The 72,089-nt window shown below is 45.2% G+C and overlaps 1 protein-coding gene and 1 long non-coding RNA gene across 4 annotated transcripts in view; both read right to left on the bottom strand.

The window, feature by feature from the left end:
- Positions 1–6,950: 6,950 nt before the first annotated feature.
- On the bottom strand, positions 6,951–28,199 carry LOC310711703. The gene is made up of 3 exons (XR_014528604.1): positions 28,077–28,199; positions 24,248–24,412; positions 6,951–7,279 (listed from the first exon to the last, which is right to left on the bottom strand). It is a non-coding gene; the product is annotated as an uncharacterized lncRNA (long non-coding RNA).
- Positions 28,200–47,315: 19,116 nt separating this feature from the next.
- ZNF423 (zinc finger protein 423) overlaps positions 47,316–72,089 on the bottom strand; it is a 325,427-nt gene continuing 300,653 nt past the window's right edge. For all 3 annotated transcript variants that reach the window (XM_083513508.1, XM_083513507.1, XM_083513509.1), the window contains one exon: positions 47,316–48,023. In XM_083513508.1, the coding sequence (XP_083369634.1) occupies positions 47,994–48,023 (30 nt within the window). In that variant the 3' untranslated portion in view covers positions 47,316–47,993. The remainder of the gene's footprint in view (positions 48,024–72,089) is intronic.

Genomic DNA, 72,089 nt, shown 5'->3' on the forward strand with positions numbered 1-72,089 from the left:
GGAGTGGATCTCTGAGGGAATGCGAGCAGGAGGGAGGGCTCAGGGACGCTTCCAGCGAGAACAGTGGGGAGGTATCTGAGTCTCCCATAGGGAGACCCACACCTCGCCGGAAACTGTCACGCCGTGAGTCCAGGAGACGCGTTTCCGTTAAGGAGCTCCTTTGCTGGAAACGCTTCCGCAGACAGCCACTGTCGGACTCTACTAGTGACTAGAGCAGACATGTCTGAGGAGCTCCGTCACACACGGAGGTTTGTGGGGTCGCACAAACTCTGAGGGAGCACGTTTTACGCACAAGCAGCTAATCAATCCCTAACAGCAGTCCGACAGTCTCTGTACGCTGCCTGTGCAAGAGAAAGCATCATGAGCGAACCAACCGGAACCGGAGGAGCGGGGGCTGGAGCTGGTCCAAGCTTGGAAGATAGATACCGAGCGTTGGAGGTCCAACTGGCGCTGCAGACGGCGAGGCTGGAGGAGAGAAGGGCTCAGGATGCAGACAAGAAGGGGAGAGCCACTCAGTTCCCCAGAAAGGTACCAGGATTGGTGCAGAAATTTGGGGGGGACCCCAAGGATTACCATGCCTTTAGGACAGAGATGCAATATGCCATTAATGTGCAGTTCGATGAGTTCCCTGATGAGGAATCGCGAGTTGCTTTCGTAATTGGGCATCTTGAGAAAGGGGCGAGAGACTGGGTTCGACCCCTAATGGCAACGCACAATGACGTACTAAAGGACACGATGAAGTTCTTTCGTGCAATGGATATCATGTTTTCCAGCGATATTGAGGAAGGGGTGGTGCGCAGACAGCTAATGGCTTGCAAGCAGGGAAGTCGATCTGTCCGTGAGTACTGGACTGAGTTTACCATGCTGATTCACAGACTGGGTTGGGATTTATCGGCGCCACCCATTCAGATGCTATTTGAAGAAGGTCTTTCTTCGGCGGTGAAAGACGAGCTGTCACGGAGCCCCAGGGCGGGGTCTATGGATCAGCTGACCAAATCTGCGCTGACCATAGGAGCGCGGCAGGAGGCAAGAGCCTTGGAGAGGCGGGAAGGGAGAGGGGAACGTTGGAAGGAGTTCCGCATTCCAGACATTCCTGAGCCAGCTTTCCCGCCGGCAGAGCCGATGGAAATCGGAACAGCGCGCGCGCGCGCATTTTCAAAAACCAGCGAGGGGGCTAAGAAGGAGGGAAAGGGCGCCCGGAAATGCTATCTCTGCCAACAGCCAGGCCACTTTGCCAGAGTCTGCCCCCAGAGGAAGGAATGGCAAGGGATGGTGGGAGCTGTTGAGGGGGGAGAACAGGGGGGAACGGAGCAGGTAAAAGCCAACGCCTGGTTGCCACAATCGGGGCACTGCAGCCAGGCCAAAGAGCAGTGAAAGTGCCCGTGCCAGAAGCTCCTCGACCTGCTCTAGTGATTGAAGTGTTGCTAGAGCTGCAAAATGGGCACCCCCTAAAAATAAAGGCGCTATTGGACTCAGGCAGCTCCTGCAATTTTATGAGCAAGGAGTTTGCTGCTGAACACCAGATACAGACTATCCCTTTAAGCAACCCCCTGCAGGTGACCACGATTGATGGCAGGGAGTTGTTGGGAGGAGGAGTCAGCTTGCAGACTGTCCCAATGATAATGAGGGTGGCAAGGCACACAGAACTGATAGCGTTTAATGTGGCCACCCTGGGAGGCGCTCCCATTATTTTGGGAATGAGCTGGCTAGCTCTACATGATCCGCTGGTTGGCTGGCATCAAAGAGTGGTGTCCTTTGGTTCAGCACATTGCTTAGAACACTGCAAAGGGGAAAAGGGTTCAGCAGGGGCCCAAGCCACCCTAGCAGGGACTGAAGTAATGGAGAAGGTGAAGGTACCACCACAGTATGCAGATCTCAGCGACGTGTTCAGCGAGAAGGAAGCTGACCAACTACCACCTCATAGGCCCTTTGATTGCCAGATCAATTTACTCCCTGGAGCACAGCTTCCCGTGGGCAAGTTGTATGCCATGTCAGACAGAGAAATGCAGGAGTTGCGAGGGTTTATTGACAAGAACCTGAAGAGAGGCTTCATCAGAGAGTCCAAAGCAGCAGGGGGTAGCCCAGTGTTTTTTGTGGACAAAAAAAACGCGGACAAGCCGAGACTTGTATGTGATTTTAGGAGGTTAAATGCAGTGACTGAACCAGTGGCTTTCCCTATGCCCAGGATTGATGATATTTTGACCAGGGTGAGGAAGGGAAAGATTTTTACAAAGCTGGATCTAAGGGGGGCGTACAACCTGATACGCATAAGGAAAGGGGATGAATGGAAAACCACCATGTTTACCCCTTTGGGGGCATTTGAATACCTCGTTATGCCATTTGGATTACAAGCAGGCTCAGCGTGTTTTCAATCTTTTATGAACCACGTACTGGGCCCTTTGCTCTACAAGAATTGCGTTGCTTTCCTAGATGATGTGTTGGTGTATTCGGAGAATGAGGAGCAACATGTGAGAGACGTCAGAGAAGTGTTGAGCAGACTGCAAGCCAACAGGCTGTGGGTGAAACTGGAGAAGTGTCGGTTCCATACCAAGGAGGTGGAATTCCTGGGGTACCGCCTGTCAGACAAGGGATTGGCCATGGATCCCGGCAAGGTACAGGCAGTGCTGGAATGGAAAACACCCAAAACCAAGAAGGATGTGCAGAGGTTCCTAGGGTTTGGAAACTTTTATCGTAAGTTCATCCGCAACTTCGCCCATCTGACGGCGCCCATCACTGACTGTCTCAGCAGTAAAAAGAAGTTTGTATGGACGGCGGAGGCGGAGCGAGCGTTTGAGGAGCTGAAAAGGGCCTTCGCCTCTGAAGAACAACTTCTGCATGTGGATTTACGAAAGAAGCTAAGGGTTGAAACAGACGCATCTGACAGAGCCATAGGGGCGGTGCTTCTTCTGCAGCCGGGGAAGGAGGAGTCAGAGTGGCAACCGTGTGCCTTCTTTTCGCGAAAGCTGAACAAATCCGAGAGGAACTACACGGTGTACGACCGAGAACTTCTTGCTATTCATGAGGCGTTCCGGAGATGGAGGCATCTGCTAGTTGGGGCACAACATAAGGTGCAAGTGTGCACGGACCATAAAAATCTAGAGTACTGGAGAACTGCGCGAGTGCTCAACCAAAGGCAGTTGAGATGGGCCCAGGAGTTCTCCAAATTTAACTTTGAGATTTGTTACGTGCCAGGCCCAGAGAATGTTAGGGCGGACGCTCTCTCATGCAAACCTGAATATTTGGAGGGGGAGGGAGCACCCGAAGAAACCCATATCATTCCAGAGGACCGCTGGGTGTGTGGGGCGACTTTGGTGGGGCAAAGGGAATTGGTAGAGGGTACGGTGCATGATGCATACGCCCAGGACAAACTCAGGGGTCTCAGGAGGGAGGAAGACAAATCCGGTGGTTTTGAGGAGAGAAACGGGGCATTGTATTATAAGGGAGCGTTATATATACCTGAAGGGGAATTGAGGGAGAAGGTACTCAAGCAGCTGCACGATAGCCCCACAGCAGGGCATTTTGGGCAACACAAGACCATGTGGCTGGTTACCAGGGAATTTTGGTGGCCCAAGGTCAGGGAAGATGTGCGGGAGTATGTGAGAGGGTGTGAACAATGCCAAAGAGCCAAGGGGGAGAGGCGGGCGCCGGCTGGTTTATTAGAACCACTGCCCACACCTGAAAGACCGTGGGAAGCAGTGGCAATAGATTTCATGACTGATCTGCCAAGGTCTAGAGGGAAAACAGCCATCATGGTTGTAGTAGACCTGTTAACTAAAATGGCCCACTTTATAGCCTGCTCACATGCGGTCACAGCAGAAGAAACAGCCAAATTGTTTGTAGAGAATGTGTTTCGGTTGCATGGCGCCCCATTGAGGGTGGTTTCAGACCGAGGGAAACAATTTACTTCCAGGTTCTGGAGGAAGCTCATGAGCTTACTGCATGTAGAGGTCAATTTTTCAACGGCCCGTCATCCAGAAACCAACGGGCAGGCGGAAAGAGCAAATGGGGTTCTCCAACAATATTTGCGGTGTTATGTTAATGACAGAGAGAATGATTGGGTGGAGAAGCTGGCGTTGGCAGAATTTGCCTACAACAATGCAGAGAACGTGTCCACGGGGATGAGCCCCTTTTTGGCTAATCACGGGTGCCATCCCAGAGCCTTCCCAGGGGGGGAGGGGGAGAACTGGAGCGTTCCAGCTGCTGAACAGTTCGTTGAAGAAATGGAAGCGATCCATCGCCAGCTCCAACTCAACTTAAACAGGGCTAAGGAGGAATATAAGAGGCAGGCAGACAAAAACAGAAGGGAAGGTGAAAGCATCAGGGTGGGGGACCAGGTGTGGCTGTCAACCCAAGGGTTGCCGTTCAAAGGAGGTTGTAAGAAATTAAGACCCAAAAGGCTGGGTCCGTTTGAAGTCATGCAGCAGGTCAATCCAGTGGCTTTCAGGCTCCGGTTACCGAACCACATGAAGCTGCACCCAGTTTTTCACAGGTCGTTGCTGTCACCGTATAGAGGAGACAGTGAAGGGAGGGTCACTAGGGGACCAGCAATGGAGGAGAAGGAACACAGCTACCAGGTAGCGGAGATCCTCGATTCCAGGTGGAAGGGAGACCAAGTAGAGTATTTGGTAATGTGGGAAGGGGAACCGGAGTCGGAAAACACCTGGGTTAGGGCAGAGGATGTCAATGACGAAGTTTTAATAGAGACCTTTCATCAGAGGTTCCCACGTAAACCTCAGCCTGTAGCGAGGTTCCGAAGGGAATACTTTGCCACCACCGACGAGGAAGAGGAGTTGGAGGGGTTCCCAGATTCTGAAGAGGAAGAGGATTCAGCGAGCCAGGACGACGATCGATGGAGGGAATTGTTCGAGACGTCGGAAGATGAGGAAGATTCTTTTCGGGGTTTTAGCCCTTCACCTCCCAGGGGAGAAGAAATGGGAGGGGGTGAGGGGGGCCCTGGAGGGGAGGTGGATGTCAGGGAACTGCCATCGGAGCATCAGGTGGTGGAGGGGCTCAGGGAGGAAGAAAGAGACTCAACAGCTGAAGCAGGGACCAGCAGGGGGAGGAGTGGATCTCTGAGGGAATGCGAGCAGGAGGGAGGGCTCAGGGACGCTTCCAGCGAGAACAGTGGGGAGGTATCTGAGTCTCCCATAGGGAGACCCACACCTCGCCGGAAACTGTCACGCCGTGAGTCCAGGAGACGCGTTTCCGTTAAGGAGCTCCTTTGCTGGAAACGCTTCCGCAGACAGCCACTGTCGGACTCTACTAGTGACTAGAGCAGACATGTCTGAGGAGCTCCGTCACACACGGAGGTTTGTGGGGTCGCACAAACTCTGAGGGAGCACGTTTTACGCACAAGCAGCTAATCAATCCCTAACAGATACCAATGTATAAAATCTCATACTTTAAGACAATTGGGAGCAATGCATCACAAAATAACATTCATTGGGGTATTGGGACATATTTATCCAACATCTGATGAATAAAAATAAGCTAAATACTAAAGTTTGCCTATTTCTTTGACAATCGATCAAAATTTGTTTTTGTTTAAATTGGTGGTTCCCAGACGTCTTGGGGCCACCACTCCCTTGGTTCCATAAACACCCCCAGTGCCCCCTGCCCTATCCTATAAGTGTCATTTTTCAGCATAGCAGTTTGCACAATCCAATAAGGAAAACAATAGCACAATAAAATTCAAAACAGGAGCAATTAAGAGCACAGCATTGCACAATCCCACTAAAACCTTTTAGCTGAATTAATTCAACTAAATGAATTAACTTGATCTAGTGATACCAGATTTCCAAAGTCTGATAGTCATTTACGCCTCCTGCCACCCCTTTGCCTCTTAGTGCCTCCCTCGGTAATCCCACTGCTCACTTTGGGAACCACTGGTTTAAATGGTGGGGTCAAGAGGGATGGGTATGCTTTGAGGAAGAAAGGGGGGTGTTAAGGGGCCCACTGACAACCTGTGGCCAGAAACCTGAAGCCAGCCCTGGATAGGCAACTGGTCCATCAAGCTCATCGTCTATCCCAGACATTCCCAACTTGGTGGCCTCCACATGTTTTGGAATATGACTCTTGTCATCTCTGACCATTGGCCATTCTGGATGAGGCTGATGGGAATTGGAGTCTAAGAACATCTGGAAGGGAATCAAATTGGAGAAGGCTGGTCTGGGCGGACCAGCAGTGGTTCTACAGGGTGTCAAAGAGGGGTTTCTCTCAGCCCCACATAGAGGTGCCAGGGGTTGAGCCTGGGACCCGTTGCATGCAAAGCAAGTGATCAACCACTGAGCTGAAACCCCTTCCCTTTTGCTGTGGAGGCTGGGTGTAAGCATACCTCTCTCAAGCTTTGCAGAAATCCTCAAAATACATGGAAAGTCTCCAGAGCTGGACTGCACCATCTCTTAGGGCAGAGGTGGTTAAACCGTGGTGAACATTCAGATGTTGTTATAAAGCCAATTATCCCTGACCATTGTCCATGCTGGCCAATCTGGGGGGCCCAGCAAATGTGGCCGATTGGAGTTGTAGGCCAAAACATCTGGAGAGCTGCCCCTGCCTTAATGCTTGTGGGCAACAGGAAATTGCTAGTTTTGATCCCAAAACTTAAACTGGGCAAAAAAACGGAACAGCTGTAAAAAAAAATGGCCAATTTTTCAGTGTGTCCATTGACGTTAATTTGGAGAGGGCATGAGAAACTCTTGCAAAGAATAATAGCCAGAGATCTTTTTTGGGGGGAGGGTGGGGGACTCTGCCTTCAACGGTCAGATTTCCATAATATGAACTGCTTGACAGTCCCTTTCCCTTTAAATTATTTTTTAACCATACAGGCAGTCATAGCTGATTCGAGACCCTTTTTCTCCCTTCCTTTCCCTTTTCCTTTCAATTACTTCCGTCCTTAATACGAACAATAAGAGGACTTCATCTCATGTCCTCTGTGGGACTCCGAGAACTTAGACGGTCTATAGACAGGTGCATAGATAAGGATTCAAAGTCTTTGTTCCACTGTCCAGACAGAACATGTTTAATCTTTTCTCTCACTCCTTTTTCTATGCCATTTAAACTTTAACCTAGTAGTAACTTTTACTGGCGTGAATTCGCAATTCAAAGGTTTAAAGATGAAAAAGTCCTTGCCTTGGAACATAGCTTGAAAACTTCATTCTTAGTCTCCGCTTCTTTTGAACTTCTTCTCACAGAGCTTTCTCTCTCTCTCTCTTTGTCTTTATTTTGCTGGGGCTCCGGCGTTTCTTTATGGCACAGGACTTTCCAGACCTAGCAGCAGGAGCTGTTCAAAGGGAGAGGAAGGGGGTGGGGGGGGGAGAGAAACTAGAGTAAAAGTCCAAAGCGCCAACTCACCTTAATGGAAGATATTTAAATTGTTGATGGGGCGGCTGCATTCTTCTTGATTTGGAGGGTAGGTAAGAACTTTCCTTCCCTCTGTATCATTAAGCAGTTGAACTCCATCTTAAGAGACTCCAACATTTCAGACCTCAAAAGGAGGGCCCTCTTGTGTGGACAAATACCCCTTCTTCTTATAGCCAAGAGTAAGAAGCTGAATTCTGCCACAGTCCCATCTGCCCCATATGTTTAAAGAAGTATTATGCCACTTAAACGTTGTGGCTTCCCCCATAGAATCCTGGAAACTGTCGTCTGTTAAGGGCTCTGAGAGTTGTTAGGAGACCCCGTTCCCTTCCCAGAGCTGCAATTCCCAGATTTCCATAGAGAAGGGGATTGATTACCAAACTGGGAACTGTAGCTCTGTGAAGAGAACACAGTGGTACCTCGGGTTAAGAACTTAATTCGTTCTGGAGGTCCGTTCTTAACCTGAAACTGTTCTTAACCTGAGGTACCACTTTAGCTAATGGGGCCTCCTGCTGCCACTGTGCGATTTCTGTTCTCATCCTGAAGCAAAGTTCTTAACCCGAGGTACCATTTCTGGGTTAGCGGAGTCTGTAACCTGAAGCGTCTGTAACCCGAGGTAACACTGTAGAGGTGTCCTGATGAGAAGTCACTGTTTCCAGAATTCTTTGGGAGAAGCCAAGATAACACTGCTTTCAGTGTATAGTGCAGACGGGGTCCAAGTCAGACCGTTGGTACATCTAACTCAGTGTACCACGGGAGTGTTTTGGGTGTAAGGGGGAGTTGCACAGCAGGAGTGGGGGGCATGGGCAGGGGAGGGAAGGTGAAAATTGGTGCTACGTGGGGTTGTAGAGCAGGAAAGTGCTTTCAGAAATGGAGGTGGAAGTGCGAAAAGCAAGTTGCCTGGGGTAGGAAGGGGAAGCTCTAGTGAGTTAATGGGGGTGGGGGAGGGGTTGGCGAGTGGAACGAGCAGGAGCACAGCCCCACAGAAGAACTTAAGGAGAGCCTGCTGGATCAGGCCAATGGCCTATCTAGTCCAGCATCCTGTTCTCAGAGTGGACAACCAGGTGGCTCTGGGAAGCCTTCAAGCAGGATCTGAGCACGGCAGTATTCTCCCCTCCTACAGTTTCCAGAAACTGGTATTTATTTATTTAATCCCGACCCGAATTCACTGCACAACCCCCCCCTCTCCCACCCCCTCCTCCCACCTCCAGAAACTGGTATTCAGATGCAGTGGAGGCAGAACACAACCATCATGGCTAGAAGCCATTGACGGTCTTATCTAACCTCCATGAATTTGTCTAAGCTTCTTTTAAAGCCAACCAAGTTGGTGACCACCACTGTCTCTTGTGGCAGTGAGTTCCATAGTTTAACTATGCGCTGTGCCTGAATAAGTCCTCCCTTTTCTTTGTCAGCTTCATTGGATGTCCCAAGAGTTCTCGTGTTATGAGAGAGGGGGTGGGGACTTTTCTCTATCCACTTTCTCCACAGTGTACATACTAGCAATAATAATAATAATTAGATGTATTCCCACCAATGCCCCAGAAAGAAAAATGGGGGCAATGATGTATCTAGGGCAGTTCCCAGAAAATCAGTGCTCTCCATAGTAAACAGAGTCTACTGAAGCCCATGAGATAGAAACAAGAAAAGAGGTGGGGGGAGATAGCAGGTCCAACCGTAGGCAATCTACTTGCTTTATCCGTCTCACTTTGACATTATTGGCATCTGAAGCTCTGTTACACCATCATCACCTCAGCTGGGTCCAAGGATGGGCTGCTAGCTCAAATTATTGTTTAGGACATGGGGCTGGATTTTCAGGGCAGCTCAGTGGGACCCATGTGAGAACAATTATCAAAAGAGCTCAAATCCCATTTACACAGCATGCTGGGATCTTCTGAATGGGAGCTGCTGCCAGCCATCCGCTCAGTGCTTTGCAGAACCTGGTCTTTATCCAATTCACAAAGGAAGCTAGCAAAGCCGTTCAGAAGAGAGAGAGAGAGAAATCACCCAGATTTTGTGATTCTGGAGAGTTTGGAATTTGGACTATAGCGCAGCTAAGCAAAAGGGCAAGACCTCCATTTTGCAGAATGTGCCTAACCTGCTGGGCAGGAGCCCCCACTGCCTTCTCCTGCTCTTCTCTGCCTATCCCTCATCCAAAAAAATATTCTTGCTGGGTTTTTAGCTGCAGCTCGCTCTGAGCAAAAAGCATCAGTGGTGATTTCCATGTTACCCATAGGAACATAGCTGACTTCTACCAAATCAGACCTATTGGTCCATCTGGTTCAGCGCTGTCTACACTGACTGGCAAAGGCACTGTAGAGTTTCAAACAGGGAAAGTTCCCAGTCTTACCCTTTGTAGACTTACAAAGCTGCCTTTTACTGAGCCAGGCCATTGCCCCATCTAGCTCAGTGTTGCTTGCGCTGACTGGCAGCAGCTCTCCAGGGTTTCAGGCAGGGGTCTCTCCCAGGCCTAACCTGGGGATGCTGGGGATTGAACCCAGGACCTTCTGCATATAAGGCAAGCATTCTGCCACTGAGCTACAGCCCTTGTCAGCCATAACTTGGCACTGGATATTGCAGCACTGGCTAGCCAAGTGCCTGACACGGCCGGATGCTGGCATTCATTATTGTCATTGACCATTCAAGGTAATTTTTTTTCCTTTCCTCCAACGTTTAAGCAATTAACACATGCAAAGATCAGGTTTTGTCAGGTGGGAAATTCAGCACATACTGAAGTTGGCAACATGGCAAACCTGTTACCTGGTTAACGATGTAGGTTGATTTTTCAGTCTACAAAGTATTTATCAACTCCATGAAAGCTGGAAAAGCAAAATGGCGGCATTTTGGTCATGCAACAACATTTCTGCTTGACAGGGATTTCTAATGATAAAAAATGGTGCCATAATGCTCCGTTAGAAAACCTGCTTTGCAGACGCTTCTTAACATCTTTTTTTTAATTTTTAAACTGTATGCACAGGGCCCTCCTAGAATTGTTTTTCTCTACCCGGAGTTGCTTTTCACTCTAGCATTCAGCCATTAGGCTCTACCTAAACTGTTTCTGGTCAGGACACACTATTGCATATGTGACACTGGCCTCGCTGATAATGGTTTTTTTACAGAATTTCTACCTCAGAGGCATCTGGTTCTTCAGTCTCAGGGGAAGGTGTCCATGAGGATCTGGGCTGTGGCCCCCTAGGCCTTGTTGATCTGGCAGATCCCTCTGGGAGCTCCTGTCCAACCGCCGCAGGTCTCCCTATCTTCTGCAGTCAGATCTGACCCATCTCACCAAATGGTGTCCCTGAAGTCTGATTCCATATTCAGTTCACTGACAGGTTCAGGGGTCATGACACAAGTATACCCTACCTATTGTGACCTTTGGCTGCACCCACCCCTAGCTCCACTGCAGGCATCCCCAAACTCAGACCTCCAGATGTTTTGGGACTACAACTCCCATCATCCCTGACTACTGGTCCTGTTAGCTAGGGATGATGGGAGTTGTAGTCCCAAAACATCTGGAGGGCCGAGTTTGGGGATGCCTGCTCCACCGGCTGTCAGCCGCCCTGCACTCTGCCCTGTCCTTTGCCGCCACCACCTATCCCTGGTTTTCAGCAGTCACCGCTGAAGTTAATAAACCTCTGATTAAGTTTCTGTGGAGTTTTCGTGACATTTACCAATTTAACTTGTCTGTGTAAGAGGCAGTTTCCATATACCACTTAGAACGCAATTATAAATAATACCAACAGTGACTTTTCTGAAGATACATCAGTTTGCAGATAAATTCCAGGATTGGATACGAGTGCTTTGAGGACAGCAGTTCTTTGAAGAAGGGAAATGCAGCTCCTCAAGTCCAGGGTGAAGAATGGTTGCAGGGGAGAAGCAAACATTTGGGGTCTGGTCTAATCAGACGCATGTACCCAGTTTTCAAACTGAGAGCCACATTCCACTCTGGGCAACCTTTGGAGGGCTGGATTCTAGTGGTGGGCAGAGCTAGAGGCAAAAGTAGACAAAGGGTGGAATTCCAAGTCCTGTGCAAATCGACTCAGAAGTAAGCTCCACTGGGTTGATTGGGCTACTCTCATTTAGTATACAGAGGATTTTAAAATTTATTTTTCATGCAACAAATTTTGTGTTTGTAGCACTACGTTAAAGTCACTTAACCGCATACTTGTTCCGCCAGCAAACTGTTTTGCCCCACTGGGACATTGTCACATAATAGAATACATAAAAAGGTTGCCAATAGATTTGTCATAAATAGATGCTGCAAACCATTGCGCCTCAAGTTTCTGCTAGTGCAGTTGTGTTGAGTTTCTCTGTTGCACAAAGTTAAAACACACCCATCTGCTAGGAGCCCTTGAGCTCGCAAATGGAAAAGGTTGGATACAGACATCCAATACTGTTCCAGAAAGCAAATGAAAGCGACTCCTTTCTGACTTTAGTGTGCTTCACATGCACTTCGCAGAAGCCGACCAGACAGCAGGAGAAAAACTTTCTTTTCCCCGGGGATATGGAAATGGCAGGGGTGGGTTTTTTTCTTACAAAATAAAATATTTCCCCTTCTAATTGTTCTGAAACTACATAGCAACAGGGAGAGAAATCCTTTTAAAAACTGGGGTGAGGGTGTGGATTCAGATGAAATAAGTAGGAAGGATGAAACTCTGATGGGATGGAAGAAGGTTTATTATTAATTTAGAGAATTTGTCCCCCACACTTCAGCCAAGTGAATGGGGCTGAATGGGGCAGCTTCAGGAGGCGCCAGAGGCCACCCTACCAAACACCATTTAATTCACTGAATATCTTCTCTATTTGAGCCAATGATCCTGATTATTTCTGGCACATGTTTTAGGAGTTTTCTGCCCCTCCACACGGATCAATAACCCTCTCCCTTGTTCCCAAATATGGGTGATAGCCAGTGATAGCCCTACTCATAGTAGATCCACCGGGGCTTATTGACATGGCCAATTTAGGCTCATTAATTTCAATAGGCCTACTCTGAGTAGGACTTCAGTGGCTCCAAGCTTATGTTTTAGAAGGGGCTGGCAACTGAATTCTCAAGCAGCTCTCCACCACGGCTTGCAAAGGCATCATGCACCCACCAACATCATAAGGCAGGAGAAATGTTGAAGAAAACCATTCGCATTCCATGAATGTTCCCAAGCCAAGCCTGGAGGTGAAATCTGGGGGCTTAAAAAACAAACAAACCAGCTCGCTTCAAATGAGAGGTTAATTTTTAAAGCCCCCAAATCCTTCTCCAGCTCGGAGCAAAATCTGAGTCATAGAAGAATGCCTCATTTCCCACTCCTGCCCATCTCCACCATTCTGAAAATCCTCAAAATCTGATAGGGTTGATCAATAGGGGCAGCTTCCAGTGGCATGAAGAAATGAGGTTGGGGACTGCATATGTGTCACCCAGGCTGCAGGCTACCCACTTCCGCTTTGAATGCATCTTGAGCAGAGGAAAATGTACCCTGAAAAGAGCGATGGAGTTGAAAACTTTTAAGAGAGCTCACAACATAAAATAATCAGAGATGAGAGGAGGGCGAAAGAATTAATTTCTGCAAGGGAGAAAAAATTACATTGCAAAAGATTAGACAAAGATAACCAAGAAAGGGTAACAGATCAAACACCAAGACAAATTTCATGAAAAGACATTCTGGGTAAAGAAAAGAAACATTGGGATGTACAGATGAGGTTGTAAGTGCCTTTTAAAGGGCCGTGTTTCAAGTTGAAGGGGAAGATTTCCACATCTTAGGTGGCCCCTTTTATGTCCTCCCTCCATTCTTGCGTGTCATCAAGAGAAATGTCGCCAAAGGTAATTCTTCTGTTACCTGAAAAGTTAATCCCGCACAGTGCCAACCTCTCTTTCTCAACTTTAGATTCCTTTCATGCAAACTTTAAAACAAAATGCAAACTCTTTTCAGAAAGGCCTGTACATCATCAGGTGGTAAGAAGGGAAAGGGGGAGGGCATAATTAAAATGTCTGATTTCTTGTACAAAAGGAGATTGTCTGGGCACATCAATTTATGTTGTTGGGGTATATAACAAAGATCTCTACCTGCCACCCTGGCATCTTTTTATGGCCCCCAGGACTCTTCCCAGGCCCCACCCCCAGACCACATCCCCCACAGGCCTGCTAAAGTGATTTTCACTGAGTTGGAATGTGTCCTTGAGTTGTGATAATATCTCCTGCTTACCCAGGGATGGAAGATGAACAGTGTCATCTGTCTGTCCACACCCCATTTTTCTGCTACACCAACCATTGGCATGTGCCCCCACAAAGGTCACCCACAAAGGATTGTTGCCCATGGGGTGGGGTGTTTAGCAAAAGTTGCTCAAACCCCAAAGTATCAGACTTTGAAAATCTGCTGTCACTGGATCAAGTCTGAATAATGTTTCCTGTAGGATAGAGCAAGGAGCACTGGGGATGAGTTTCTGGAACCAAAGGGATAGTGGTCTGTACATGCATAGTATGTATGAAGGAAAGAGGTAAGCTAGGATATGTGTCAAGACAAGACTCCAGCTAGAACCCAACCTTTTCAATGTTTTCTATGCACAGATACTTTTTTTGTATCATGGGAGCACAGGAAACTGAGACAGGCCACTGGCCCATCTAGCTCAAGATTGGAGTAACTCTCCAGGGTTTCAGACCCAGGAGTTTCTCCTAGCTTTACCCAGAGATGCCAGAGTTTGAACTTGGGACATTCCATGTGGGGACTCCACTGCTGAGCCACCACCATTCCCGGAAGTGGTACAGCCCAGACAGATGTATCACACTGAGAAGGAACTTGGAAAATAGGTGCTACATTACACAGGTCCACCCAGTATTTCTCCCCAGCCCCACAACAGTGATTGGGTGCAACAACCTTGCAACTGGAAGGAGATCATCAGGTCTGCAGAGCCACAAAGGTCCGATTTCCAGAGAGCCAGTGTGGTGTAGTGGTTAAGAGCAGTGGACTCGTAATCTGGTGAACCGGGTTCGATTCCTTGCTCCTCCACATGCAGCTGCTGGGTGACCTTGGGCTAGTCACACTTCTTGAAGTCTCTCAGCCTCACTCACCTCACAGAGTGTTTGTTGTGGGGGAGGAAGGGAAAGGAGATTGTGAGCCGCTTTGAGACTCCTTCGGGTAGTGATAAAGCAGGATATCAAATCCAAACTCTTCTTCTACTACTACTATTACTTCTTCTTCTACATTTAGTGTTGTTAGGCCCTCTCTAACTGCCCTTCAAGACTATGCCGCCACCACAGCCACACCCCTGTCTGCAAGCCATGCCCCTCGGCAACCCTACTTTGCACCTTCCTTGTTTTTGACTGGCTGGGATGTCCCCTGGAATTCTGATAAAATGCCTCTTGCTCAGAGGAGGAGTGTGAGTCTCTGTTAGAACCAGCCTACTGTCTAAAGGTAGAATTTACATTTATTGCTGTACCCAATGTTGCTCCATTTATTGCTCCTCCCACTTTTGCTTCAGGCCCCACCCACCACTGGCATATCACTCTCAGGGGGTTGCCCTGAATTGATTCTCAGGCAGGAAGAGATTCCTCACCTCTGCATTAAGGTCAAATATCCTTGCCAGGAAAGTGGATTGCCAAGTATGGCTGATTATTCACTCCATGGATTCAAAGCACAGGAGGAAAAGCCCAAAATATTCTCCCAAATTAAAAACCATTGTCGCATTGCAACAACCTGGATAGGTAGGCCATTATCATTCCTATTTTACTGACAGGAGATTGGGAAAATTTGCATAGGCAAAGATGCAATTCTACAACCCAAATTCTTTCTCACTGCCTTCGTTCTTCTGTTCTTCTCCTTTGGTATATTTTAACAATTGCTGTATTAACTTAATTTCAGTGCCCTCCCCCCTTTAAAGATCCTTGGGTGCTTCTTTTAAAATTGCCTTCTTCTTTTTTGCTGCTGCTCTGCTTCTAGATATCTTAGCACCTTCCTAGATATTTATCTTCGACAGATTTTTTTTTTGCTTCCATCAGGCATACACCACATATAAATGAACCAAGAAGAAGAAGAATGTGGGGGTTGGGGTGGGGAGGAGAGCCCATTTTCAAAAGGGACTTAAAACCACAAGCAGCAACAGAAAATCTGAATGTTCAAGTTTCAAAGTGTCTCGCAGCCAGGAGCAAACACCTCGCCATTGACTGAGCCAGAGAGGACACAAAAAGCTGTACTGCAGAGGGAGAGGAAGGGGGCAGCTCATAATTGGGTCCAGCTGATTCCACAAGACAGTGTATGAACATCCAGACTTTCAGCATGATCGCCACGGGAAACGCCCGCCACAAAGCCAGATCTGTGGACTCAAGCGCCACAAAAGTCTATGGCTCTTTTCTGCTCCGTGACACACTGTGAGATTAAGATGAAGGGAGAGGGAGAGATGTTTCCTCTTAAAACAGTCCTTTAAACAAAATCCTGGATCCGGAACGATGGGCCGCCTTCTTGGGCACACATTGTCATTTTACGCAAGATCAAGTAATAAAAAGAGGGGGCAGGAATGTTTCCTATTTCAGCCATATGCAGAATGGACAGAGAACCGTTTCTAAAAACTGGAGGGGGTGTGTGAGTGTGAGTGGGGGGGGGAGTTTGCCTAGTTCAGATTTTCTTTTGCACAACAATGGAATGTGTAGGAAGGTCGCTGCCAACACCCTTTGTGCATTTAGCCAAGGGTACAACCTATGCAAGCACATGACTGAACGAGCATTTGGGGACCCAACTGCCAAGCCAAGATGATGATGCATCGTAACCCATAGCAAGGGGGACGGGTCAGGCAGGCTTCGAAGCAATTTTCTTCACACCGCAGTAATGAAACATCAGTCATAAATTATGATAGAAATAAGGCATTGGTTTTCCTCTAGAGGCAGCTCCATTTGCGACTGGTCATCTGCAGGGCAAGGGAGAGCCTGCTGGTGCAACCTGGATATTCTTTTCGTCAATAATTCAATAATTGAATTATTAGCAACAATTGTCGATAATTTCACCATTCAGGGACAAGCATTTCACTCTATTGCTTTCAGTGGCGTTTTTTTAAAACAAGCTGTTTGATTTGTTATGCTTTGTGTCATAATTCATTGGGTGTTTTTTTAATAATAATAATAATAATAATAATAATAATAATAATAATAATAATAGAGTAGTGCATTGGAAGCTGAACGGAATCCATTCCGGAAGTCCATTTGACTTCCAAAACATTCGGAAACCAAGGTTTGGCTTCCCACTGGCTACAGGAAGCTCCTGTAGCCAATTGGAAGCCGCGTCGGACGTTCAGGTTCCAAAAGAGCGTTTGCAAACTGAAACACTCACTTCCCATCCTCCCATCCCTCTGGTCTAAGAAAACACCCCACTAGTGGATTTATCTCAGTCTTATCTGGTTTGAGCTTCAGTAAACATCAATATGAATAACAGTTCCAGAAGAAAGAAAAATAATAGGATGGGATGTAACAGAAATGTATCTGTGGATTAAAAAAACAAACAAACTACAGGAAGGGGTTTTTTTTATTCTATTCCTCTCTCTTTTTTTGGGAGGGGGCACATTTTTAAAAAAGATAACTCTTAACCTCAAACTCCAACCAGTGTACTTTTGAGGATAGAGGTCTTTTTTTATTTAAGTCTTCAAAAAAAAAAAATTTAGTAAAGCTGTTGGAAATGGTTTTAAGAAAATGCCTTGACGAGATCAGTAGGGGATGCTCTATAGCTAACAAGAAAATGCTGGCAAGCTGGAGAGGTAGATCAGGTCAAAAATGCCAAATATGATGGAAAAACTGTATGATGTGACAAGAGAAGCCCTGGAGACAAGAGACAAAGGCAGCAAAGGAGAGAAAGGAGCAGCACTCAAGATATGGTGCTGGGAGAGAGAAAAAGGCAGGTTTTTTCCTAGTGGAGTGGGGTGATAAAACCTGAGGACCCAGAGTGATCCAGCATCGAAGAACCAAAACTATTTTGCCAATTGCACTTAATTATTCGATCACACAGAGTAACAGACCTGGAATCGAGGCAGAAAAGGGGGTGGCGGAAAGATGGGAATAGTCAAAACAGATCCGAGTGTAACTTGGATTCTTTATTTTATTTTATTTAAAAAAAGAAGAGTCATTGCAAAAGCTGTTTTTAAAGAAAGGTGATCACCATGTGCAGCTGAATTCATGTGAAGGATGAAAAGATGAGGGAAAGCAAGTCTTCTGAGCCTGCTGGTGCCAGCCAGACAATGAACCTGGGGGAAAACAGTGGCCGGGGTGGGGGGTGGGGGGTGGAGAGCAAGCAAGGGAGGGAGGAATACTAAACCCCAAAGAAAGGGGTAAAAGAAAAGAAAAACCCACCTAAGTATGTGCAGAATCAAAGCAGATATTCTAAAGAAAGGTCAGAAGCAGAGAAAATGTTCTTGTGTGTGTGAATAATCTGTGCAGCCGAAAAGGAGGAAAGCGGAAGGGGGAGGGAGAGAGAGGTGAATAATAAACCAGCGGCTTGAAAGTTATTACACCACGCAAAAGGGAAACTGTTCTGCCAAAAAGAAAAAAGTGCAAAGTGAAACAGATGTTCCTAACAACACTGACTGATGGGGAGGTGAGGAGTTAGCCCCAGCAGCAACTAGAACAAGGCCCATGAAAACATCGGGCCAAGGACTCCTGACCAAGACAATGCTAGCAGGTCGAATGGACTGAAAAGCGAGACAGAGAATGGCCCTTGTGCGTGTCAAAGTCTCATCTTCCAAACAAAACCAGGGGGGGGGGCTTTAAATTGTTCACAATTTACTCTAGGAAGTGGGAGGTATAAGGCGGCGAAAGGGCAGACTTCGAGGAGATCCATAGCCCTATGTGGGAGTTGCAGTTTCCCATGTTGATGAGCAGGGGAGCAAGGAGCGGGGCCACACTGAGGAGTCAGCCCCACTGGCTTTGCTCTCCTCCCTCTTGTGATGTCTGCATGCAGAGCACCAACATCCACAGAAGGAGGTGTATATTTAAGAATATAAGGAGGTCAGGGGAGCCTGAGGGATCAGGCGGGTGGCCCCTTCCAATGCCATCTCAACTAGAAGCCACCACATCTAGTGGCAGCAAATCCCATTTTTCAAGCAGAAGAAAGAGTCATGAAAATAACTGCGTTCTTTTGTTTCAATCTGCCTCCGCCACAGAATTAAAGGTGGAAATGCAGGGTTGTGCTGCCTATTACAGGTCACCTGTGATTTAATTGCCCTGCTGAATGAGGCCAAGGGCCCATCTAGTCCAGCACTCTGTTGCCACAGCCCAAAGGCAGGATTGGAGAGAGCAACTGCCCTCTCCCCACCAGTGATTCTCAGACTCTGGCATTCAGAGGCATATATTGCCTCCAACCGTGCAGGCGGGATATAACCATCATGGCTAATAGCTTGTGCTTGTGGTTTGCCGTGCATTGTTATTAATAATAGTAAATTAGATTTCCAGCCCACCCTTCACTGTAAGGTCCTAGGGCAGGCTGAAATGATGTAAAAATACAATATTAAAACTGGCTAAAAACAATCTACAATGAGAAGATTAGGCTGAGTACTAAAGGTATATATTACAAGAGATGCATCCAGACTTTGGAACCCACCTTCTGACCTGGGAAGTTTCCCTTGCTATCTCTTTCTAATGCCTTTTGCAAAATTGCTGGGTTTTTTGTTTTGTTTTTAAAGAAGGGATTTTATTCATTGTTCAAAGCTGCAATCCTATACTCACTTTACTTGGAAGCATGCTTTGTTTGACTCCATGGGACATGGGTAGAAATGTGCAGGATTAGGAATGGAGGAAACTGTGTCAGACCATTAGTCCTTCTAGCTCAAAAATGCCGGGGAATAAAACCACTCCCCCCGCCCTAGAAATATAGAGATGGAAGGGACCTTCCATCAATGCCTTGCAATGCAGGAATATATAGCTGTTCCATACAGGGATCGAACCTGCAACCTTGGCATTATCAGTACCATGCTCTAACCAACTGAGCTGTCCAGGCACTGTTCAATTGCACTGCTAAAGCTGTTGAAAGCTGTTTTCAGGGTGCAATTCATGGGAAGGTCATAGGATTCTATTGTCATTTAAATCTCTCCATTCAGTGCAACACCACAATGGAGATGACTGGCTACTGCTGCTTTCGTGCTTGCCATGCTTGTCTAGCAGCAATACCGCCATTACAAAATGGAGCAGGGGGCTGGCAGGTCACTCAGAGAGGCTTGGTGGGTGAGTTTGGGGTGAGCTTGCAGTTCCCACCTCTGCTGTACATTTTCAATCTCTTTCCGAGGGTTTAAAAAGAAGTTTTGTAACAGATTTTAAGTTTAGTGCTTCATGTTAAGCACCAAACGCATCGCTACAGAATTATATCCAATTTGTTCTGCATAAAGCATGTCAAGCACAGGATCGGGATGTTACAGAAAATTGTTGTTCTCCCTCTCCTTTTATCGATGAAGCTTTCCAATGCTGGAATCCTGAGCAGGTGTCTCAGTAACTGACTTGTTCCCAGCATAGCTGTGTACTGGGCGGCAAAGAAAATTAGGAAAATGCAGCTGGACTGTGAAAGAGAAGGAACATTTAAAGTAATTGTGGTCCTCTTAAACCTAAACTATATGCTGGAGGGTAGACTGTGAGTTGAATAGGCCTAAAATCAAAAGTTATTTTCCTTTCATTGACCTTCTGTTCCCTTCCTGCCCATGAATCAAGTTTGGATTTATAGGTGAAATGGTCCACTTGTTAAGAATGCCTAAAAATTAAATAAGTGCATTAGTTATTGTTATGTACTCCCGAGCCAGTGAATGCTTGTAGGGTAATAAATACCTTGCTCCTTTTAACCTTCTGCCGCATTGTATTTATAGAAGGCCAGCTTTTGGAACAAAGAAGAAGAAAACTTGAAACTCTGAGGAATGTATTTCAAAGGTTCTCCTGGGAGACTGACAGTGCAATGAACAACGCTGCCTTATCCTGAAGCAGACCACTGGCTCACCGACCCCTAAACAAGAAGAGTCTGCTGGATCAGGCCAATGGCTCATCTAGTCCAGCATCCCATTCTCACAGACGTCTGTGGGAAACCCAAGAGCAGGATCCAAGCACAAGAGCACTCTACCCTCATGCTGTTTCCAGCAACTGGTATTCAGAAGCATTGTACTTCCAACTGTGGAGGCAGAACGTAGCCATCACGGCTAGCAGCCATCGAGAGCCCTCTCCTCCTGATTCTTGTTAGCTGGGAAAACAAATGATTACAGAGTCCATATGGTTAGGGTCAGCTCACCCCTATTTTTTCTAGAGGCAAATCGCATACATACACATACAAATTCAAATTACCATTGGAAGCCATGGACACAATACGATTCAGTCTGAAGCCCAGAGACAGCCAGCGGCTCAAGATTCATTAACAATGTTTTGTTTGGTTCGGTTTTGCTACTCTAAAGAAGTACATCAAGCTTTTTTTTTTCTCGCCCCTCCCCCCAGCAAAATGGACATAGATTTAGTTGTGAAACTCCCATTAAAACTAATGGGAATCACGCAGCTCAGTTCATGCACATTGTACCAAAAATATGCCCCCTAATGTGTTATCGTAAAATGACCTTTGCAATGTAAAATGCCCGTTGTTTTCCCCCTCTTCTCTCCCCTCACCGTTTTTTTAATAGAAAAAACTAAAACAAATGTTAACTGTTTAGCTGTCCAGGGCTCCAAGATCTATTTGTATCACAGGGATCAAAGAAGCTGTTTGTCCTGAATTATAAATTAACACAGAAGTACGCGAGCTAAAGGAGAAAAAGACATTTCCTTTTTCAAACCTTTATTAATGCAGTAATATTCTGATTGGGGGGGAGGTATGTGGTTTCTGCGCTTCAAGAAGCAATGCTGTTGAAAGAAATCATGGGTCCAAGAGGCTATTTGACTGTGCCCATCCCAGTGGGCCAACTGTCATGGTGTCAAATGGGGTTGAGACGGAATGCCAGCATCTGTCAGAAGAGGATTCCAAGATGGGAATAGGAGGCAACCCAAGCAGTGACGCTGCCCTGAGACTGCTGGGCATCCCAAAATGGGAGGGGGATGCAGCTGAGCCAGTCTCTCCTCCTCCTCCCAAGAGGGAGGTTCCACAGTAACTGATGAGACAGTTGGCAGAACCAGTTAGATTGAAGGTGCATGGAGTGCCAAAGCATTGGACAGGTGACTCGGCCTCCCTTTAGAAATGGTCACTTGCAAGCACAGTCTTCAGTGGAAATGACTGGCCTCACCCTGCTCCTTTACAAGTGGAGGGGGGGCATGTAAGGTTTGGGGAGAATATCTTTGCTTATGACATCTAGCCCTTGTGCCCTGTATCTTGAGCAGATGCAGACATCATGTGATGAGTGAGGTCATCACTTGTCATTTGGCTAGGACCTCAGAGTCCTAGCAAGTAGCAAAAGTGGGTCCTGCAGTCCTGCAATCTGCATGTATCTTGTTTGGCAAAGGTCCAGGGCTCGCAAGGAACAGGGCCTCGCTGATTTCAGAAAAGGCTTATTAAGCAAAGCCTTGGCAAACGAGATCCTGCCTGGCAAAGGGCAGTAGCAGGGTCTCATTTGACAGAGGCATCACAAGCAAAGACAAACCCAGTAAGGTGCTAACTGGGGAACCAAAGGACAGAACCGGCCCTCAGTGGCTCCCTAAGTGGCCCCTGTGACTCTGCCCAGGCCACGCCTCTTACTGGCTCTGCTTTGCACCCTCCGTGATGGTTTTTGCTGGCTGGGATGTGTCATTGACCTCTGATAATGCCTCTTTCCTTGCCTGGATGGAGGAGAGAGGGGTATGTGTGTGTGCGTGTGTAGAAACCAGCCTAACTGTACAAGGGTAAAACTTCACACTAATTGCTCCTCTGGCCCTACTCATCACTGTCATGTGGTCCCTGGAACCTTACCCAAAATGGAATGTGGCCCTTGTACTCAAAAAGACATGCGAGCGCGCACACACACACACTGCAGAAAGGTTACAGTAAGTAGAGCCATGCCACGTAACAGTCAGGTTCAGGGAACTGTAGCATAGCACATTCAGGTTCTGGCAAATTATATCAGTACCCCAGACAGCTCTCAGTGAACTTAGACTGCCTGGAATTTCCCCCTTGACTGGAAGTTAATAGGGGCCTGTTGTCTCAGCAAAGGCAGGCATCTATAAAGGCAGGCAAGGCTTGTTCTGCATTAGACCCCACTCGGTATATTAGCAGCAGAGCATCTGCTTTTCATGCAGAAGGTCCGAGGTTCAGTCCCCAGCATCTCCAGGTAGGACTGGGAATATCTCCTGCCAAGAACGCTGGAGAGCCACTGCCAGTCAGTATAGACAATACAGGGGTAGATGGACCAATGGTCTGATTCGTACACCACATTAACTTTAAAAAAGGAAAAGTTTAAAAAGTAAATATGCTTTAACCTGGGTTATATGGCTTGCTATACAATATTTATTGTGATACTCCTTCTTTTATTATGTGTTGAATTTTACTGTTAGCTACCTTAGGCATTTTTTAATGGAAACAATAAGTATAACAGTATCAAATAAATAATACATGTGGAGTTCTTAATGTTACTGGAGATTTGCCCAAGCAGATGCCCCCGCAAAACCCCAAGTAACCCAGAGGAGCTAACATGTTTTAAAATAATATCAACAGTATTTTAGTCCATGCACACTTGCTGCCCCCAAATAAACCTTCCCTCTTTTCACTGTTGGTCTGTTGCAAAATCTGAGCATGCTTCAAGGGTATGAAAAGAAGAGCTGAATTTAATGACTGAATCCTCCAACCTGCTTTGCTGTCTTTTCTGTTTTTCTGTAAAACCTGGTGGATTGAGAGCCCTTCAGAGATCCGGCATGCAGCATATATGTGCTGTCTTAAGGCAGGCAAGAGTTCATCTGTGCATGTGCAGCTGAAATAATTTTTGGAAAGAATGCAAATGGAAGGAGCAGGTTGGCTCCTTTTATCTTCCAGATTTTGTGGGAACTTCAAAAATGAGCAGAACATTTAGAATCAAGACAATGGAACTCAGATATTTAACTTTCCATTTTAATTATTCCTTTGCCATCCCTTCCATCCTTGATGGACTTGCAGGCTTCCCTCATCTCAACCCAAAGCATTTCGAAGCACATGCAAATCCACAGGACATTTCTTTTGTCCTTTCAAGTTCAGTTGCTCTCAGGTACCCATATGTCACCGGCAATCCCATATTTTCACAGCTAGACAGTTTCGGGTCACATCTCACCTACTGAAAAACGATGCCTTAAATCCCAAAGTCGAAGAAGGAAAGCCCTTCATTAAAGTCAATGCAAGATTTATGAATTCACAAGTTTGTTTGTTTATTTAAAAGAAAAGAGTTTGAACACAGTCCAGGCAAAGTGGAGCGGTTTGAGGAAAGAGCACATTCATTTCCATGGGAGAAATTTAAACATGGGGTTTCATGAACATGACAAGATTGCATTGAGAATATTACACCTCCTGTAAAGAGCAAAAGCAACAAGGGAGCCTGACAGTTTCCCATTGGCTCTAGAAACCCCTATCCTATCATGTCATCAGGTAAGTGAGCACATTGACTGTAGCCTAAGTCCTTCACTTTGGCTGAAATGTGTCCATTGTTTTAAATTGATAGGCAGTTCAGAGAAGGTAAATATTATCTCACGGGGCATGTTACTTTCAGGAGACAGTGACCAATGGGTACGCACATCAAAGCAAACTCTACCATTGATCTATGGCTCTCCCCTGACAGTGCATGTGCACTAGAAAGATGCATCTACTCCCTTCATTCAGAGATTAAAATATTAGAGAGTTATCTGAGCTGGGCTACAGCCAGAAGTATAGTGGTCATGGGAGTTGAAGCCCTTTTACTATTTCCCCAGCGGGGTCCCTGTCTCTAGTGTCCTACAGCCACCCAAACAGCATGAAAGGGGAGCTTTTTAGCCACTGAGAATAAACCTTCTTACCTTTTGTGCTTATTGGAGCCAACCAGAGTCAAAGGAGGTGAATCAGCCAGCAAGGATTGGCTCCTAGGGTCACTCTGGAGAAGGCGTGGCAGGAATAACCCTGGGGATTTGTTCTGTGTGCTCCGAAGCAAGCATTTAGGAACAATGAAAACATAAGGTGATTCACTGTCAAGAAAATGGTTGAAAGTTTCACTACGTACAACAGAACTTCAAGGGAAGTGCAACTTAAGTCAATCCAAAAGAAGACATTGGAAGATTCCAAAATATTTTATGTATATGCACAGAAAATAGTGGATCTAGCTGAAAGGCAACACATGGAGATCTGTATTGGTCAAATTAACAACAACAGCAGCAGCAGCAACAACAACTTATGGAACAGACCCTGAACTTCTTAATTTGCCACCACGCTAAGGCCAGAACTGAGGTGAGCCAGGAACCAGGAGGTTGAGACATACCAGTAGTATGGACTAAAGAGTAAGAAGTGGAGGACAAATCATGGGGGTGGGGCCCACAAGCCTGTCAGAACGGAAGAACAAGTCAGAACTTAATGATAAGCCAGGAGACAGGATCAAAGGATAACCAATGGATACAGGAACACACCACTCCTCAGGAAGCTGATGATGCTCAAGCAAGGTCCAGTTGGAACAGGAAGAGTTGCTGTACTCCTTCCTGTCCAGGAATATCTGGATGGGCAGATACTGAGAAGCTGCCAACTGTACTTTGGTGGCTCCCCACATGGAGCAGCTATCCACAGTCCCCAGTAGCTCATGACACCAGCAGAGGGAGTTGAACTCCAAAGAATAGCAGCTCTGGGAGCCCTATTTTTTTTAAAGGACATCCCTTCAAACAATATAATTAGGGACAGTAAATTCACCAGAAACATGCATCAGAATGTAAAGACTTTCCCTGATAAATAGGGAAAGCTGAAGCATATATTAACAATTGGTGACTCTGCCAAAAAGAAGATAATTTTCTATAAACGTGAGGCACATTTCACAGGACTGAACCTTCCTTCTTTGATAAGAACAGAGCAATCTTGTGGGATGAGGCTCTACATGTGCACTGGAGCATTTATGGAGCTCTGGGCTCGAGGCTTTGCTTGGGGTGCAAACATCCAAGCAGAACCGCAATCCTTTAAAACGTGACTCAATGGGGTTCCATCTGTGGTCACAAAGCAGCAGCGACCACCAGGGAGCCCCTGGGGAAGATATTAAAAGGTCTTACTCTAAGGTAGGGCATAACCTGGCCTCTGATCATATGCCCCATTCTTCTTAAATGGACAAACCACAATGTAAGGTAAGCATTTCTGTTTCCATGACACCCAGCAAGAAAATAAACATTCCTCTCCCTGGAAAACGACACACATGATAGCAAAACGTTTTAGCAAGTCTAATGACAAAACGCAGAGCCGTCATAACAGATTACAGGCGACACAGCGAAAAGACTTATTTTGATAGCTTGGTATGAAAAAGAATATTGTCAACGTTTTGCATACAGAAGGAAGGAGGCTATTTTCAGGTCACTGTTCTTTGTTCTAAAAGTGACATAAATGGATTGTATGTTGCTGTTTTTTACAGGTATTTTTCAGAGGATTATATTTGTGTATCTGAACAGAGAGCAATACAAAAGAGGGTGGATAACAAACTCTCTAGGTATTTATTACAAACCTCCCCAGCTGTACATCAGGTTAGATTTGAAAAAGCAAGAAGAAAAATATCTGGCCAGGAACACACAATGTTACAGTTTCACCTCTGAAAATAAAAGGCCTTGGCGATTTAGGAAAGGGAATATATATTTTTAATGGGGGTGGGGATATGATTTGAATGTATGTTTTATCTTTTAATGAGAGTGGTAATATTCTGTGCAAATGCACCAATGAAATCCTATGCCAAGACAAAAAATGCTAAAATGCTACATTATGCAAATGAATACTAAATTATGCAATTTTATGTCATTGACCATTGTTTAGCTTTCATAAAAACAGCCAAGGTTAAGAGAGCTATATATTTTAAATTCATGTTTAAAACATTGCACTTAGACATTAAGAGCATTAAGGTGATGGTTTTATTCACAACATAACAGATTTCACAAGAGGGAGCGTGACGTTTTGCACTGAAACAGGGAGTATTTATGCGTTCGAGAAATTCAAATTCTGCACTTGGAACAAACAGCGCAAATCTATATATGCAAAACAAATGTGCATATTCTCATTCTACAGACTGTATTTTGAATTAAGTAGATAGAAGGAATTAGGTGTGTTTAGCCTGGGGAAGACTGAGAGGCAATGATAGCCATCTTCAAATATATGAAGGGCTGTCACATGGGAAATGGAGCAAGCATGTCCCCTGCTATTCCAGAGGGTAGGATCTGAACCAATGGATCCAAATTGCAAGAAAGGAGATCCCAACCAAACTTTCTGATGGTAAGAGCCATTTGGCAGTGGAATAGACGACCACACAGAAGGTGATGGACTCTCCGGCAGGGGTGAATGGAGGGATAGAACCAGCTCTGCATCCTCAGCCATCCTGCTCACACCTGCCAGGATGAAAGGAGGATGGCTCATTTCATTAGACTTAGTAGTCACTTGTCACCTGAAGGACCCCAAGCGACTTAAAGCAAAAAATTAAAAAAGATATGCAATACATATTACTATGGATGGTGGTGCTTACATCCCATGTTCTGCTGGGCTCCACAGAGGGCCTTCTCGGTGGTGGCACCCACCCTGTGGAACACCCTCCCATCAGATGTCAAGGAAATAAACAACTATCTGACTTTTAGAAGACATCTGAAGCCCAGTAGGGTGCCATTGCAGCTGTCTCCCCACCCCCGCATGCCCCGCCCCCAGGACACGCACCAGCCCCGCCCCCACCTGCTCTCCGCCTCCCTGTGCCAGAGCATGAAGCTCCGCCACTGTACGGGATCAGACCACTGGTTCATCAATCCCAGGGTCTCCAGGGTCCCAGGCACAGCCGATCTTTCTCATCCCCTGAGACCAGATCATTTTAGCTGGAGAAACCATGGATTGAATCCAGGACCTCCTGAGTGCAAAGCACATGTTCTGCCAATGAACTATGACCCCTTCCCTCTCCAGTGTCAGGGGTGTAGCTAGCTGCTCTGGCACCCGGAGCGGCAGGGGCGGGGCGAGTTGTGCACGGGAGCACTGCACGGGGGTGCCACAGTGATCCGCACCCTGGGGGGCAGCGCAGCCCATGGAGTCCGCCTGACAGACACAAGCCCCATTTCGGGCAGCGCAGGGCCCTGAGCCACTGCGTCACTCCCAGGAGAGACGCGTGGCTTGGACATGCTGCAGGCCAGGCTCCGCGGTAAGTGCCGAGCCCCACTGTGTGCCATTTTGTCACCCCCCTCAAGGATCACACCCAGGACGGACTGCACCCCCTGCACACACCCTTCCTATACCCCTGTCCAGTGTCTCTCACAACAATTATCATAATATATATTTATACCCCGCCTTTCTCCCAAGTTGGTATTCAGGGCGGCTTCCAACATTTCAAACTATCATTATAAAATGCAAAGTGATAAAACCAATTTAGTTCAAGTACTCAAAACACATTTAGAACCAGCAATTAAAATACATACAATATGTCCTGACAGCAACCCAGCGACCAGCATCACCTGCACCTTAATTTTCAAGGACCCATCCAAACAGGAAGGTCTTATACAGTGCCAAAAGGATATCAGAGAGGGAGACAGTCTAACCTCTCTTGAGAGAGAATTCCACTATCTGGGAACGGTCACAGAAAAGGCTCTCTCTCTCCTGTCACCATCAAACATGCCTCTAATATTAATAGAACTGAGAGAAGATGCTCACCTGAGGATCATAGCACCAGGGCAGGCTTGTATTTTTCAAGTAGCCTAGGCCCAAGGCTCTCCGTGTTCCTTTAACTGGAAGAGCTGAACCTGGCATCTTACACAGGCAGAACATATGTTGTACTACCTCTGAGCTGTGGCCCACCATCGGCCAATGATGTCATCATCCAGTGACCACCTCACAGTGATTCCTACAAAGCCCAGTCCCTACCTGACCTATTTTGACCTTGCCTGGGAAAGTGGGTTCTTGGCTGACCTCCAGCTACAGAGGCTGCTTCTGTTGTTCAGGATACCTAGAGGCTACCAGGGTAAGGCTATCAGATAGGGGTTGTTGCCAGGGTTGATATTATCTGGATTATGGTTCTTCAACTGCTATTGTTAGACCTTATTGCTATCGGTGGATTGTCTAGCGTATATTTAGTAATATATATTAGTTTGTTTGTGTGTCTATATATGCATAGTGTGCATCTGCTAGTGTATTGGCTATATGCACAGTATGTATTTCATTACCAAATTTCATTAATTGTTTGTGAATTATCTTATGTAAACTTTTTGATGTCATGAGCCACTTTGAGCATGAACTATCACAGATAATCCACTATCTCCCCCAGTCACTATTCTGTAGGGACAAATGAAGGAGTGTGAAATTGAACTCTGGCATAGCTCAGGGCTGGAGGAGCATGTGCTTTGAAGGCAAAACGTCCTGGGTTCAATCCCCAGCATCTCTGGGTAGGGCTGGGAGAGACACCTGCCTGAAACCTTATACCAAGCAGCATGAGGCCAGCTCGACGAAAGCTGGGGGGAAAATTTAAACAAACAAACAAACCCTTCAGGGAAGTTCAGACAATCGCTTATTACAAGGAAGGCCTCTTGTGAATTCCTCCCCAACCATCTCTCAGGGTGAGCTCACACAATACAGCACAGCTAAGAATGTTTCTCCACAGGGATGCCAGTGTTCACCCTAATTCTCCTCCTCCTCGTCGTCTCCTCTGTTTCTAAGCTTTAAGACAATCCCACCATTCTCCATAATTCTCCATATCCTGATCCAAACGTTAATCCATTGGCTTAAAACGTAAAAGAGGCGAATATGATTTTTTTTACTGCCTTCTCGTCCGAAGCCGTCCTTATGTAGACAAAAGGCTGAGCAGCAAAGAGGCTGTTTTAATGAGTCCCTCCATTTCACCATAGTGGCCTTATTTTCTGGATTCACCAGGAAGAGAGAGGCGAGAAGGAAGCCACCTCTCTCCTCCTGGTGAATCTTAAAGCCTTAAATTGAGACAGTGAGATTCATATTTCAGCAAGCCGGGGAACCAAGTTTAGACTGCCATTTTGACATTCTCTTTGGGGAATCGGTGGAGTAAACACCCATACTTGATTCACATCCATGGTCTCTTCCTTGCTTAGAGTTATGCCCATCTGTTCAGATGGCATCCTGCCCACCAAGGCTGCCCTTGGGAACGCAGGCTGCCCGGCAATTGGCTTCAGTATGCATTTCTCAAACTGGGCCAGCCAGTATCAGCCTTCTTTTGGGAAAGGCCCGGGAGAAAAAGAAATACATTTCATTGGCACTGTTAATTCCACACACACACACACACACACACACACACACACACACACCCCTTTCCCTCTGTCATTGTCGGGGAAGTTTTAAGGGATTGTTTCAATGTAATGTAATGCAGCAGAACCACCCGCCATCCAGTTGAATGTTTAAGGATTTCACTGCTTGATTCCCTGCAAAGGGAGCGAATGAGGACAATTAATGAGGTATCCTATCCATTAGGGAAGGACAAAATTGTCTATTTCAGTTTCTCATCATTCCAGGGTTATATTCCACCCATCACATTTTTGCATCAGTTTTGCAATTTCTTAAAAATCCTCATTTAAAAATTCAGCAGTTCGGTGTACATTTCTCCCGATTATACACATCTTTGTATTAAATGTTGCCTAACTCACACATTTTTTTTGCAAGCAAATTTCCTTCGTATACTGCATTTTCCATGCTAATATATACATTCTTATGCACACATTACCTGGAAAGAGAACCACATCACAAAATGCAGGTGCAAAAGTGAAGATTTTTTTTAAGAATGGCTTTGTTTCAGTTCGCACATTGTTCTGGAAAGTGTGAATTAGGTAGGTTCTCATTAAAATTCAAGCCGAACTGAATTTCTCTCCCATCCTTAGTATCCATTACACCTGCTGGGTTTTTCCAGCCTTCAGGAGTCCTCTGTGCAAATTCCTCCACATTAGGAAAAGGAATCTGGTGCTCAAGTAGAAAGATTTTGCTATTCAGAAATCTTGCAGTTGGCACTGCCCTACCTGAAAGAAAACAACCCTGCCTTGTGGTTGAAACATCGGCCCAATTACGCTAATTGCTCTTCTCCAAAGGTGCCAAGAAAATGACATTCATGGCGGCTGGCTGAATTGGGAGGGAAAGGCAAAGGGAGCAGCATTAACAGCCCTGAAATATAAGTGAGTCAGGGAAGCCCCAATGCAGAAACGCAGCGCACAGACAGGTTCTTAATAGACTGGTTTGAAATATTTCACGTCCCTTTTCATATTTCCAGTTTTTATTCATGGCATTGATGGTCTCAAGGAGGGACAATGTGGTCACTGTTAGCAGCCAGAGCAAATCCTCTACGGCAAAGGGTAGACTCAGGGGTAGAGCACATGCTATATGTGCCGATTTTATTCATGTGTTTTATTTATTGACACAATTTATATACTGCTTATAGCCACAGCAGCCTCCAAGCGGTTTGCAAAAGTACAGCAAAAAGGGGGGAAAACATCAGTTGAAACTACAAAATCAGGCTTCAGTTAAAATGCCTGCTGGAAGAAGAAGAAGAAGAAGAAGAAGAAGAAGAAGAAGAAGAAGAAGAAGAAGAAGAAGAAGTAGTCTTCAGTAGGGAATTTCAGTAGGACAGAGCCTGTCTGACTTCAACAGGAAGGGAGTGTCATAAAAGTGGACCCACAATACTAAATGCACAGCTCACAGTGGATACAAGTTGTGCATCCAAGCCATGGGGGACCCCTAACAGTGAACCCCCTGAATACCTCGGGGATTGGGCAGAGATCTAAGAGATTAGGCAGTCCTTAAAGTATCCTGGAGCCAAGTCAGTAAGGGCCTTGTAAATTAATACAAGAACCTTGAACCCGGCCTGATAGCATAAGGGCAGCCAGAGCAGGCTTTTGAGCACCAGAGTCATGTGCTAGCGATAGTGTGTCCCAATTGGTTCACAATGTCAAGCAATACAGGTCATGCTGAGCTAGATGGACCAATGGTCTGACTTGGTTCAAAGGCGGTTTATTCTTTTCCTCTCACTATTGATTTGGGAACCTCTTCTCATGAATATATCACAGATTTCACAAGAACAAGGCCTCTAATATATAGAGATAGAAATAGATATTTAAAATTGGATGTGCCTGAAGAGCAAAGAGCCTGGGTCTATAGGACCAAAGTGTCATAGCCGGACATATGAGCACTTTGCAGAAGTGTCTGAATTCCAGCAGTCAGGATAGTCCAGAGTCAAATCCAAAGCACAGTTCTCTAGAGGTCCAGGGGTATCCAAGTCACAGTCCATCAACAAGGGCAGTTGAGCTTGCTGGAATAGAGCATGTGCTCTACCTCCGTGTCACAGCCTTTGGCAAGGAGAATGCAGAGGATTTGCTCTGGCCACTGAACAGTGACTGCATTCTCCCTCCTTGAGCTTGATTGGAAAAATATAACAAAACAAAACCTTCAAAGAGGCTTAAATATATATATATTAGATGCTTTCATTGTTTTATTGTTTGTGTGTTTGCCGTCTCAGACTCCTCTGGAAGGGCAGGCTATAAATGAAATGAAATAATACTATACCCACTGGGTTAGAGAACAGTTTCCCATGGAATTCATTCTAGAACTTTTCCCATTAGGAAAATATGAGAGACTTTATAATGTAGCAGCAGAGTTATTGTCTATTGCAGTGGTGTGGTTGGTGTTCCAGCAGGGTGAGATGATGGACCTCTCTCTCTCTGCCCTGTCTTCATTAAATGAGTAGTGGTATTTTATGATAATCTTTTCCCTAAGGGGAAAAAATGTTGTTTAACATAGGGGGGGGGAGGAGGGGAAATAATCCTGCTCCTTTTCATTCAGGAGACAAAAGCCTTCTCGATGCGGCATCCACACTCTGTGACTCCGCTGTTCTGACACTGTGTCAAGGTGCCTCCACTCGGCTCCTTGTCTCTGATCACAGTTGGAGTGTCTTGATAGAGTCGGGAATCAGTTGTGTCAGCAAGTCTTGGCAGAAAGTCAAAGAGGGAGCGTCAGAAATAACCATGCCCCCCTTTGCTAAAGCAGAGGATGCTGGGAGATGTTCCCCCACTTCTATCTCCAATTTAGTGTTTTAAAAAAAGAAATTAATGTTCATTTTAATGCTCCATAAAGCATTCTTATGGTGCTCATGCATCAAATGGTCTAGAAGAGGGGAGGGCAATTCACAGCTGAAAGTCTAGCTTCAGCCCCAGGGACAATGCGAACTGCCCCCCTGGTGACCACTATGGATGGGTGAACTTATCAATTTCAGCTTCTCTCAGTTTCTCATTTTTCCAGTCTTAAGTACAGTTCTTCATATTTACACACCAGCTTGCTTGCTTGCTTATTTATTTTATTTATTTAAAGTCCTTGTGAAAATTCATCAGCATTTTAGTGTGAATTTCTCCCAGTATACACATTTTTGTATGCAATTTTCCCCAATATAATTACAAAGCAATTTTTCCTAGCACAATGTATTTCTGTATATTATTTTCCGTAATCTGTGCTCTTATTTATTGCATACTTTACCTTAGGATTTGTATTTTTGCATGCATTGCTCAACTAGAGAACAAAATTGCAAAAATCAGAAAAGCGTGAATTTCAAAAGATGTCTGTGTTTCAGCTTGTATACTGTCACAGAAAGGGCGAATTAGGCAAGTCCACCTTTAAATGTGAACCAAATCTAATTTCTCCCCCATCTCTAGATGGTTCTGAACATTAGGGCCAGACCATCTTTTTTTTCTGCCTGAAGGGAAGGGCAAGATGGTGCCACCTTTTCCAGTTACAGAAGCTGACAGCAGAAGCGGCTGAACACTAGTCATGAAGTGACAAATTCAGAAGTGCATGGTCTCTTCATGACAGTCACAACCCCACTTCCCTTCTAAGAGCATGCAATAATCTTATAGTTATACAATAATAATTAGGAATGCATTTCAACAATCAGTGCAGATCTCCACGTGTTGCCTTCTAGCTACAACGATGTTTCCTAAACTTGGGTCCACAGATGTTTTCGGACTACAATTCCCATCATCCCTAACCACTGGTCTTGCTAGCTAGGGATGATGGGAGTTGTAGTCCAAAAACAGCTGGAGACCCAAGTTTGGGAAACACTGAGCTAAATCTACTATTTTCTGTGCATGAGCAAATGATTCAGGGTGCTCCAATATGTTGTTTCAGAGTTGCTTAAGCTGTGTTTTCCTTGAAGTTCCATTGTATGTAACAGAATTTGCACACCAATTTCTTAAAACAGAAGCAAGCACCTTGTGCTTTCAATGTTCCTAAATGCTTAGCTTTGGAGCATACACAATAACTCCTCCTTGGTGTTCTTCCTGCATCCCTTTCCACAGCTGCTAACTCGCTTCCTTTGACTCTGATTGGCTTCAGTCAGCACAAAGGGAGAGAACTGGCTTTTCCACAGTGGTTTAAGAAGCTCCCTTTCCATACTGTTGGGCAGCTCTAGGCCTCTGGAGACAGGGACCCCACTGCAGAAATAGTAACTGGTCTTTGACCCTCCACAACCTTGGAGCACTGCACCTCTGCATAATGATGATGTCAGGACAGCATCCTCCAGAAGACATGAAGGCAGAAAACCAGCTAATGGGATACTGGATAGGCTTTGTCGGACATAACACACAGAAACAGGCAGGAGTCTTGGGAAGAATGGCTCAGGTTGCTGCAGTTGCTGCTGCTGCTAACCACTGCACACCCCTCCAGCACCCACCACCTAAAGATGGTGCCTCACTCTGCCTAATGGTTGGTTGCCTCTCTGTGATAGTGTTTATTTTTCAGTTGCCTCATTTTAGCTGTTGTTCTCTCTCCACTGTATGTTAGGTCTGACATTGTTTTTAGTGATCCGAAATTTGCCGCCTTGGAAATTGCATGGGGAAGTCAAAGCACAGAAATGTGGCAAATAAATAGAAAGGTCCTGAATACACACTCTTGCTTAGGAATGTAAGATGTCCCTTGCTGGTAAGGCCAACTCCAACCTTGAGAGAGTTGTGGGCAAACACACCCTCTGTTGGCTGCATTCTGATGTCTGTGTTACTTGGTGGTCCTACCTGGCAACAACCCACGGAGCACCCAAGTAGTGCCAGGTTGCTGCATCCAGCCGTTACTTTAGTTTTGCACAATACTGCTGATGTGGAGTCACCCCAAGGGATTGTGGGAAATTAAAACGGCACACTTGGCATTCTTGAGTTGCTCAAAGTACCATGCTAGACTCTGTGGTGGTGGCAGGGAGTTTATAAGGAAGCGGGTCCAATGCAAGTATCAGCAGAGGGCTCTTTCATGGCCCTGGCAGCTGCCCAAAAGTGCCTTGTGACAACAGATGATGGATCAGATCAAAGTCCACCTACTCCAGCATCCTCTGCAAGAGTCTCAGCAATCAGCAGGTGCTTGAAAGCCCACCAGAAACTAGACTGTGGTCCATCAGAGGGTTTCAGCCTTTCCCCCCACTCCTGGTTCAGTGGCTAGCTAGTAGCATTATGGGTTGTGCAACCAGCTTTCAGATCTTTGGTGAAAGGTGCTTATTATTAAGACGTGTGGTTTGCCCCAAGACGGAGGTCCGCTCATGGCTAGCACACTTAATGCCGCACGCCGAGCTGAAAGCTGAGCCCTCCATTCTCCTGCTTTCCATTCCATCCTGCTCTGCCCCAAATTTTCCACTGGAGGCTTGTCACACACTTCTTGCAACTTGCCTAAAGAACAGCTTCCCCACTTTTAGAGGGAGCCTTTTTGACAGCATGCAGCTCAACCGGCAGTTATCCCCCATGCCCTCCTCTGGCTAGTGAGCAGCGTGGAAGAGAGGGGAGTTTAAGAACACAACAGCCAAGGCAGAAATTAAAAGGCACACACACACACATACACACCAATCTTTATATGGAGAAAGCAGAGAGGGAGAGAGGTTCAAAAAATAGCATGAATTGTACACTGGAACACTTAAGACTTCATTCGGCATGGGGTCTGAATACTGCTTTCTCCTTTGCTCTTTATTACATGGTTAGAAGGCCAGCAGTGTGAAACTTACAGCTTGACTTTTGAAACACCTATAGCGGCGTAGTTTGAGAACTTCAGTGTTTGTCACCGACAGCTCCCTGCAGTGCAACATACCGGTTTCTCAATAGAGCCGTATATATGATTTCCCTAAGTGCTTACAGTTCCGCCATCCTACATAGGCTGCTTTCAGAAGTGACACTTAAATTGGTATTTTTGCATTTCCCCCATGGGTGGGGGGACGGGACGAAATTGGCTAAAATGCACACACTCTTAAACTCCATCCCAGGACACTGATATGGCGAGGGGGCTACCTCTATAGGGGAACCTTCTTCAAATCTACTGGTTTCTCATGGAGGACTCGCTTAACACTGTCCCCCCTCCTCCCTGCAGACCTCACCTCCAACCACAACAAAGTCCAAGGGCCAGCTCATACATCATCACATAGCCCTGCTGGGAAAAGTTTCACCTACTACATTTTTATTTTGGAGGGTTTTTTGTTTTTAATAACAGGAATTATACCAACAAATGCAACCGCTTTCAAAAAAGAAAGAAACTCAACATAGAGAGGGAATCTAAAACAAGATGGGGAGTGGGGGGATAAAAAGCAAGAAAGAGAAAATAAAATAGAGGGGTAGGGAATGTAACCGGAGGGGGGGTGTAGGAAACAAAGAGGTTGAAATACAGTAATGTAAGTCGTATTCATGGATGAGGTTCAAAGCTACTCTTCTGCGTGTGGAAAGTATTTTCAAGTTGATGGAAGGACTGCCGAACATCTCATGCTGGATTGTTGCAACAATGTCAACAGCCAAAAGGTGGAACTAAATTCAGCAGTATTCTTTGTCTTGTGGAGCCTCAATATGATACAGAAAAAGCTGCTATAATTAAACCATGGAATTTTCTCCCACAAAACATAGTGGTGGCCACCAACTTGGATTAGACAAATTCATGGAGGACAATCGTAGGAGCACAGGCAGCTGCTTTATAGCGAGTCAGACCTTGTGCTCATCTTGCTCAGTATAATCTACACTGACCGGCATCACACATCCAGGGTTTCACATGGGCCTCTCAAGCCCCACCTGGAGATGCTGGGGATTGAACCTGGGACCTTTGGCATGCAAAGCAGATGCTCTACCACTGTGCTACAGCACCTCCACCAATGATGGCTGTGTACTGCAGGCGATAGGTGTCTCTGAATACCAGTTGCTCAGATTCAGCAGCAGAGAGAGGGATGTTGTAGATTTCTGACAGGCATCTGGGTGGCTATTGTGAGAACATGATGCTGGACTAGGTGGGCCAATGATCCAGCAGGGTTCTTCTTATGTTCTTAACCATTACAGCACCGTGCACACACTTAAGAGAAGCAGAATGACACAGGTTCCTGGATGTTTTCTTTTCACTCACTCTTTGATGCAGATAATGAATGATGAATGACCAAGATAGAAGTGCTGTTCTTCTAATCACAGCTATCTGCAAATGTTTATGTAGATGAGGAAAGGTCCATAGGCTCAATGGCAGGGCACGCCCTTTGCATGCAGAAGATCTTGGGTATTTGTTTATTATTTATTCACAGCATTTTTTATTCTGCTCTTCAGCCACAAAGGCTCTCAGAGCAGCTTAAGGTCAATAGAAAACAAGACTGTCCCTGCCCTCTGGTTTCAATCTGAAGGACACAAGATGAAAAGAAAAAGGGATGAGAGAAGAGGAAAACAAGTAAACTCAGACACCAGTTCTTAAAGTTCTTATGAGCAGCAGTTGGAATGAGCCAGTCTCTCAGCAGAGCCAATGGCACACCCCTGCTGCCCAGCTTTCCCACTGCTTCAGCCAAGAATGGTGCTCTCCTGTCCCGTCCCCCCATGTCTCTTCTGTGTCAGATGCTCTCAAATAGCAAAGTTGGGCAGGGTGTCCTTCCTATCTGATACAGAAGTAAAAATGTGTCATAAATCAGTTGGCAGACCTCCTTGGCAGTGGTGGCTGGTGCCCAATGGGATTGGTAGGGTAGAAGGCAGGGAGACCAACAGTAGGTGGAGCAAGAGAGCCAATCACATGCAGAGCTAACTGATTCTGGTTTTGTCCATATCCTCCTCCCTGCTGAGTCATCCCAGGGAAACGCAGACTGAGAAGGAGTTTGCTCACAGGCAGTGCCACCTCCTGGACTGGATGTAAGCAGGAAGGTAGGGACTGCCTGAAGGTAGAGTGAGGTTGGTGGAGCAGTGCGCCATTTCCCCTAATGGACCCCATTTGCCCTAATGGACCTAAGGGTCCTAATGGACCCTAATGCTCCTTGGATGTCACAGACTGGCTGGATGCAGAGGACTAGTGGGAGGCACCAGCTCGAGAACCCCCAGGGGAAGAAGACTCAGAGCCAGGGAATTGATGGTGGGATGGTGATGAGTGGTCAGAGGGAGAAGGTAGTGTCAGAAGCTGAAGATGCAACAGAGTTTAGGAAGCAGGAAGAAGCTGGGGCATAGAGCAGTCCTGACTCGGAGGCTGGAGAGGAGGGGGGCAAGGAGAACAAGAGGAGCCTGGTTGCTGAAGAGTCCAGGGAGTTTCCTCCTCCAGCTGCAACCAGCTCCCCTACTCTCTGGTCTCCCAGAACAGGCAGAGAAATGAAAAGAGCAGAGGAGAGGTTTGTTGCATGCAGGCGCAGTCTCCGATTGCTTGGGGAAAACCTGGAGAGGAGGGGAGTTAGGCAGTTGTGGGAAGGTGGGTACCTTCAGTCCTTGCAACTGCCTCATTGGGGGCAAGACCTACTGAGAAGAGTCATTAGGATCACTAGGCCTGCACTATTTTGGTTTCTTTGAAGAAAGAGTCAACTTCACTGATACTGGTGGCATTTTTAAAATGCTGACCTTCACCTCGCTCTGGCTTTTAACATTAGGTAATGAGGGGCTTGGCTTTCTGCAGCACCCAGGGGACGCAACACACTGAATAAAAAGGAGCTCTCTTTAGGGGGTAATGCTAAGTGCTTTGAAATGTGGTAAGCCAAGCATTTGAGGGCCTTGCTGCTCCAAAGTCATGCCCTGACGGCACCACTACTCATAACAGCACACAGGATGAAACTCACAAACAGGGTTTTGTTTTCACACACAAAAAGCTCCCCCTCTTCTTCTTCTTTGCACTTCTCAAAGAAACTGTCCGTGAAAATTAATGTCAGAATTTTAAAATGAAATTAGTTCTGATTCCACATTAAGAACATTCTCAGGCAGTTAAGTTGCCATTCATTAACAGAGTCAGCCAAGGCTCACATTTTGTTAAGAATCTGGTAGCTGACAAGGTAATTATCTGGCTCTTGGCATTCCTAATCCCTCATTTTCCCCCTATGCTTTTCTTTTTAAGCATTCTGCTTTCCTTCCAGACGTGGATTTTCAGAAAGACTTTGCCTGTGAAAAACCAATGGTTTCCTAAACAGGAGCTAAGGAGAGAGCAGACACCAAAGCTCTATTGGGTCCTATGATAGACATCAACGAAATGTGGAGCCGCAGCTCAGTGGTAGAGTATTTGCCTTGCATGCAGAAGGTCCCAAGTTCAATTCCCTGCATCTCCATGCAGGCTGGGAATGTCTCCTTGCCTATAGCCCCAAAGAGCCACTGCCAGTCAGTGTGGACACTACTGAGCTATGTGGACCAATGATCTTCCTAGGATCCCTGTGAGATACTTCTGGGATGACCAGAAGCAAGGGATGAAGGCAAAAGCCTTCCCCCCACAATGGGTGTTCAGGGGCATGCATAGAGCTTTGAGAAGTTTACAAGGGGGACCTTCAACAAAGCTGTTTATCCTTCAATCCATCCTTCAAATTATGAATGAATAGGAAGCAGCCCCATTCTATCCATGTCCTGAACCCTTTCCTACCTGGCAACAGGGTCAATCCAAGAATGAAGTCCAGCAGTTAGGATACAGTCCAGAGTCCAGCAGTCAGGATACAGTCTGTAGAGGTCCAGAAACATCCAAGTCAAGGTCCATCAACGTGGGCAGCTGAGCAGCTACAGCACCTCTGCTCTACTTCTCTTTTGTACTTTGCCTGCTGATTGCAGCATCTAGACTTGATGAGGCATGTGACCTCCACCTATTCCAAGCCTACTCCAGCTAAGGAATCACATCCCTCCTTCTGCAGCTAGCGACCCTCACCTGGCCAGCTAGGGAGCTGGGCTGTGGGCCCTTGCCTGCCTCAGCTTCCTAGAGTGCCCCTCCAGCTGCTCCCTACGCCTCTGAGACCCCTGTGTTCATGGGGACATAACCCCTCTGGCTCTGGTAATGGGTCCTGCTTCTCTGGTTCCTGTGCAGTGACCTCCATCCCCTCGCCATCATCCACCACCCTGTGAGAACTTCCTTCCCCATCCTCTGCTTGCCCCAGTGTGTCCCAGTCCTGGCTACACCCCTCGCTGGGATCCTCTTCCTCCTCTTCACCATCCTGCCATTTCATGACAATCCATTCCCATGGGGAGAAATTCCCTCTATTTTTGCAAGTGGAACGAACTGTAAATTAATGTAAATCGGTTCAACTTTTCACTCCTATCCTTGGCATAGACTGCATACCCACCTTGAATTTAAAGCAACACCCCCCCTCAAATAATCCTAGGAACTGTAGTCTGTTAAGGGGACTGAGAATTCATTTGAGGGATATGCTACAGTTCCATTATTCTTTGGGAGGGCAGGAGGGGTTGATTTCAATGTATGGTCCTTATTCATCCATAGTCTGAATTTTTTCTTACCAGGATTTGCAGTGTCCGTATACATAGGATTCTCAACACCCCCTTCTCTCACTCACCCCAGCAAAAGCAATCATGTGATTTCTCATGGCGAAGCATTTAAATTTTTCATCTTAAAACATGGGAAAATACAGCAATGTCTGAAGCCCTGTTCTATGAAGTCAAAAACAGAACCCTATAAAAATTGACAGTACAAAAATGACTTCTGAAGTTGTCTAATGATATCTTATAATTATCCCTCTGGGCACTTATAATTGTTCTCATGACATGTAATTATGTAGATAAATTTAAGTGTAAAAAACCATTAACAGTGCTGGTGTTTAACATGTGTGAGAGGGCTGGTAGTGCAGCTCTCACTTTGCAGAAATCAAAGCTTATATAAATGTCATCATATGGAAATATATTTTTCTATAAGATTATTATACACATGTTGCTTAGAATTTGAAATCAGTAGTGGGAGGGCTGATCTCTAGAAAGGGATTTAGGGCTGCAATCCTGTACACTTCTTCCTGGGGGTAAGCATCATGGAACTGAATGGAACTTACTTCCAAGTAGACAAAGATAGGCTTGCGCTCTAGAATGTCTAGAACTCTCATGCCAGATTTTGAAACACCACAGTATTTTTGATTATCTAGAAAAAAGATATAAACTGCTGAAGAAGAAGAAGAAGAAGAATTCTAAACAATGTACATAAAATATAATACAGAATAACAATCAGCAATACACAGATAAAATTAGCAATATTTTAAAAACAAGTATGCAAAACTTAATTATATGCCCATGCAGCTGAAAATAGTTTATTATTAAAGAATAGTTTATTAAACTTGCTGAAGTAAGAAAGTTATTTCCTATGTACTGTTAATAGGCTAGGCATTTCAGACCACAGGTGCTGCCACACAGGATTGCATCTGGGTCTAACTCACAATATACTTTTGGAATGTATGTTATCTAAACTACCATCTTAATCATTGCAGTGACCAACCTGTAAGGGAGATCAGTTCAGATGGGAAGCTGAGACTGCAATTCTGCACGCACTTACCTAGGAGTAAGCCCCACTGAACTCTAAGGTAGCTACTTCTGAGTAGATAGTGAGTGTTGGTTAGGTGATGGCAGAGATGGGATTTGAACTGGGGGCATAATAGTTTTAATGACCTTTTGGTCTCTTAATTACTATTCTCTGTTGGCTCTCTTATTGTTGATAGGTGTTTTCAGCAATGTGTGTCAGGATCTGAATGTAGAAGTGAGTTCAGCTGAAGGAAGGCACAGCACTGGGGTGGGGGGCATTTGCATGGGGGGAAACGGTAGGCGTGGAAGAGTTAAAAGAAGAAGAAGAGAGAAGAGTTTGGATTTGATACCCCGCCTTTCACTCCCCTTCAGGAGTCTCAAAGCGGCTAACATTCTCCTTTCCCTTCCTCCCCCACAACAAACACTCTGTGAGGTGAGTAGGGCTGAGAGACTTCAAAGAAGTGTGACTGGCCCAAGGTCACCCAGCAGCTGCATGTGGAGGAGCGGAGACGCGAACCCGGTTCCCCAGATTACGAGACTACCGCTCTTAACCACTACACCACACTGGCTCTCAGTGTAAAATAGCATCCAGTCCCATCAACTCTCATGAGATCAGACCAGATGCTCACCCAGTTTAGAATCCTGTTTCATGCTGGGACCAACAAGTGCCTCCTATCCTGAAAGTAGCATGTAACCATCATGGTCACTAAGAGCCTTATCCTTCATGAATTTATCAAATCCCCTTTTTAAATCATGGAAGTTGGGGGCCATCAGCACAACAGGTGGTACCAAACTTCACAGCTGAACGATGCCTGGCAGTAAGACATGCAGTCTGTTCTGGATGGGATTATACTCCCCTTGAAGGGATAGGTACATTCCGTGTGTGTGTGTGTTTTGGCGGGGTGTCTCCTGGGTCCAGCATTATCACTAGAGGTTCCAGCTGAAATGACTGGCACAGAGTGCCTTTTTCAACCTTTGGATGATTTGCCAACTACCATAATTTCTGAACAGGGATGGATCATCCCTGCCACAGTGATTTATGGTAACCTCCCAATTGGCTTACTGGAATGTGTTGTATGCAGTGGGTCTGGTAGGATGGAAGGCAGGGAGGTCAACACTAGGTGGTGCCAGAGCCAATGAGAGGCAGCGCCAGTGATTCTACTTTTTCCTTTCCTCCTTCTCCCACTGGCTCTATATGGGGTTCCCCTTGAAAGTGACTTGGGAGCTTCAATTAGTGCAGAATGCAGTGCCAGACTGTTAAATTAGTTCAGGTGGGCGCACAGATTCTAAAAGAATTACATTAGCTTCCTGTTTGCTCTGATTTGAAGGGAAGGTGCTGGTGCTTACCTTGGAAAGCCTAAACAGCTCAGGACTCAGATGCCTGGAGGTGCACCTCTCATTAGACCAGGGCTGCTCATGTCCAGAGATCCTCGGAGGCGGCTTTTCTCCATATTCCCACATTGTGTGAAGCTTACTGTGAGATGACGTGGGATTCAAAGACTTCTCTGTGGTGATGACTCATCAGTACAATGCCCGTCCTTTGCAGATAGTTAAGACATATTTGCCTGCCTGGCCAGCTTACGTTTTGCCCAATGGTGTATTTTAAGTATGTATATTTGCTTATTCTATGATTCAGCTGGTTGATTTTTATTTGGTGTTCTATAACCTTCCCTGGTATTGACGGAGGGTGGATAATAAATACTTTAAATAACCATGTGATATCTTGCCACACCCATGTTCTTGCTTTTTGGGCTAACACAGATTTAGGAACATTCAGCCAAGATGCAAGGTCCATTTTTAGCAGAATCAATGTTTTCAAAGAAGGGAATGTGGGAGTTTCGAGTGATGCTGAGAACATAAGCAGAGCCTGCTGGAACAATTAGTAGTCACCTAGTCCAGCATCCTTTTCCAATAGTGGACAATGAGGTGCATATGGGAAGCACACAAGCAGCACCTGAATACTCTTCCTTTCCATGGTTTGCAGCAGCTGGTTTTCAGAAGCATTTCTGCCTCTGACCATTCCTTCAACTGTTCTCCTGCACAGCAGTAAACCAGGCAGTGTTGCGTTGAGTGTCATGCTTTTCAACTGTCAGGTGCAAGCTGCAAATGTTCCTACCTACTACATATGGTGAGCGTAAGGCCATTTTTCAAGATTTAGCCGTTTTTCTCCAATTCATGTTTACCACTGATCAGATACTAATTTTTTTTTTTAAAGAAAACCACCTTGCTCCAGTTCTTTATTGGTTACATAAAGCGAAGCTCCCTGAATGACTCTGCACCTTGGATCCTTGGCCCTCACCCCTTCCCAGTTGCCTCTTAGATTAGGAGTAGAACAAAAGTTAGATTGGGATCTATTGGTAAAGCTCTAGGAGATTTGCAGTAGGTCATCGAGGGTTTCTGACTTCCATCTGAGCAATAGCAACTGCTGGACAATAGTAAGAGGAAAAGGCATCACCTTCACCCCACAGAAAGCAAATAAAGTTGCTGAAACAATTATTGAGAAGTGGAGAATCAGGAGTAGATTTCATGTATGAAAAGACTATGAGAAAGTGAATTGCCGGGCTCAGCATATGCTCAGAGGTGCCCTGCTTCTTAAATCAGGTATGCACTGAGCCAGTATTTATAAAACTGCTGCTTTAATACTGTTAAAAATATTTGATAAAAATTATTTTTTTAAAAAAAAATCTAGGGTATGATCATGGTTGGAATACTGTGTACTGTTCTGGATACCTCATCTCAAAAAGGGTATTGTAGAGTTGGAAAAGGTTCAGAAAAGGGCAGCCTGTAACCAAGATGATCAAGGGGATAGAACAACTCCCCAGTGAAGAAAGGTTGTGGTGTTTGGGACTAGAACACAACGCAGAATGTATAAATTGAGTGGGTGCAACCAGCATTATTCAGGCTGACCAGATTGCACTGAAAATACAAGTTCTTGGGTGTTAGCCCTCAAAACAAGAGTTTATGACACTCTCATTGATCGTCATAGAACTACATGGACTGTAAAGCCAGCTGCTTTCACAGAGTTAACTCTTATAAGGAAGCTATTCATTGATTAGTTAGTTCAAGTAATATTTGGATTATTTGAACTTGGGTCAATTCTCTCAATTGATCTTGCAATTTATTTATTTTTGTTTGTTTCTAATAATACTTTCAACTATTTTCTATCACAAAGATAGGCGCAGCCAGCAATTCACAGATCCAAACGCTCTCTGTATTCCATTCGGTTTTGTCCAGCCTTTTATACTACATCAAGATTTGGTATTGACCCTCTTATAAATTTCACCATGGAAGTTATTTTCATTATGTGGTCAATGTCTCAGATTTTAATTAGCCACTGATGCATAGGTAGTGCTCACTTTCTCTGTTGAACAGGGTTGTGTGGGAATAGGTCACCTTCATCATGAATAGCTGAAACATAAAAATAACAGGAACTTCGGGTTTGAAGTGCAGCTTATTTTGTTTATTTATTGTGAAAGACCAATGGCAAAGGGAGGTATCACAAACCTGGAGCCAGCAAAGACTTTCACTGGTGTGCCTGGGCAGGGCCCAAGACTATGAGCTTTCCTCAAAAAGAAGAAAATCTTTAGTCCTCCTAGAAAGAAAGTTACGGGGAATATGTGCAGGCGATCTCTGTGAAATGAGAGTGTGGTGTGGCCACCTTGTATATTTTTCCTAGTACTGAGGTATACTCCCTGCTTCTTTTGACAGCAAAAAAATCTGTGTGTATGCACATAAAATCAGTATTGTGCGATCTCCATATAGTCAAGCCCAGCAGGGCATAGCTGACTTCCATGGCAAGCATAACGTTGATGAGGGTAGCTGTCTCCCTAATTTCCCATGGCAGCCATTTTGTGTTATGTGATGCCCCACCTCATAGCACTTGCTTTTGTGGCAGTACCCCCAACATTATCAACATCTGGAACGTGCCCACTGGTTCCAAAAAGGTTGGCGACCCCAGGGCTACAGGAAGACTCTAGTTCCAGATTACTATTGCAGTTAAGTCTTTGAGGTGGAGAACTTACTAAATCAGGAGAAATGAGAACTTAGGGCCTATCCATTTATTCCAATATGTGGCTTATCCTGTCTAATAGATTTGATAGGATTTGGGGAAGCGAGTGAGCAAGGAAGCAGTGAATTTACATGCCCAAGCTTTTCAGAGAAATATCCACTCAGCAGCAAGAGATGTGCTTAATGTAGTGGCGCCAAATGTTTCCATAAACATTGAATGACTGAAGCCAAAATATTGCTTACTGATGGGCTTACTATTAACAATGGTTTTGGCCTATATGAAGGGTCACTAGTGTCACGGCTAAAATGGCCGCTGTTTCTTTAATGCGAATAAAGCTGGGTCAGCATGACTCAGTGGTTTGCACCAGGTTGTATATATATATATAGTGAGAAATGTTAGTCTGAGACTGAGGCTGGTGTCTGGAGGTTGGGTTGCTTGGTTAGTGCTGGTGTGTATAGTTATTCAGTCGTGTTTTGCACAAGGACTTTTAAGAATAAAACTCTGCAAGGAATTCTCGTGGACTCTTTTATGCAGACAAGGGTCCGAGGACCAGGCTGAAGAGACAAAGGGAGGTCAGAACCCCTTCCTTCTTTTTTTGCTTTTTACAAACACTGACAACTAGATGTAACAGTGAACGTATGGTATGTCCCTCCTCCTAAAATAGATTTTGCTATCTTAAAGATTTTCCAAGTAGATCTCAGCTACAGCTAGTCCTAGGAGCCACAAATTCATGTGTTACCATCAGTACACATGGAGCAACATTATATGCTGGGAGAACGCTTGGAAACTGAGGTCTAGCTCAGAGGAGTTCGTTCTGATGGTTGCCTCCTAGTGAGAAGTGAGGTTGCTGGCAACTGGGCTGAGGGCCTTTTCAGTAGTGGCACCTGCCAGGTGGAACACTCTCCCATCAAATGTCAAAGAGATAAATAATTACACAACCTTCCATAGACATCTGAAGGCAGCTCTGTATTGGGAAGCTTTTAATGTGTGATGTTCTGTTGTGGTTGTGTATATTATGTTGGAAGCCACACACAGTGGCTGGGACAACCCAGTCAGATGGGCAGAGTACAAAAAATAAATTATTATTCTATTATTATTATTATTGCTATTATTATTATCACACAGGCCTTCAGAAATTAACGCCCGCTGTGTCCTGTAAAGAGTTGTCCATAGAATAAATAAAAGATGGATAGCTCAGAATTCACTCATAAACCCATTCTGTCCTATTCATGCATCAATCTTTGATGCACATTTTATCTCAAAATATGTATCGTCTCAGTGTGTGCATTTCTAAACTTGTATTATCCTAAACTATGAATTTTGGTGCACTTTTGAGCCATGAACTGTATTGCAAAATCGAAAAAATGAGAAATCCAAAGCACAATGAATTACTCTGTGGTCCATGCAGGAAGACCAAATGAAATTCTCTTCCATCCCTAGAAAGAGTGTATATGTCAGGATACACAGTGTTCCTGATTCATTAGTTAGATATTAACATTTAGAATGGGTTTCATGTACATCTAAAGCACATGACAGACTCCTATTGGAATTTGGATGGCAGGGGCTATTCCTACAAACCATTCCCATATACAGTGGTGCCTCGCAAGATGAAAAGAATCCGTTCTGTGATTCTCTTCGTCTAGCGGTTTTTTCCGTCTTGCAAAGCAAGCCCATTGAAGGATTAGCGCTTTTAGCGGCTTTTAGCGGCTTATCTGCTGATCGGATCAGCTGATAAGCAGCTTAGCGGCTTAGAAAAAAGGGGAGGAAGGGGGGGGAAACCAGCAGGAACTCGCAAGACATTGTCGTCTTGCGAAGCAAGCCCATAGGAAATTCGTTTTGCGAAGCACCTCCAAAACGGAAAACTCTTTCGTCTAGCGAGTTTTCCGTCTTGCGAGGCATTCATCTTGCGGGGCACCACTGTATAACACAAGGGATTAGAATCCCAGAGTTAGGTGTGCCAACTCTGCAAGATAATGAGTTTCCAGAGGCTTAAGTCATGTTCCACAGAATTGTATGACCAAAGAGCCAGGAGACCTTTTCTAATTCATCTTACCTGGCTTCCCTCATTACAAATTCTTATGGGCAAGAGATTAGCATAGACCTAACAGTCAGGGGTCCCTTTACCTTTTTAGGGTTAAGAGACATATCCCATCTGATAAGTTACATTGCATGCAGACATTTGCCTCCACCAAGCTTCACACACAGCAGCAGTACATGGACTTCAAGACTCCAACACTCATCCAATGTATTCCCTTTATTGAACTGTATTAGTTAAATGCAATCAGATTAAGTCACATTTATAAAGCAGACCATCCAGTTGCACTGAAACCGATGATATTCATTACATAGGGTATTTTTTTTTTAATCACTGTCCGGTGAACTGGCAAATCCAATCAAAGCATTAGTCTTCAATTGTTAAAAAAAAACAAAACCCAAAAAAGTGTAAAAAAAAATTCAGACAATAGCCAAGCCATCACATCACGACGCACAATTACCTAAAATCGCAATTAAAAAGCAGTTAAACGGGGGAGAAAAAACTAAAGGAAAGGGGAAGAGGGGGAAAAAAACCACTCCTAAAATCTTGGACTATCCGTATAATACAAGAAGCAACAAAGGGCAAGAGCATCAAAGCAGATTCCTATCTAGCAACTATAAATTCAGTCAGAAGCAGAAGCTTTAAAGTACACTAAGCTCAAGCAGGACAATAAAAAATACTGCGCATGGAATACTTTTAATCTCTTCCATTAATATTCATTTCCAGCTGCTTATAATAGCAGCGCCTCATGGCCAAATCATTAGAGTTTTACATCTGGGTTGCAAATGACACTTTGATTGGATGTAATGTTCAAATGGTCCTCCCCACTGAGCTTCCGTCAAGTCTTCTGCAGAGAGGTGTCCTGTAGTGCCAGGGGCTCACTGAGCGTGCTGGCTCAACGTGTGGTTCTGGAAAAAGATGGGGGAAAGGAGACATGCGTGAGGGGCAGAATAATAGAAAGCAAGCCCGTACCCTCCTACTCAGTCGCATTTATGCGGAACTCAACATAAAAGCTTTGCAATTATTACAGAACAAAATGCAATAAAGAGGAAGGGGGGGAGAGGGAAAGAGAGAGAAAGAGAGAATGCTCCTAAGTAACAGCTGCCAATGTGACACATTTGCTTTGTACTGATAGATCTGTTAATGCTGGCATGAACTTAAGGAAGAAAAAAAGGGGGGGGGAGAGAGAGAGGAAGAAAGAAACACACAACGAAATGGATTGCAGTTAGCCAAGTAGCACCGTGAGGATTTCGCTGCATTTAGGCAAAGTGGTAACGCTCTGCAAGGGGTGCCTGCCTTCTGGGACTTCCTTAACTGTAACAATTAAACAATATTCTCTGTTGCACAGGGACACACATACACACAGGCTGCTGCTGCCGACGCCGCCTTTGCCATATCTCCATTCGCTGTTCTCACTTGGTGCAGATAAGACAGTCTTGGCAGAAAGGGACGCCAGATTGCAACTCACAACACTTCGACAGTTGGAGAAATAACTTCGGCAAGAGAAGCGCACCAGTTGCTGCGCTCTGGCCCATCCTGAACTTGGCACGGGGAAGGTGCGCACAGGCCTCCCGAGCTTCATGGCATGACAGAGAGGGTCAGTGTGCCTCCCCTGTGGCACATCCAGCTACACCTGGCTCCTGCCATTAAGGAGTCCCAGGTGCACAGTAAAGGGAACTTGCACAGGGAACCCAAAGGGGCATTGAACGCTCCCAACCTTTACAAACAGGGTCGTAGCCAGCGATTGGGCTTTACTCAGAGCAGACCCACTGAACTTAATGGATCTAAGTTAGTCAGTAGCTCTACTCTGAGGCTGACTAGTGCTGTTGACAGTGGAGTATTCTGGCGGGTATCCATTTCATGGCAGAAAGGGGTTAACTGCGAGGGTGGAGGAAGGTGGTTGTGTTGTTCAGTGGTTCGAACTTGGTGAAAGGATGGCATTTACCACACACCTCTGCAATCAGCTTCCATCCCTTCATAAAGGGAGCTGCAACTTCCCCTCTAGGGAGACATTAGTGTTCAGACATCCTGTCTGTCATTTGCCAGCAGGCTAAATAAATCCTAATGCTGTGCAGTAGTTGCATATCCAATCTAATGCAAACGGAAGTCGTGTCTCAGAGTTACAAGCACCTCAGGGACGGCGTCTGGAATCTCCAGCTCCAAGAAGCACTGGAAAGATCTCCTGGCCACTCTCTCTCATCAAAACACTCTGCAACCAGGTCTACAACTCCTCCAAACACAGTTCTTTTCTCAAAGATCTGTTGAAAGACATGATCTCATGCTGATCTGGTGGCACAGAATGAGAGACCATTCAGTTCTCATTCTCCTGAAGGGGGATTCAATCTGAACCAATAATTTACAATTTTGCTTGCATGAGTGGAAGCTACTCCTGCAAACAGAAGATTGTGGTCCTGATTCAGAGAAAAAGAGTTATGCTTGCCTCCCACTGAACTCAAGCCAGTCACCACTAATTTGCCCATTCATTCTAAGAAGGATTTGTATGTGCTTTCATTCAAAGCTTCTGTGCCTTTTCACCTTTGCAACACAAAGGTCTGAATGTTTACTCCAAGGTTTCATGGCAGGTTGTTGGATTTCCTGATTATGTGCATTTGTGTGTTTAGGAATATGTTCCCTTATAAGGATGCATCCTAAATTAACTGATACAACAACCCTAAATGTTTGCCTTGCAATGCCTATCTGCAAAGCTGTCCAACTACTCTTTCACATCAGCATAACATCAGACAAACACACAAATATATTTAACTCTCCACAGATCATTCACTTCTTTCTAAGCAACTCAAAGTTATTCTCCGCACAGGAAACTCCTCCTGAATCCATTATTATTGAGATGACATCAGTCTAATGAAAATTGTCTGGTGACAACATCTAACTAATGGAGGATCCATTTGCAGGCCTTGTCTCTGGAGGTAGCGGCGACCCCATTTAAATACTGTACACTAAGTTGCTGAACTGTGCACTTCCCCAGAGTGACCACCAGGTGTCACAAGTGCCGTGGCATTTCTAAGTCGTATCAAAAGTTGTTAGCAGGCATTGTGGCCAGTGGGTTTCTTATGAAACTACACATAATAATGCTCATTCTTTTGCACACCACATGACAAAAGGTTAAAGGGGGGGGCAAGCATACAACACTGCTATGCAGAAGAATAGGTACAGCAATTTTTTTAAAAAAATTAAATGTAGAAGAGAAATCAGAGCTTCAAAACAGCAGGGCAATTCCACCAAGAACTGTATTGTAGGAGAAGGAGAAGGTGGCTGTTCATTTATTGCAGTTATGCATAATGGTGAGCATTTAGTTCAGGGCTGGGGAACCTGGTGCCTTTCAGATGTTGTTGGACTACAACTCCCATTAGCCCCAGCCAGCATGGCCAATGGTCAGCGGTGAAGGGGGTTATAGCCCAACAACATCTGGGATGGGGGGGTGAAGCTTTCCCAGCCTAGATAAAGACATTTAAAATGCTGCTGTTTCTCACTGGCACAGCTATTTCAAAACCTCTTTCGAGTTTATTAACGTTCTCATTTATTAAATGTATGCACCAGACTCTCCATAAAGGACGCTCAAAGCGGCTTAGGATAATAAGAACTACATAGCAACAAAGTATTTTTAAAAAATATATAAAAGAAAGAAAGCCACAATAAATAAAAGCAAGAGGCAATTAAAGGGCAGGGCAAGGATACAGGATGCGACCCAGAGTCTTGGTATGCCTTTGTTTTCCTTCTTTTCTGTAAAGGTTTTGCATTTTGTTGCATAAATGTTTTGTGTTTGGGGTTTTTTTAAAAAAGCTTTAAAAAATAAATAGTAGAGGAAGATAAAAGCATCAAAGAAGAAGAAGAGAAGGAAGAAGAAAACAGCCCCCTCTGTAAGTCAAAGACCTGTCTAAATAAGTAGGTTTTCACCTGCTGGCATTGGCTGACAAAGTCAGGGGCTAAACTGGCTTCCTTAGGAAGAGAGTTCCAGCCCTCTAAGCACTGCCAACATACCTTTCTTGTGTTCCTGCCAAACACACCTCTCCTAAAGCTCTTAAAACTTGGCTTGCAAGCTCTGTCAACAGCCTTGTAATAACACGGGGACTCAAGACGATCCTACTGGATCAGGCTGATGGCCCGTCTAGTCCAGCATCCTGTTCTCACAGTGGCTGGCAAGATGCCCTGAAAGGGGAAGCCGACAAGCTTGCCACTCTGCCCACCTACCATTTCTAGCAGTGGAGAGCTGCGGTCAGTCTGAGCAGGCAAACAGTCTCACCTGCTATAAAGCATCTTCCTATCTTGCTATGTCTAGGCTGCACATGAAAACACAATAACACTGTCAGTTTGGGCACATCCCTGGGAAACTGCAAATATTCTCAGGGCAGCAAAAGCAGTTCCTGGTCTGGGCTGTCCATCTGTGCAGACATTTCCTGCATGCACTCACATGGGCAAAACCATTGCTGTTCAAACTCATTCTCTAGTCAACTAATTTTTTTTTAAAAAAACCCACAACCAAGATTCCCTTTTGCCTTCACAACCCACCGCATGCACCTCATGTCCCAAGAAACCAGATCTCATCAGAAACGCAACAGCGCATGTTTCATGTTACTACACCTTCTTCTGACATATGCCTGCTTGCCTCAGTGCAGCCATGTTTCTTGTTGGCTGTAGATTTCAATTTCTTCGGACAGCCTAATACCAACTTTTCCCTCCTTTTTTCTTAAAAACAAATGCAAAAGATTTAGCATTCTCCAGTCGAAGCGAGGGCTGTTGGTGCTCAGCAGATCCATACTTATTTAGGCAGTATCATTTAAAAGATAATGCACAATCAGCACTAGCGGCAAGGCGTACGTTCCACAGGCCGAGAACATGATTTCCAACCTGTATGCCTGCCGCATTGATTACACCAGGCAGGTCAATAACAGAATGGTATGCGGCTCTAAATCTGATAATGAAGCTCTCCTTGTGAACCTTCTCTTCTCATACACGGGTTAATAATACCTTCTGCACACAGCTAATATAAAGAGCATGCTGTTTTCGTAAGCAAGAGGCTGGGCAAAGATGCAAGGCTGATTACGCTCAAATTTGACAGCAATTCACAAGCGGGGTGACTGTTCAGCTCCCTAACAACCCACGGCCTCAGCCGATTGTCATGCCACCCATCAGTCCCAGGGCCTCAGAGTAACATTTGCCATGAATAAAACTAGAGAGTCATGTAAATAATATTATTCTTGGGGAAGCCCTGTGGGTTGTATGGAGAGCTTTGCACAAATGGCCTTTCAGAATTCTGTCCCTTATTTGTTGGCAGGGATGTCTGGAGTTTGTGGGGGGTACCATATCATCAAATTTATCTATGGAGAAGAGAAGTTCTCCAACTGCTTCTCAGGGGTAAGCCATCTCCTGCTGCCACCCCCCCCCCAAAAAAAATAGTTGCCCCTCTACTGCTGCAACTTGGTGTTTCCATAATACAGTGGCACCTGTATTATGGAACCACCTTCTCTCTGAACTTAGGTGGGCATCCCAATTAATCACACTTAGGCACCTGAAATTTGTCCCCCATCGTGGTATGAATGACCACGTGCTCAGAAGGAGATGGGGCATGTAGTTTCCAGGGCACCTGGGGATCGGGTGCCTTGGGAAAATTACATTTCCCAAGGTCTCTGGGGCCTGAGTCACAACTGTTACAGTGCTTAAGCTGCCAGGGGAGTGCATTAGAATCCAAACCAGAGAATAACTTTAGATTAAATGACACTCAACTCACAATGCACCTGAACATTATAAGCGTATTCAAAGGCAGGTAATTGTGAATTCTGGCGACATGACTAGTGACCAGGTGGTATAGGTAGCCATTCACCTTTCCATATGATTACAAGGCACCACACGGTACATTTTAAAAATATTACTGGCTGGCTGAACCTCTTTCATTCATACCTGCAGGCTAAATAGCAGATTCAGACTAAGTGAACAGTACCTTGCAAAATGCATATGCCAGTCAATCACCCGGTGTGATTTACCTCCTTATGGAAGTTCAGAACATATGTTTGCGGTGAGCACACCACCTTCAAGAACAACTTTATTCTTGTTACTGAGCATATACTAAATGTATTTTTTAAAAAGGCATGTCTAAATGACACTCATCCTCTGCCTTCAGAACAGCAATAAAGGCAGTGAGTTTTAAGAGGACCAACAGAGAAGCATAGCAAGGCAACGCTGGCAAGCCGGAAGAGCCAAGTGGACGAGTAGGAGGCATGGGTGGGGGGCGGAAATGGAGCACAGCTAAAAAGCTGGCACTCGAGCTGGGAATCTTCCACCCTGCAATAACAATCTCTGCCAGCAATCCACAGGAGTACTACAGCAGGAGCAGGTGAAAAAAATTAAAATGCTACCGGGAGGGGAGCAATGGCGGTTTGAGACAGCAACACGTCCATTTGATGGTGTGCTCCACATCTGTTATGCATCTTCCGTGTGCCAGGTAGGGTCTACTGGTGAGAGCTGGAGATTTTGGAATCTAGGTGAAGGAACATGGACTCAGCCAAGGCTGTATTCACATGACCAAAGGCAGATACTTAGGGAAGGGGCACAGTTTGGTGGCAGAGCATCAGGTTCAATCCCTGGGATCTCCAGGTAGGGCTGGGAAAAGACTGCCATCTAAAACCCCAAAGAGCTCCTGCCAGTCAGTGTGGAAAACAATGAGCAGGATAGACTAAGGCAGCTTCCTATTTAGGTGGGCTTAGGGTGTGTCTCAGCTTTGTCCCTCTAGCCCAGTATTAGTTACTCCGGCTGACAAAAGCTAGAATCCCAGGCAGACATCTTCCCCACCCTCTGTTACCTGATAGACCATGGAACCTAAGGTTTCAACTGTGGTTTCCTAGCTCACGGCTAATATATGCCAGATATACCTTAAACAAACAAACCTGCATCCAGAACCTAAAGGAATCACCCCCCCATACTTTGCTTTTTGGGTGTTTCCTTAATTGCAAATGTTACCCATTACATTTTATTGTTTGTTTGATGCAATTAAGAACAAACCCATCACGAGGATCAAGATCTTTTGTGCTTTGGCTTTTCATGCGGATATTTTTCATTCGGAGGGGAAAGTACTTGCCTCAGCCAGCAGAGCTTATATTACGGGGGTCCTCCAGGGACCCCCCTGCCCCACTCCCAAGAGCCTTAGATTGGGACTGTGCTAATCCAAAGCTTGAGATGTGACAGGCAGCAACCGGCTTGCGGCAGGGAGGGGGCTGCGAATCAGAAAAGCCTGCAGGAAAGAAAGAAAAAGAAAACGGGGTGGGGGGGAGAGCTGAGAGCGCAGAATGACCACTCATGGCATTGTGCTGTCCCCCACCCCCTTTTCTCTGTCATAGAAGGAAATTGCGGGAGGGGGAAATCACCTTTGCACTGCTGGGCAGTTTGTATATATGCTTATTTTTAGAACGACCTGACAATTATCCAAGGGTCTAACACTAACAGATGGCCTGTCTTAAAGACTCATATGCTCGCTAGCATGCACTTCCGACAAAATGGTAAATGTACTCAAGAGCGTGCCATAAACAGCTTTCAATGAGTACTCCAAATCCAATTTAGTTAGCACACTTCATTAAAACCGATAGCGGGTAACCAGAGCTTCTCCTAAACCCAGGCATCAATTCCCAGCCCGGTTGTTCCAGGTAACGCGCAAGTGTGGTTCGTTATCTGTCTAGCTCTCAATTTCCCAAGAAATATGTGGCCTACCCTCATTTCCTTTCTCAGCTGCTAGGGAAAGGATGAATCCTAACCTATAGAGCAACACTTGGGGAAAAAGCAGGAGGGGGTCTTCTAGGAATGAGAGCTTGCAGCTTCTAGTTCTATTTGGAGGATCCCTTAAAGCTGAGGAGGATGAGAAGAGTTGGACTTGCCCACTGATGAATTGTGGATTCTTAACAGCAGCATCAAAAAGGAGGTCATTATCAAAAGTGAAGTGCAACACCCCACTAGATGCTATACAAGAAAACCCAGTCTTCACAAATGGCAAGAAAAGTGATGATTTGATCCTGATGCTCTAGATGAATGCAAAGCCTCTCTTTGCATAGCTCTCAAGCTCTCTCTATCCCCTTGCTTTAAAATCCACTGTTCCCATGAAGTCTTTGCCTCTACCTGTTAGTCCTCATACCTTACGAAATTAAGCCTTGGTTTGCGACACTGTTTTTTTCTGCATATTCCCCCCCCCCCCAGATACTTATGCTATGCTGTCTCTCCCTCTGTTGACATGTAGGGCCATAAACACCTTGAGGGCAAGGACATAGTTTCATACCTCTCTAAAAAGTACCACGTAGACTGATGGAACGATAATGAATACAGCAGCATCTTTATCATTACTATGGGGAAGGTTTTCAGCATCCCTGTGTACCAAGGCGACCAACCAAGCTGGTTTCAAATAATGATCCCAAATTACTCCCTCTAAAAGCAAGCTCAGGTGGCTAGTGCTGACACAAATGGAGCCACCAAGAAACAAGAAAGTAGGATCAGCTTGTTTGGGGGAACCCTGACGTTTGTAGAAACATGGAAATAAATAAAAGCTCTAATGGGACAATGCCCCTCCAAAAAAAAAAAAAAAAAAGAGCGCAGTGAACATGCTCAAAAACCATAGAATGCAGGGTGTTAGATTGAAATTAAGAAAAATGAAAAGTGGAGGGAGTGAGGTTCAAGAGGTTTAAAGTCCTGCAGGATGGGAGGACCTCTGGCTGGAACGATGAACAGCAGCATTTCTATTGAGAATACTCTGCAGCATCACATTGTTGCAGCAGGCTGCACTTATTCATGTACCAGAGTTAGACTGCCGGTGCAGTTCTCCTTAGTTTTCCTCCTCGAAGTATTTTGTGCAGCTCCAAATCTTGCTATTTTATCACTTCTTGTATATTATGTCAAACAAACTGTGAATTCTTTGTGCCAAAGCAACCCCCCCCCCGTGTGTGTTTATTTGCATATGTATTTCTTCAGTGAGAATAAAACTCGAAATATCCCAAACGCAGAATTCCCAAACATTTAAAATGTGGATTTATTGAAAGGGCATACATATATATATATCTGAAAAGAGGGCTATTGCTCTGAACAGATACACTGCTGGACTACAACTCCCATCATCCATGACCACTGGTCATGCTGATTAGGGCTAATGTAGTTCAAGAACTACATCTGAAGGGCATGATGTTGACCAAGGATACTTGGGCATTACTAAATGCCATACAGTGGTGCCTCTGGTTATGTACTTAATTTGTTCCGGAGGTCTGTTCTTAACCTGAAACTGTTCTTAACCTGAAGCACCACTTTAGCTAATGGGGCCTCCCACTGCCGCTGCGCCGCCGGAGCACGATTTCTGTTCTCATCCTGAAGCAAAGTTCTTAACCCGAGGTACTATTTCTGGGTTAGCGGAGTCTGTAACCTGAAGTGTATGTAACCTGAAGCGTATGTAACCCAAGGTACCACTGTACTAGCATCTGGAGGCTACACTTTACAAGGGAGTGATGTGATGGCAGATGATGCCACTATTTAGATTCCGCACATCACTTGACAAAACCACAAACCAAAATCATTACATAGATTCGCAATGTGGAATCTCCCTACTTTGACATTATTTGCATTTTCTTCAGAAGAAGCCAAATCCCTAAGCGGGGAGCTCAAATACATTATTTTTGGTATGGGTCCTATCAAACCCCTTTAAATGCTGCATCCATTCACAAGCAGGAAGCACAACATGCAGTACATGTGAATCTGACTTCACCACTTGATTGCAGCACCTGCAATCAAACAGCACATAATAGCCCTAGTCTACAACATCTGGAGGCCACTGTGTTGGCAGCTCTGCCTTAGTCGAAGATGGAATTTGAGCTTTAGGTTCAAAATACAAGCAATCCATCCATTGTTGGAAGCACACCATGCACTTAACGAAATAGGAGACAGGGAAATGAGCCATGGATGATTCACAGTATGGTGAACAGTGCTCTCAATTCCAGGCAGTGTCTGAGTGAAGCATGGAGTTGGGCTAGTTTATCTCATAATAATTATCTACCCACCCTTCACTCACCTTAAAGTGGACTACAACACTGAAACAAAATAGTAAAAAACAGTTTAAAACAGCTTTCAATCACAAAAATTAGGTGGGTCCTTAAAATATGTATCTCAAGTGTCAAAGGCCCGGGGAAAGAGGTATGTCTTCAGCATTCCTGGAAAGCTGTACAGTGAAGGCGGCAGACTCAGCTCTATGGGGAGTTTCACAACTTGGGGACTGCAACAGAAAATACCCTCTCCCAGGTCACCACCTCACCCCCGCGAGCTTCTGAGGGCAGTGGACCTCCTAAGAGGGCCCCCTTTGTCCATCTTAACACCCAAGAGGATCTTCAGGGAAGAAGACAGCCTTTCAGATATTTGGGGCCTATGTTTAAACTTTAAACAGTAACAAGAGCCCCTAAAATTGGGCCCAGACATGAACTAGCAACCAGTGCAGTTGTTTCAAAACGAAACCCCAGCCAGTAATCCGATGCACATTATTCCAGAGAAGCAACCAAATATACTTCACAGATCTATAGGAAAGCCCACTGAGAACACCTGACAGCCATGGCCTGCTTCAGAGGGTGGCAAGGCTGGGCATCTGCCAGGGCCCCAAGGCCAGTAGAGAGCCTGCCATCCATTCAGGACTACCATTTCCACTTTGGCACAGAGTATCTAAGACTGGAGGATGCAACTCAAGAAAATCCTCGATTTGCATGTTCCCCTCTCTTCTGGGCTCCCATGTCCAAGCCCCTCCCCCAAATCCTGGAGCCAGCACTGCTGGTAGCTGAAGCACCCAACATGTTTGGTCAAATGACAGGGTCCATGGGCCTCAGAGGGCCCACTACAGCTGCCAGCCTGCTACAGTTGCCAGTGCTTTTCTTCACAGCACTGGACTGTGAGAGCACTTGGTGGTGGGTGCTGTGCTGCTTCCAGTCCTGCCATCCAGTCCTTCTGCAACCAACTGCTGCCCGTCCCCTCTGCCTCCTCTGCAGGGCTGGGAGAGGCACTGAAATATACCTTGTTTGGGGTCCCCTCAAGCCTGGTGCTTCCCTGAGTAAACCTTACGTTTGGGGTGGGTGAAGAGTAATTGTTCTCCAGGAAATACTGTTTAGAAAGGCAGTATTTCAGGAAACATTTCTCTCTCTCTCTCTTTTTAAGAATAAATTCCCCATGTCATTCTGTCTCTCGTTGTCCATGTTCCACAGTCACAGTGCTGTGATAACAGAATTAAGCGATGAGCTGACACTGGTTAGAATATGCTCCAGTTCAGTCTGCTCAGAGCTCATTAGTTTGATGTTCTTCCATAGCCATGGAATGCAGGAAAGGGGCAGGGGCAGGTGTGGCCGGTCTTGTCACCTGCTTCCTGACAAACAGCTGTTCAGTGGGCTCTCAGCTGCATCGCGGGAGACAGGTGTACGCACAGTGCTGATGTCATCATGATGCCTCCCTGGCAAGGGGAGAAAGAGAGAACACTATTGGCTGGAGAAGATGGGAAGAGTGCAGTTGATTGGAGGAAAAGACCCTGGAGTTCTATTTTCAATGTGTTGCTTGGTATTTATAGGGATAACAGACCTGGAATTATGAGCAGTGCCAGGGGTTCTGGAGCCTGAAGAAGGACCTGTATGGTTCAAAACGTGGAAGGCTTAAGAACTCTTAAAAGGGACTCAAAGACTTCAGAGCATGCTCAGTCCCTGGTAGCTGGCTAGGCTCTATCTGCAGGTGCAGCAAGTGTGTGTGATACCAGTCTCTGCAACTGGATGGTAGTACAAAGCCACTGGACTGATCAGGTGTACTTTAAATAACAGGAGCCTGACTTTCAGCTTGGTCAATCCAGCAGCTGATTCTTGTTGTGCAATCAGTTGCACAATCATCTGCAGTAAGGTATTTGTGTTTTCCACTGCACAACAATGTTCTGACTGCGCAACAAGGATACCACTAAGTGACTTTAATATTAAATACAACCCTTAGTTCTAGTTCTAGGTCCTGTTACTGAACTTGGGGACTAGATTAAGGCACTGCCTTCAACAGCCCTGACCAACGACAAGATAGCTTAGCTCCAGCAATCCAAAATTGGTAATGCCATTGATATCAATGGCCAAACATAAGGTATTTCACTGTTGGATGGACACCCTTGACCTCAGCCCATATATATTTGTGTTCTATGATGTACGTATGGCTCTTGTGCATGTGTTTCAATCGTGGGGTTAGCAAATTCACACCTACGAAGAAGTGTGCACTGTGTCCTCCAGTGAAACGAATGAAAAAACTGAATTTGTGCACAATTTGTGAGCTCTAACACCTAGAACAAATGCCTGTGCTAAGCTGATGTCTTTAAAGTCCAGGCACGGCTACCCATTTCTCTTTACTGTCCCTTTGAACCCCAGGATGAGTTATCAGGAAAGAATCCAAGTCAATCTCTTCCTAGTACATAGCTGGAGCAGGCATTGTCTCAGAGACACCTTTAAGAATCACATTACAAGGACTGCGTGCTCCCTATTTTTTATTTTTTTAAAAAGCCCCACTGGATAAAATGCAATTGTGAAGAAAGGTAAAGCAAAACTCTAGGGAAAATTTCCTTAACACAGCACTTCGGAAATAAATAAAAAAAGCATGAGAGAATACATTATTAAGAGATAAAGAGAAGTTCTCTGTTAGAAAGAGGGGGGGGATATATGTAAACACACCATGATTCACTCAGGCACCTATTGAAACAAGGCAACTAATAATACCCTGTCTCGAGAGAAGGTGGGCTCCAGAGAATTTTTCTCGCAAAGGTAGATACATCACCCTGTCTCCAGTTTGTACTTTTGGGTACCCCATGCTGAAGATCAAAATAAACTCAAGAATGAACCTTGCATCCCCTGCCCGACAGCCTCAAAATGCAAAAGGAGAAAATGAACCAAAATTAAATTACTATTGTCAGAAGCACACGACAATGGAATATTTTTAGAAATCTTTAGCACTTGTGTCATTCTTTCCCCCCACCCTCAAATCATTTCCATCTGACTGCGTAATGGATTTTTTTGTTTATCTGGAGTGGAGAAGGAAGACAGACAATGGAGGATCCCAGCGCACAGGCTGGTTCTGTTGACAATAGTTGCCCTTTTAACCTCAACTTGGACAGTCCACAATCTTCTTGGGGAGTTGCCAATGTGCCTGCTTCCTTGCCCTGGTCTGAAGTTCTCAAGAATGGCTTCACGCACAAAAGAGCTGGCTTCTGATCTCGGATCCACTGGCATGCACCGCTGAACACATTGTAATAATTTGCATCCATCCCAACACAGACTGATGTTCAGCTGCTTAACTGTGAGATGGCAACTGGGTGGGATTTGGACAAGATAAGAAATCGCCCTTCCCCAAACTATTATCAGCCTTGAATTTAATGTTGGGATGTAATAGCTGCAGAGAACATTTAAATGATAGCCAAATCCTGTCATTTTAGGACTAAACAGCCCCTTCCCACAAGTCAAAATAAAAAAATTCCTTCCAGTAGCACCTTAAAGACCAACTAAGTTAGTTCTTGGTATGAGCTTTCGTGTGCATGCACACTTCCTCAGATACACTGAAACAGAAGTTGCCAGATCCTTCTATATAGTGAGGATCCTTCTATATCCCACAAGGTAATGGTAATGCCAATAGTAGCTACACTCCTAAGAAAAGCAGAGTGGACCTGTCTACTTTGAATTTAGAAGGTTCACAGTGAGGGCATCCTGCATGTTTCCCCCCAGAAATAAATTCCACTGTACTCAACTCTTATGTAAGTTTGGCTAGGACTGCAGACTGAGATGCATACCTGTTCGGTTCTTAGTCTTCTTGTACTCCAATGGTCTTTCTTTCCTTCCACTCACGACTTTCATGAGCCCCTGCCCACCTTTCCAGGACAAAGTCGAAAAATTCCAAGCCAGTGTTGATGTTTTTTCTCCACTTAGAAGGCTAATCTAACACAACTCAGATGATTTTAAAAGAGGATTAGACAAAATCTGTGGAATTTAATAAGACTATCAATGGCCACTAGCCATGACAGCTATGCTCCACCATAACTGTCGGGGGACAGTATGCCCTCTGAATGCCAGCTGCCAGGGATCTCAAGTAAGGAGAGTGCTGTGCGGAGCAAGCATGCCACAGGCATCTGGATGTTGGGCTAGATGGGCCATTGGACCAATCCTGCAGCATCTTATGTTCTTACGAAAATAAACCACCTCTGAAGTATTCTGTTAAGGGGGGACTATTTCCCTCTAAACCTTGTTAGTGACTGCGCTTGCAGTTAAAACGTAACAGGAGTTGCCAATGTGGTGCATTTCAGGTATTTAATGGGCTACAACCTTAATCAGTCACAGCCAGCATGGCCAAGGATCACGATGATGGGAGTTGTAGTTCCACAACATCTGGAGGGCACTATGCTGGCTACCCCTAGCAAAGGGAGAGGCAACTGAGGCACATGGAAGTAAATATACCCCATATTTGCACCATACCGTTTGGGTTCAGGGCTAGATGAACAGCATCCTTCTCATCTAGCCTTGCCCTACAGCAGTCAGTGCTGCAGGATAACTGCATTTTTGCATTGAGAGTGCTGAGATCCTGGGGTTAGTGAACAGAAAGCTACTACTAGCCCCATAACTCAGCTATAATGTGCTGCGTGATGGGAGAACTTCCTAACTATAATCCTCTGTGTGATTCCTCACAGACCTCAAAATTTACAGTTCTAAAAGCAAGCATTACATGGAACCTTAATTCCACAAAAAGCCAGAAACATTATGGTGTATTTGCACATTCAGTTACAACTTCTGCAGTCCAGGGTTGCATTGATGTGCAAACATCTGACGATCAACCTGACTCCAAGGTTTCAGTGGGATGTTCTCACACACAACACAATTGGATGCACATTTCTAAATAAAGTGAATCATGTACTTATACTGAAAACATGCACCTTTAAGGGAGTAGCAAGATGAAATTAAAAAGTCCCATTGCTCTGTAAAGATGAACAGGTTAACCACCTTCCATATGAATGCCACTTCAAATAAAGCCCATAGTGGGCAAGATGACATTCAATATATAGAAACTTGCAGTGAGATATAGTGAAAAATAACCAGAAAATAATGAGCAAGGGAAGGCAAAGAACATGCCTGCATAGCCGGAATATGAACCATTAATACAAAACATAATCTAGATACAATCTGCATTTTTCTGGCGCATCAGAGCATGAATACATAACAACTGCTCTAGCACCAAATGGGGGACAATGACTTTTTGCAGCAAAGCACCCCTAATCCTTATTTAAGCCATGAGATACGGTGTCACATTGGTTAATTAATCTGAATTCTGCAGCTTCCCGTTCCATCTGTCCCTTGAATTTGGGCCAGCGTTTTCCGCTTGCAAGGCCGCCGTAACTTCATTACAATGGCAGATGAGCATCGTATCTTTGCTATGTTGCACGCTGCAGCTGTTACCATGTCCCCCAGTATGCAAGTCCCAGGGCCAATTCACAAGCCTTTATTGTTTCTTCCTATTTATGGGTGGTGCACAGTTGCTGCAAGCTGACCATTACAGCGCCATAAAGCAGACTCCTGACTGTTTCGACACGTATCAAAGCTCATGAAAGGTTTAGCCAAGGCAAATGTAGCTCAGACCTGGGCTAGTATCAGCCATACCAAGCAGCAACTACTTCAGGCAGGCAACGTGCCTAGCCATGATAGTTGTATGATACCTCCAGTTTCAGAGGGAGTATTCCTCTGAATTCTAAATGCAGGGCGGCAGCAGTAGAGAAGGGCTGCTGCCTTCAAGTTCCCTTTGAGGGTTTTCTAAAGGCATCTGATTGGCTGTTGTGAGAAAGAGGATGCAGCACTAGATGAACCTTTGGTCTGATCCTGCAGGGTACTTCTCACATCTCCCTTCAAGAAGCAGATTAGCGTTCATCTCCCGTGTTGTACGGCTTAATCAAATAATGCTGTTTTCTACTGAACATTTGTTAACCCACTTTGATGTAAGGCAGTGGTTCCCAATTAGCTAAATACTGCAGACCCCCTGTTTTTCAAAAGCCAAGCCATGGACCCCCTACTTTTGAAAATTTTGGTAACCTATTGGGAACCACTGATGTAAGGGAAACCAAGACGTTGGAGCAGGATCAACCTGGGCTCATGGTTGAGTTCACTCTGGACCAACCACAAGTTGTAACCAAGGTTCATTCTATGGCTTATGGGCTATGGTTTGTTCAGGGAAAGCTAAACCATGAGCTCGGGTCTGGTTTACAGCATAAGCCTAAATAAGGATGAAGGAGGAGCACCGTGGACACTATCTCCACTTGCATTCACGCTAAGCCATAGTTTGGTTTAGCACAACGTGTGAACCAGGCCAATGTGTACAAGGGCACTTTTGTGTTATTACTAAGTGATCAAATGACCCTCCATAAATAATATTAGGTCACATTATAATTGATAATCTCACACGAATTCTTCATGAGCTTGTGCAATCTATGTTTCCAAGTAGAAACATACAGAGTAGGGTGGGATTTTTTCCTCCATTAAAAAAAAGGGCCTCCTCTTTTATTTTTGAACTATGCCCCTTTCTTTTGTTCTGCCTGACCCTAGCCAAATCCTCATTCCTGGACTCGAGAGGCCTCTGGCGGCTGCTACTACCATCCATCCAAACAAGGGCACAGAAGGGTCTTCTCTGAGACCAGCGTGGGCTTCCTTTAATCACATCTGCTGTTGAGGAAAGCCATGCCAAGGAGATGCTACCACTGCAGCCTTGCTTTGAGAGCCTAATATTGTGGGATGCAGAGGACCCTTTGCTGCAGCTGCGTCTTGACAGCCTAGGAAGAAGGAGCCTGGTATACAAATTCTGGCTGTCACACTGAAGTGATAGGAAATAAACTGTGCCAGCTTTGAGCCAGCATATTTGTGCAGGGGACACAAATACACACATCAAAATCCACCTTTTCCCTTTCCTTGAAACAGAATGCCCTTTCATGGCAAATCCTCTCTGTAGCAACAAAGCTTCAAGAAGTGATCGCACAAACACATACACACACATTTACAACTTCTTAATTAGCATTTTGCACATTTCTGTGACCAGGTACACACTAAACTCCCGCATTTATTATTTGCATGGAAAAGGAAGCAATAAAGTGTTGATTAAATGAGATGGTGAAGCCTGCCTAAGTGATACTGAGAATGGAATTTATTTTTTATTTTGCAATGGCAGGTCGAACAAAAGAGCCATTCTGATCAGAACAGCTATTCTGTTTAAAAGATGATCTCCTCTGCTTTCTATGTTGCTTTGGCATTCGGAAGTGATGTCTCAGAGACAACGGAAAAGGGTCCTTGACAATGCCATGTTCCTAAGTGCTGTTCTGAGTTCGCTCAGTTAGCATGGCACGTTCAAGGCCAAAGTAATGAGGACATCAGCAGACTCATTTCTTCAAACTCAAGTATGCTCCAATTACATATGAAGAGGGGAAGATCTGAGTTATATTAAAAAAAGTAAATGGGGTGCTAATGCCTCTTCCTATGCCCTCATTTCTCCTTGACCAATCTCAGATAATGGAAATAAGCTTTGCTGGGAGACGAGTGCCTGGAAAGTGGAATGAAAAAGTCAGGCAGCTTTGTGGCCCTTCTGAAGCAGCGTATCTGGGTTAAAAGCAAACAGATCTGCAGACATGACATCCAGATGGGCTCTCAGAATGTTCTGATTTTCATTTCACTGGGCTGTATCCAACTAACTCCTACTCAGAGAAGACCCACTGAAATTAATGGACCTAAGTTAGTCAGGACCATTAATTTCAATTAGTCTGATTTGAGCAAGACTGACACTGGATATAACATGCCGTGACTGCTGATGAACCCCTGATGTGTTACTGTGATTTCTGGGAGACAGGTTCAAGTATACTTCCAGTTCACACAGAAGGCTTCTCTGGGTATCTTGAACCTCCCTCCCCCATCACCATACATGCGAACAGAGAACACTCTCTAAAATGCAGTCCTCATGCTGCCTTTTTTGGTTCACAGTGCAGAGGGACATCCAAGGCGGCGATCAAGTTGTCATTCAGGGATGCTTGTCCACTCCTGCCAATTTTCAAATAACCAAGTGGTTCAGGAAAATTACCCAAGATCCTCCAATTCACTTCTACTCTGTGGTCTATGAAGGAATTTCTCCTGCAAATTCCAAAGCTCTCAGAAGCTTACTCTGCAGTAACTCAGAGCAGAGCCTTTAGTATGGCTGCTCCTGTTCTGTGGAATAGCATCCTGTCAAATTACAACAGGTGCCTACTATCTGCACTTTCCAGAAACAACCAAAGATAAATTTGCTCCAACAAGCTTTCCCAGTTAGAAAAATGGGTCTTTGCCATAAGTGTCTGCTTCTTTGGGTTTCAATTTTGTTTTAAATGCATACGTAACTTTTGTGTTTTTAACTGTTTTTAACCATCTTATTTGTAAATAACCTTGAGGTGATTGTTTAGAATTGGAGTAATAAACCAGTGGTGATGGTGGTGATGATGATGATGATGATGATGATAGCTGCTGTTGTAAAATAGAACATGATCAGCCATTACCAATCACTGTCTCCCTTCGCAACAGACAATTATTCCAATACCAGGAGCCAGACAAGAATGTGATAAACTTAAAACTGGTTCATCATCCAGATTAAAAATAAAGATGTGTTCTCACCCTGAAGAACTGTGAGATGAGAGTTACAAGGTATTCAGGTTGTGGATTAACAAACCAGAAATAAAGAAGTTTTGATTTGTGTGCATCCCACATCTTTTTCCCTGCAAAGAGTCTAACGCTAATGATTTATTTCTCTTAATGCAAATTTCAGGCTTGAATGCAAGTAACTGCAATTTGAAAATACCAAATGCTGGTGCCTGCTCATTATTTGAGGGTGACAGCAACTTGAAAAAGCATGTTGCTGCTGCATTAATCCGAAATGATTCCATCAAGGGAGTCAAATGGTGAGGGATGGTGGAGAGAGCAGGATGCAAATATCCAGCAAGATACATCATACACAAAGTTAAAAATATATGGGCACTGAAAATGATTCCTCAACAGTCCCACAGGGATTTAATCACTACGGAGATGTGGATTTGGGGTTTTGTTCCCGCAGGATCATGGAGGGAAGTATTCTTGAACAACCTTCGTGAGCCTGGCACCCTCCAAATTACAGCTACAACTCTCAATCACCCACTACCATTGACCATGTTGGCACAGCATTCAGTTGGGGAAGGCTGTTGCAAGAGTCCTAGTCCACAGCCATTATCTCTTCAACTTGCCTACGTTAAATAAAATCGGAGCAGGAGAGTAATTCAGCCTAAAGGCAAGTGAAGAAAATCTGGTGTTAACACAGCTGTCTGCTCTTGGTAACCAGCCACAGAAACATGCCAATGTACTAAAACAGAACAAAAGGCCACATTGTCTTCCACTTGTAATAAGGGCTGATTTGCACATCACGGCTCTGGTCAGGGACTGAAGTTCAACAGGAACTCCTTTCTGATCCTATCAAGAACTGAAGGGGCAAACACCATGTTGCCAATTGACTCGTTCCTGTGGGAGCTAGAGACACAGTCTAGGCATCCCTGAGCTAGACGGTTCAGCTAAAGTCGAAGGCAGTTTCACCTTCAGTTGCTCCCTCTGACTTGGGATCCTGACATGGCTGGCTCCAGGTCTGGGGGGTCCCTGGGAAGGGTGTCCTTTGGCGAGCCCCCTTCTCCCTTGGCAAGCTATGGTATACATAACTGGTGGTAGCAGCAACAGCACAGAGCAACTGCAAAAACCCGCCGAGCTTAAAGCAGCCCAAAGCTTTACCGCTTTTTCAATAGCTGAGTGTACTGAAAACACCAGTTTGTGTTTCTCCCCTTGAATGGCCGCTTCCCTCCCTCCCCCCCCCCCAAAAAAAAAACTAAATAGCAGAACACGCCTTTTCCCTTTAAAGGTCAATCTCAGCTCTTTTAAAGAACAAATAGCAAGTCAGCAAGTCAGAGGGACCAAAACTCCAACCATCTAAATGCTCTGTGTAATGGCTTTGAACAAAGGTTGCTTCAGGTTTGTCTTTCTTTGCTTTCCTTTTTTCTTTTCAAAAGGGGTTGTAGTATAGCTGCTGGCACAAACAGAATGAGATGTTGGAGAGTACATCTCTCTCTTTTCTGTGGACAAGAAATTCACTAAAATAGATGAATAATGAATGTGGCCAGGGATCTCAACAGCTACGACGGCTAGTTCTGCAAGATGCTGGGAAAAGAAACACAGAACACTCCATATTTTTGCTACTGATGATTCCTTGTTCTTGCACAACAATAGATATCTATGTTAGAATTGCCACACATCTGGATTTTCCCCGGACATATCCAGAATACTGCAGTCAGCAGCAGTGTCCAGTCGGAAATCGGGGAAATGTCTGGGAAAATCCAGACCTATGGCAGCCCATGTTGGCAGTGCCGTTTTCCATTAAAATAGCTCAAAAACGACATATATTTTTTTTGTGATTTTGCCCAAAAAGCTCAACAGCATTTCTGGCCGGATTTTCACTGTTTGAAATATAGCAACCCTATCTATGTGAATGCGTGCCTGTCTATATATCCAAAACAGTTTTCTGCGGCACAGACAATCTTGAGTTCCAGCTCTCCAAAAGTGCCGGCAAACAGCATAAAGATAAGTTACGAAGACATACCTAATTTGCTGTGATGAATTGCATGCATGCTTCAGTGATCAAAACTGCAGCTGAGACCTATTATATTTAATGATCTAGACGGTTCCTGTGAAAACACTCAGGCACAGATTGTTATGTCTGGACAAGCAGCCTAGTTTTGCTCTGGTAGTAGCAAATGAAGAGAGTGGGGTGGCAGTGCCGCAGCTTTCGTGAGCTGCTCTAGCCGTAATGGTGGAACGAGGTGGGACTCCTTCCCTTTTTGTCTACACTTCAGCTCCTTTAGAGAATATAGGAGATGTCCTTATACTAGGTCAAGGCTTTGCATCCATCTAGACTAGTGCATTCTTACTGTGACTGGCAGCTGCTCCCCAGGGCCTCAGGCAGGGGTCTTTCACATTATCCACTACCTGATCCTTTTAACTGGAGATGCCAGTCATTGAACCTAGGACATTCTGCATACAAAGCATACGTTCCACTGCTGAGATACAGTGCTGTACCTTTGACGCAAGGCTCCATTTTCTTTAAAAACTGAAAGAGAGTTTCTTTGGAATAGTGTGGGGCTTCCAGGCAAATATTTCCTTCAAATATATACAGAGACAGAGTGAATAATGGGAAGCTGAAATATTAGGCTGATGGAGCGGTTCCTGTATAAGGTATTTAACAACAATCTTAGCCCGACTGCACTGCCAATTAGTTTCCGGGACCAATTCAAAGAGCTGCTTTTGACCTCTAAAGCCTTAAATGCTCAGGACTGCAATACTTCAAGGTCCACCTCTCCCCATATGAACCAACCCAGATGCTGCAACCATCATCTGAGGCCCTTCTTTGTGTGCCTCCCTTGCGAGAGGCCTGGCAGCATGAGAACGGCCTTTTCTGTGATGGCTCCCTGCTTGTGGAATGCTCTCCCTAGGGAGGCTCACCTGGCACCTTCATTATACAGCTTCAGGTACCAGGCAAAAACTCTTCTGCCAGACCTTTGGCTAATTAAACAATCCATGGCCTTTTAAATGGGAGTTGTTTGTTATTACAGTATGCGTTTGGGGGGTTTTATATTGTAAACCGCCATGTGATCTTCGGATGGAGGAGTAGTAGTAGTAGTAGTAGTAATCTTTGCAAAACAAAGATACTGCAAAACTTCCAAAACTAATAATAAAAACCAATATTTAGTAATTTCAAGTATTCAAGCGATTCACATGCATGGGCTGCATTCGCACAAACAAGTGCCAGTTTAATAAGCCAAGATATGCATGAACTCCGTGTACCTGCATGCAGCCTCTTTGCTCCTGCTTTTTCCTTTTCATGAGCTGAGAAACAAACCAGGAAGCAGCAAGCTAGGCATAAGGTAAAGGTAAAGGGACCCCTGACCATTAGGTCCAGTCGTGACTGACTCTGGGGTTGCGGCGCTCTTCTTGCTTTATTGGCCGAGGGAGCCGGCGTACAGGTCATGTGGGCAGCATGACTAAGCCACTTCTGGCAAACCAGAGCAGCGCACGGAAACGCAGTTTACCTTCCCACTGGAGTGGTACCTATTTATCTACTTGCACTTTGATGTGCTTTCGAACTGCTAGGTTGGCAGGAGCAGGGACCGAGCAACGGGAGCTCACCCCATCGCGGGGATTCGAACCGCCAACCTTCTGATCAGCAAGTCCTAGGCTCTGTGGTTTAACCCACAGTGCCACCCGCATCCCCGAGCCATAGCTTCCCATTATATCCAAAGAAGGCCTGGTTTAAAGCCGGCTTCCAGAACCGGTTTTTTTGAGGGGGGGGGGAGTCACTAACCATAGTTCCTGGTGCAGGTGTAGCAGGAAACTATGGTTAACTGTAGCTTCCTGGTTTGTTTATTTACTCATGCAAAAGGAGGACAGATAGAAAGAGGTGGGTGGGAGGGTGTATGAAACATGCACATATCCCAGCTTATTAAGCCAAGATTGCAGTGTGGCTAATAGCTCCACCATCTTTACAAAACCCCTGTCAGACATGTCTGTCTCATTGACCCCACAGTACAGGTGTTGGGGGAGGATGCTGAAACCACAGCAAATTTCCTTAAGGCATGAAATCATGCCTAAGATAAGATTTAATTCGGGCATGACTCAAGTCACTATTTCTCAAAATTTTAGCCATTATGCCACACCAGCCTTCCTTCCTGCTTTGAAAAGCGATTTCCTGATTTTGCCTATGTCTCTTTTCATGAATGCTTCCTAAACAATGTTATTTGGCACTGGAGGTAAATTTGGCAAAGATCTGGAACTGACCATCTGCCACACAGCTCAGCTCAGCTTCACAAGCCAAGTGGATGCATGGAAAATTGTTTCAAAGTGCCTCCAGGACATCTTCCCTTAATGCACCTTTGCAGAACCTGAGATGTCAGATCAAAGCAATTTCAACTCCTTTGAGGTTTATTTAAGATACGTTTTGCAAAACCTGAGTCAGTAATAGCTCAAGGCAAAGACCTTGCAAGTGGATCTCAAAGGAGAATTTACTATCAGAATAAAGAGAGATCTGCAAGGCTGATCATCTTAATGGTTTCCTTTGATCATAAATTTAAGAATGTTATTTAAAAGAATGCAAATATTCAAAACATCTATATTGGTTTTTTATTCGTTAAAAATCAGAGGTCAAATAGTGGGGACTTTTAAGGTCAATTGAAGGACCCCAAAAGCCTTAGAAATGTGGAAATCCACATTTTGCATTTCCAAAATGTGACAACAGGCAACAGGACATCTGACAACCTTAACCTGCATCAACTTTGACTAATGGTAGCAAATGCTAATCGGAAGCTAGGCGAGACTGAAGAGAATGGCAGAACTACCACATTAGCTTTCCCATCTATTTGCTTTCCTCCTCTCAAAACACAGCTATCACAATACCTTTTGGCCTTCCACAGCAGCATGGGATGTAACTTGCTTGTTTAAGACATATCCTTCCTAATTAGGACTTAGTAAGAACAGGGGCCTCTGGCATCAGTGTTCGTTATTCTCCCCTGCTCTCCATTTGTGATGCACTAGACAGCTGTGTTGCATGGCAGCCCGTATTCCTATTTTCAGTTGTGCTTCCATAGTTTGGGTTACTGAGTATTTTTAAAACTTTTTTACTTTAAAATCTGATGTATGTGTGCTCACTGTGGATTGGCTTAGTTCACTGTGGGCTGGCTATGCAAAGCATCAGCTGATCACCAGGTCTTGCAAAATGCTGTGCATGGCGCTTTGTGAGTTCCAGCAATTAAGAGATCGCTGGGTCTTGCAGGAGCCATCTATGCATAGGACTTCACAAGACACAACAATAAGCACGTCGTTGGCACTCTGCAGGCTGTGCCTTTGGCCCCACAATTTTATTTCTAACTGTACAGAATGGATCACCTGATGTCATTGTGATGCCAGGTGATTAACAGGTAGGCAATTCCTGTGTGTGGCAGTGGAGGGAAATAAAGGTCTGGCCTGCCCACTAGATCCAGTTCCTCACCTCTGCTATAGTCCCTTGTTCAAGCACTGTCTCTGTTAAGGCTTCTCTCATCCTCCAATACTGTGGAGCTACTTGTTCCTCTGAATCCACCCACCTTCTAATAAACACCACTTTTGTTCACCAACACACCAGAAAATACAAGATTAACCTTTTCTCCAACACAGGCCCAGCCGCAGATATTTCAGATTTTAGTCAACTGCCACGAGAAGAGAACCAATAAAGAAGACAATTGCCACTAAGAGATGGCAGGGCCTAACTGTCTTTTATATGTGACAAAAGTCAGAGCAGCTTCAGATATTTAAGAAGTATGACTGCACCTATACAGAATGCTTGCACATTTCCAGCGTTTCATGCATTTATTTTTATACAATTACATGTGAAGGAAGTGAGCAAATAAGTACCTGTGCCTTCTTCTGTGTAGATGGGGGCTTGCTACATCTCATAAGGCCTTGTGTTAAAACGGGGATGGGGACCTGTGGCCCTGCACATGTTGTTGGACTACAACTCCCATCATCCCTGATCATGGAACATGCTGGCTGAACATGACGGGAGTTGAATTCCAGCAATATCTGGAGGGCTACAGGTTCCTCATCCCTGTACCTCTTGAGGGATCCAAGAAGTAAAATGACAGCAAAAAAAATCAGGCTGCTCAAACATGCTCAGGGAACAGCACCTAGCTCAAAGGGAGAGCAGGTGTCTTGCATGCAAAAGGAGCTGTGGCTAATGAATGGCCTCTCCATCTAAAGGAGTTCTAATACCATGGCAGGAAAGAACCTCTGCCTGAGACTCTGGTGAGCTGCTGGTGGTGAGAATAGTAGACCATCTTGGATTTCAGAACATAGGAATATTCATCCATGCAGCTTATC

Source organism: Podarcis liolepis (assembly GCF_965112155.1).
Source record: "Podarcis liolepis genome assembly, chromosome: 7".
Classification (NCBI taxonomy): domain Eukaryota; kingdom Metazoa; phylum Chordata; class Lepidosauria; order Squamata; family Lacertidae; genus Podarcis; species Podarcis liolepis.